This window comes from Nothobranchius furzeri, chromosome 3, assembly GCF_043380555.1.
Source record: "Nothobranchius furzeri strain GRZ-AD chromosome 3, NfurGRZ-RIMD1, whole genome shotgun sequence".
NCBI classification, from domain to species: Eukaryota; Metazoa; Chordata; class Actinopteri; order Cyprinodontiformes; family Nothobranchiidae; genus Nothobranchius; species Nothobranchius furzeri.
Genome location: NC_091743.1, coordinates 26,157,530 through 26,229,618, shown reverse-complemented (window position 1 = coordinate 26,229,618; position 72,089 = coordinate 26,157,530). Strand labels below are relative to the sequence as shown.

At 42.1% G+C, this 72,089-nt stretch overlaps 2 protein-coding genes across 7 annotated transcripts; one reads left to right on the top strand and one right to left on the bottom strand.

The window, feature by feature from the left end:
* Positions 1 to 43,533: 43,533 nt before the first annotated feature.
* Positions 43,534 to 65,153, bottom strand: LOC129155807 (uncharacterized). Of its 6 annotated transcripts, none has more exons than XM_054735541.2 (13): positions 65,066 to 65,153; positions 63,605 to 63,720; positions 59,737 to 59,893; positions 59,363 to 59,555; positions 59,188 to 59,247; positions 58,651 to 58,752; positions 57,988 to 58,089; positions 57,325 to 57,426; positions 56,660 to 56,761; positions 50,445 to 50,484; positions 50,245 to 50,352; positions 47,958 to 48,068; positions 43,534 to 43,948 (listed from the first exon to the last, which is right to left on the bottom strand). In XM_054735541.2, exons 2-13 carry the CDS (start codon positions 63,711 to 63,713, stop codon positions 43,731 to 43,733), a joined length of 1,404 nt encoding a protein of 467 aa, XP_054591516.1. In that variant the 5' UTR covers positions 63,714 to 63,720; positions 65,066 to 65,153; the 3' UTR covers positions 43,534 to 43,730. The 6 variants fall into 6 exon arrangements, with proteins under 6 accessions (XP_054591516.1, XP_054591518.1, XP_070405934.1 ...); XM_054735543.2 differs by having other exon boundaries at positions 50,245 to 50,337; XM_070549833.1 differs by lacking the exon at positions 65,066 to 65,153 and adding an exon at positions 64,189 to 64,321.
* A 905-nt stretch (positions 65,154 to 66,058) lies between these two features.
* Positions 66,059 to 67,449, top strand: LOC129155808 (uncharacterized). The gene is made up of 7 exons (XM_054735551.2): positions 66,059 to 66,433; positions 66,501 to 66,680; positions 66,752 to 66,829; positions 66,907 to 66,996; positions 67,075 to 67,128; positions 67,201 to 67,242; positions 67,316 to 67,449. Exons 1-7 carry the CDS (start codon positions 66,238 to 66,240, stop codon positions 67,447 to 67,449), a joined length of 774 nt encoding a protein of 257 aa, XP_054591526.1. The 5' UTR covers positions 66,059 to 66,237.
* Positions 67,450 to 72,089: the final 4,640 nt, after the last annotated feature.

The window sequence follows — 72,089 nt, the reverse complement described above, 5'->3', positions numbered from 1 at the left end:
AGTAGAATCTATTGAGTTGTAAACGATTCCTGTGTTTCATGATGATAGCACATTCCTAAGGGTGTCAAATCAGGTCATAAAGGTCACCGGATCACTTGTTCCTTAAAGGCGGGGATCCAAACACACATTTGGGGGCTTATAACTTTTCTTCTGAATGTCCTAGAGAGGTCAGGTTTGTTTTAGAGTACTTCAATTAACAGCTCCTACAACCCCAAAATGGAATGGAGTCATTAGTACTTTTGGTTTTTAAATGGCACCCAGAATTATGTCGCACAAAGCACAGTTTCACATCATTCTGGGTCCATTTATGTCAAAACAAGGTCCATTCAGGCTGAAACGTCACAGAAAAGTAGAATCTATTGAGTTTTAAATGAATCCTGTGTTTCATGATGATAGCACATTCCTAAGGGCATCAAATCAGTTCATAAAGGTCACGGGATCACTTGTTCCTTAAAGGCAGGGTTCCAAACACACATTTGTGGGCTTATAACTTGGCTTCTGAATGTATCAGAGAGGTCAGGTTTGTTTTAGGGTACTCCAATCAACAGCCCCTATTACCCCAAAAAGAAATGGAGTCATTAGCACTTGGTTTTTAAATGGCACCCAGATTTATGTTGCACGAAGCACAATTTCACATCATTCTGGGTCCATTTGTGTGAAAACAAGGTCCAATCAGGCTGAAACGTTACAAGAAGGTAGAATCTATTGAGTTGTAAGTGATCTGAACGTTTCATGATGATCGCACATTCCTATTGGGGGTCACACCATGTCCCAAAGGTCACCGGGCTTGGTGTCACTTTAAAGAAGTAGTCCAGTTACACATTTGTGGGCTTATAACGTTTCTTCTGAATGTAATAGAGAGGTCAGGTTTGTTTTAGAGTACTCCAATTAACAGCCCCTACAACCCCAAAAAGGAATGGAGTCATTAGCACTTATGGTTTTTAAATGGCACCCATAATTATGTTGCACAAAGCACAATTTCACATCATTCTGGGTCCATTTATGTGAAAACAAGGTCCAATCAGGCTGAAATGTCACAGAAAAGTAGAATCTATTGAGTTGTAAAAGATTCCTGTGTTTCATGATGATAGCACATTCCTAAGGGCGTCAAATCAGGTCATAAAGGTCACCAGATCACTTGTTCCTTAAATGCAGGGTTCCAAACACACTTTTGGGGGCTTATAACTTGGCTTCTGAATGTCTCAGAGAGGTCAGGTTTGTTTTTTGGTACTCCATTCAACCACCCCTATAACCCCAAAAAGGAATGGAGTCATTGGCACTTATGGCTTTTAAATGGCACCCAGAATTATGTTGCACGAAGCACAATTTCACATCATTCTGGGTCCATTTGTGTGAGAACAAGGTCCAATCAGGCTGAAACGTTACAGGATGGTAGAATCTATTGAGTTGTAAGTGATCTGAACGCTTAATGATGATCGCACATTCCTATAGGGGGTCAAACCATGTCCCAAAGGTCACCGGGCCTGGTGTCACTTTAAAGAAGTAGTCCAGTAACACCTTTGTGGGTTTATAACGTTTCTTCTGAATGTCCTAAGCCCCCTTCAGACAGGCCATGAAAAACGGAAATGTTCCGGAATCTGTCAGTAAGACCTTTCTGTCTGAATACAAACATCCGGATAACGTGTTCCGGAATTTATCCGGACGAAGCCCCTAGTAACAGGTCCGGACATGTTACGGACAGGGTGGCTGCTTCAGATTGGTGAGGTAAAGTTCCGGACAAGGGGGAGGGGGAGGGGACCGGGGGATGCTGTGCGCACCTAGATAGCCTGCTGCTGTAGCATGCGGCGAACCACGGCAGCTCGCCTCCTACGGTACCGTCTAGACGCGCGACGGAGCGCTTCACACCGCTTCAGTGATTCCTTTAACTATTGAGCTTCATCATCCAGGTCTCTTATGCGTCTTCGTGTGCGCAGAATTATGCTTAAGCGCCTCGTGATTTTTATCTTGAGAGGCGCTAAAGAAATGATATTTTCTTCTTCTTCTTCTTCTTAACATGAGTCCGATTCTCTCTCCCCCCACCATCCCCCGCCGCCGTCAGACATCTGGAACTTTTCCCTGCTGTGTGAACTCATCCGAAAGGACAAGTTCCGGTACAAAAGTGGTGTGTCTGAAAACACAGTTCCGGTTAAAAACCGGATTGAATTGTCCGCAAATGTTCCAGAATGTCTGTCTGAAAAGGGCTCTAGAGAGGTCAGGTTTGTTTTAGAGTACTCCAGTTAACAGCCCCTACAACCCCAAAAAGGAATGGAGTCATTAGCACTTATGGTTTGTAAATGGCACCCAGAATTATGTCGCACAATGCACAATTTCACATCATTCTGGGTCCATTTATGTGAAAACAAGGTCCAATCAGGCTGAAACGTCACAAAAAAGTAGAATGTAGTGAGTTGTAAATGATCCCTGTGTTTCATGATGATAGCACATTCCTAAGGGCGTCAAATCAGGTCATGAAGGTCACCGGATCACTTGTTCCTTAAAGGCAGGGTTCCAAACACACATTTGGGGGCTCATGACTTGGCTTCTGAATGTCCTAGAGAGGTCAGGTTTGTTTTAGAGTACTTCAATTAACAGCTCCTACAACCCCAAAAAGAAATGGAGTCATTAGTACTTTTGGTTTTTAAATGGCACCCAGAATTATGTCGCACAAAGCAGAGTTTCACATCATTCTGGGTCCATTTATGTCAAAACAAGGTCCATTCAGGCTGAAACGTCACAGAAAAGTAGAATCTATTGAGTTGTAAATGATTCCTGTGTTTCATGATGATAGCACATTCCTAAGGGCATCAAATCAGTTCATAAAGGTCACGGGATCACTTGTTCCTTAAAGGCAGGGTTCCAAACACACATTTGTGGGCTTATAACTTGGCTTCTGAATGTCTCAGAGAGGTCAGGTTTGTTTTAGGGTACTCCAATCAACAGCCCCTATTACCCCAAAAAGAAATGGAGTCATTAGCACTTGGTTTTTAAATGGCACCCAGATTTATGTTACACGAAGCACAATTTCACATCATTCTGGGTCCATTAGTGTGAAAACAAGGTCCAATCAGGCTGAAACGTTACAAGAAGGTAGAATCTATAGAGTTGTAAGTGATCTGAACGTTTCATGATGATCGCACATTCCTATAGGGGGTCAAACCATGTCCCAAAGGTCACCGGGCTTGGTGTCACTTTAAAGAAGTAGTCCAGTTACACCTTTGTGGGTTTATAACGTTTCTTCTGAATGTCCTAGAGAGGTCAGGTTTGTTTTAGAGTACTCCAATTAACAGCCCCTACAACCCCAAAAAGGAATGGAGTCATTAGCACTTATGGTTTTTAAATGGCACCCATAATTATGTTGCACAAAGCACAATTTCACATCATTCTGGGTCCATTTATGTGAAAACAAGGTCCAATCAGGCTGAAATGTCACAGAAAAGTAGAATCTATTGAGTTGTAAAAGATTCCTGTGTTTCATGATGATAGCACATTCCTAAGGGCGTCAAATCAGGTCATAAAGGTCACCAGAGCACTTGTTCCTTAAATGCAGGGTTCCAAACACACTTTTGGGGGCTTATAACTTGGCTTCTGAATGTCTCAGAGAGGTCAGGTTTGTTTTTTGGTACTCCATTCAACAGCCCCTATAACCCCAAAAAGGAATGGAGTCATTAGCACATATGGCTTTTAAATGGCACCCAGAATTATGTTGCACGAAGCACAATTTCACATCATTCTGGGTCCATTTGTGTGAAAACAAGGTCCTATCAGGCTGAAACGTTACAGGATGGTAGAATCTATTGAGTTGTAAGTGATCTGAACGCTTAATGATGATCGCACATTCCTATAGGGGGTCAAACCATGTCCCAAAGGTCACCGGGCCTGGTGTCACTTTAAAGAAGTAGTCCAGTAACACCTTTGTGGGCTTATAACGTTTCTTCTGAATGTCCTAAGCCCCCTTCAGACAGGCCATGAAAAACGGAAATGTTCCGGAATCTGTCCGTAAGAAATTTCTGTCTGAATACAAACATCCGGATAACGTGTTCCGGAATTTATCCGGACGAAGCCCCTAGTAACAGGTCCGGACATGTTACGGACAGAGTGGCTGCTTCAGATTGGTGAGGTAAAGTTCCGGACAAGGGGGAGGGGGAGGGGACCGGGGGATGCTGTGCGCACCTAGATAGCCTGCTGCTGTAGCATGCGGCGAACCACGGCAGCTCGCCTCCTACGGTACCGTCTAGACGCGCGACGGAGCGCTTCACACCGCTTCAGTGATTCCTTTAACTATTGAGCTTCATCATCCAGGTCTCTTATGCGTCTTCGTGTGCGCAGAATTATGCTTAAGCGCCTCGTGATTTTTATCTTGAGAGGCGCTATAGAAATGATATTTTCTTCTTCTTCTTCTTCTTAACATGAGTCCGATTCTCTCTCCCCCCACCACCCCCCGCCGCCGTCAGACATCTGGAACTTTTCCCTGCTGTGTGAACGCAGCCGAAAGGACAAGTTCCGGTACAAAAGTGATGTGTCTGAAAACACAGTTCCGGTTAAAAACCGGATTGAATTGTCCGCAAATGTTCCAGAATGTCTGTCTGAAAAGGGCTCTAGAGAGGTCAGGTTTGTTTTAGAGTACTCCAGTTAACAGCCCCTATAACCCCAAAAAGGAATGGAGTCATTAGCACTTATGGTTTTTAAATGGCACCCAGAATTATGTTTCACAAAGCACAATTTCACATCATTCTGGGTCCATTTATGTGAAAACAAGGTCCAATCAGGCTGAAACGTCACAGAAAAGTAGAATCTATTGAGTTGTAAAAGATTCCTGTGTTTCATGATGATAGCACATTCCTAAGGGCGTCAAATCAGGTCATAAAGGTCACCGGATCTCTTGTTCCTTAAAGGCAGGGTTCCAAACACACCTTTGGGGTCTTATAACTTGGCTTCTGAATGTCTCAGAGAGGTCAGGTTTGTTTTAGTGTACTCCAATCAACAGCCCCTACAACCACAAAAAGGAATGGATTCATTAGCACTTATGGTTTTAAATGGCACCCAGATTCATGCTGCACGAAGCACAATTTCACATCATTCTGGGTCCATTTGTGTGAAAACAAGGTCCAATCGGGCTGAAACGTTACAGGAAGGTAGTATCTATTGAGTTGTAAGTGATCTGAACGTTTCATGATGATAGCACTTTCCTAAGGGGGTCAAACCATGTCCCAAATGTCACCAGATCTGGTCTCAATTTAAAGAAGTAGTCCAGTTACACATTTGTGGGCTTATAACTTTTTTTCTGAATGTCCTAGAGAGATCAGGTTTGTTTCAGAGTACTCCAATCAACAGCCCCTACAACCACAAAAAGGAATGGAGTCATTAGCACTTATGGTTTTTAAATGGCACCCAGAATTATGTCGCACAAAGCACAATTTCTGATCATTCCGGGTCCATTTCACAGAAAAAAGCTTCAATAAGGCTGAAACGTCACAGAAAAGTAGAATCTACTGAGTTGTAAATGATTCCTGTGTTTCATGATGATAGCACATTCCTAAGGGCGTCAAATCAGGTCATAAAGGTCACCGGATCACTTGTTCCTTAAAGGCAGGGTTGCAAACACACCTTTGGGGGCTTATAACTTGGCTTCTGAATGTCTCAGAGATGTCAGGTTTGTCTTAGTGAACTCCAATCAACAGCCCTTATTACCCCAAAAAGGAATAAAGTCATTAGCACTTATGGTTTTTAAATGGCACCCAGAATTATGTTGCACCAAGCACAATTTCACATCATTCTGGGTCCATTTATGTGAAAACAAGGTCCAATCAGGTTGAAACGTCACAGAAAAGTAGAATCTATTGAGTTGTAAATGATTCCTGTGTTTCATGATGATAGCACATTCCTAAGGGCGTCAAATCAGGTCATAAAGGTCACCGAATCACTTGTTCCTTAAAGGCATGGTTCCAAACACACCTTTGGGGGCTTATAACTTGGCTTAAGAATGTTTCAGAGAGGTCAGGTTTGTTTTAGGGTACTCCAATTAACAGCCCCTATTACCCCAAAAAGGAATGGAGTCATTAGCACTTATTGTGTTTACATGGCACCCAGAATTATGTTGCACGAAGCACAATTTCACATTATTCTGGGTTCATTTGTGTGAAAACAAGGTCCAGTCAGGCTGAAACGTTGAAGGAAGGTAGAATCTATTGAGTTGTACGTGATCTGAACGTTTCATGATTATAGCACTTTCCTAAGGGGGTCAAACCATATCCCAAAGGTCACCGGATCTGGTGTCAATTTAAAGAAGTAGTCCAGTTACACATGTGTGGGCTTATAACTTGGCTTCTGAATGTCCTAGAGAGATTAGGTTTATTTTAGTGTACTCCAATCAACAGCCCCTACAACCACAAAAAGGAATGGAGTCATTAGCACTTACGGTTTGTAAATGGCACCCAGAATTATGTTGCACGAAGCACTATTTCACATCATTCTGGGTCCATTTGTGTGAAAACAAGGTCCAATCAGGCTGAAACGTCACAGGAAGGTAGAATCTATTGAGTTGTAAGTGATCTGAACATTTCATGATGATAGCACTTTCCTAAGGGGGTCAAACCATGTCCCAAAGGTCACCGGATCTGGTGTCAATTTAAAGAAGTAGTCCAGTTACACCTTTGTGGGCTTATAACTTGGCTTCTGAATGTCCTAGAGAGGTTAGGTTTGTTTTAGTGTACTCCAATCTACAACCCCTACAACCACAAAAAGGAATGGAGTCATTAGCACTTATGGTTTGTAAATGGCACCCAGAATTATGTTGCACGAAGCACAATTTCACATCATTCTGGGTTCATTTGTGTGAAAACAAGGTCCAATCAGGCTGAACCGTTACAGGAAGGTAGAATCTATTGAGTTGTAAGTGATCTGAACGTTTAATGATGATAGCACTTTCCTAAGGGGGTCAAACCATGTCCCAAAGGTCACCGGATCTGGTGTCAATTTAAAGAAGTAGTCCAGTTACACATTTGTGGGCTTATAACTTGGCTTCTGAATGTCCTAGAGAGATCAGGTTTATTTTAGTGTACTCCAATCAACAGCCCCTACAACCACAAAAAGGAATGGAGTCATTAGCACTTATGGTTTGTAAATGGCACCCAGAATTATGTTGCACGAAGCACTATTTCACATCATTCTGGGTCCATTTGTGTGAAAACAAGGTCCAATCAGGCTGAAACGTTACAGGAAGGTAGAATCTATTGAGTTGTAAGTGATCTGAACGTTTCATGATAATAGCACTTTCCTAAGGGGGTCAAACCATGTCCCAAAGGTCACCGGATCTGGTGTCAATTTAAAGAAGTTGTCCAGTTACACATTTGAGGGCTTATAACTTGGCTTCTTAATGTCCTAGAGCGATCAGGTTTGTTTTAGTGTACTCCAATCAACAGCCCCTAGAACCACAAAAAGAAATGGAGACATTAGCACTTATGGTTTTTAAATGGCACCCAGAATTATGTTGCACGAAGCACAATTTCACATCATTCTGGGTTCATTTGTGTGAAAACAAGGTCCAATCAGGCTGAAACGTCACAGGAAGGTAGAATCTATTGAGTTGTAAGTGATCTGAACATTTCATGATTATAGCACTTTCCTAAGGGGGTCAAACCATGTCCCAAAGGTCACCGGATCTGGTGTCAATTTAAAGAAGTAGTCCAGTTACACCTTTGTGGGCTTATAACTTGGCTTCTGAATGTCCTAGAGAGGTTAGGTTTGTTTTAGTGTACTCCAATCTACAACCCCTACAACCACAAAAAGGAATGGAGTCATTAGCACTTATGGTTTTTAAATGGCACCCAGAATTATGTTGCACCAAGCACACTTTCACATCATTCTGGGTTCATTTGTGTGAAAACAAGGTCCAATCAGGCTGAAATGTTACAGGAAGTTAGAATCTATTGAGTTGTAAGTGATCTGAACGTTTCATGATGATAGCACTTTCCTAAGGGGGTCAAACCATGTCCCAAAGGTCACCGGATCTGGTGTCAATTTAAAGAAGTAGTCCAGTTACACATTTGTGGGCTTATAACGTGGCTTCTGAATGTCCTAGAGAGATCAGGTTTGTTTTAGTATACTCCAATCAACAGCCCCTACAACCACAAAAAGGAATGGAGTCATTAGCATTTATGGTTTTTAAATGGCACCCAGAATTATGTTGCACGAAGCACAATTTCACATCATTCTGGGTCCATTTGTGTGAAAACAAGGTCCAATCAGGCTGAAACGTTACAGGAAGGTAGAATCTATTGAGTTGTAAGTGATCTGAACGTTTCATGATGATAGCACTTTCCTAAGGGGGTCAAACCATGTCCCAAAGGTCACCGGATCTGGTGTCAATTTAAAGTAGTCCAGTTACACATTTGTGGGCTTATAACTTGGCTTCTGAATGTCCTAGAGAGATCAGGTTTATTTTAGTGTACTCCAATCAACAGCCCCTACAACCACAAAAATGAATGGAGTCATTAGCACTTATGGTTTGTAAATGGCACCCAGAATTATGTTGCACGAAGCACTATTTCACATCATTCTGGGTCCATTTGTGTGAAAACAAGGACCAATCAGGCTGAAACGTTGAAGGAAGGTAGAATCTATTGAGTTGTACGTGATCTGAACGTTTCATGATTATAGCACTTTCCTAAGGGGGTCAAACCATATCCCAAAGGTCACCGGATCTGGTGTCAATTTAAAGAAGTAGTCCAGTTACACATGTGTGGGCTTATAACTTGGCTTCTGAATGTCCTAGAGAGATTAGGTTTATTTTAGTGTACTCCAATCAACAGCCCCTACAACCACAAAAAGGAATGGAGTCATTAGCACTTACGGTTTGTAAATGGCACCCAGAATTATGTTGCACGAAGCACTATTTCACATCATTCTGGGTCCATTTGTGTGAAAACAAGGTCCAATCAGGCTGAAACGTCACAGGAAGGTAGAATCTATTGAGTTGTAAGTGATCTGAACGTTTCATGATGATAGCACTTTCCTAAGGGGGTCAAACCATGTCCCAAAGGTCACCGGATCTGGTGTCAATTTAAAGAAGTAGTCCAGTTACACATTTGTGGGCTTATAACTTGGCTTCTGAATGTCCTAGAGAGATCAGGTTTATTTTAGTGTACTCCAATCAACAGCCCCTACAACCACAAAAATGAATGGAGTCATTAGCACTTATGGTTTGTAAATGGCACCCAGAATTATGTTGCACGAAGCACTATTTCACATCATTCTGGGTCCATTTGTGTGAAAACAAGGACCAATCAGGCTGAAACGTTGAAGGAAGGTAGAATCTATTGAGTTGTACGTGATCTGAACGTTTCATGATTATAGCACTTTCCTAAGGGGGTCAAACCATATCCCAAAGGTCACCGGATCTGGTGTCAATTTAAAGAAGTAGTCCAGTTACACATGTGTGGGCTTATAACTTGGCTTCTGAATGTCCTAGAGAGATTAGGTTTATTTTAGTGTACTCCAATCAACAGCCCCTACAACCACAAAAAGGAATGGAGTCATTAGCACTTACGGATTGTAAATGGCACCCAGAATTATGTTGCACGAAGCACTATTTCACATCATTCTGGGTCCATTTGTGTGAAAACAAGGTCCAATCAGGCTGAAACGTCACAGGAAGGTAGAATCTATTGAGTTGTAAGTGATCTGAACGTTTCATGATGATAGCACTTTCCTAAGGGGGTCAAACCATGTCCCAAAGGTCACCGGATCTGGTGTCAATTTAAAGAAGTAGTCCAGTTACACATGTGTGGGCTTATAACTTGGCTTCTGAATGTCCTAGAGAGATTAGGTTTATTTTAGTGTACTCCAATCAACAGCCCCTACAACCACAAAAAGGAATGGAGTCATTAGCACTTACGGATTGTAAATGGCACCCAGAATTATGTTGCACGAAGCACTATTTCACATCATTCTGGGTCCATTTGTGTGAAAACAAGGTCCAATCAGGCTGAAACGTCACAGGAAGGTAGAATCTATTGAGTTGTAAGTGATCTGAACGTTTCATGATGATAGCACTTTCCTAAGGGGGTCAAACCATGTCCCAAAGGTCACCGGATCTGGTGTCAATTTAAAGAAGTAGTCCAGTTACACATTTGTGGGCTTATAACGTGGCTTCTGAATGTCCTAGAGAGATCAGGTTTGTTTTAGTATACTCCAATCAACAGCCCCTACAACCACAAAAAGGAATGGAGTCATTAGCACTTACGGATTGTAAATGGCACCCAGAATTATGTTGCACGAAGCACTATTTCACATCATTCTGGGTCCATTTGTGTGAAAACAAGGTCCAATCAGGCTGAAACGTCACAGGAAGGTAGAATCTATTGAGTTGTAAGTGATCTGAACGTTTCATGATGATAGCACTTTCCTAAGGGGGTCAAACCATGTCCCAAAGGTCACCGGATCTGGTGTCAATTTAAAGAAGTAGTCCAGTTACACATTTGTGGGCTTATAACGTGGCTTCTGAATGTCCTAGAGAGATCAGGTTTGTTTTAGTATACTCCAATCAACAGCCCCTACAACCACAAAAAGGAATGGAGTCATTAGCATTTATGGTTTTTAAATGGCACCCAGAATTATGTTGCACGAAGCACAATTTCACATCATTCTGGGTCCATTTGTGTGAAAACAAGGTCCAATCAGGCTGAAACGTTACAGGAAGGTAGAATCTATTGAGTTGTAAGTGATCTGAACGTTTCATTCTGATAGCACTTTCCTAAGGGGGTCAAACCATGTCCCAAAGGTCACCGGATCTGGTGTCAATTTAAAGAAGTAGTCCAGTTACACATTTGTGGGCTTATAACTTGGCTTCTGAATGTCCTAGAGAGATCAGGTTTATTTTAGTGTACTCCAATCAACAGCCCCTACAACCACAAAAATGAATGGAGTCATTAGCACTTATGGTTTGTAAATGGCACCCAGAATTATGTTGCACGAAGCACTATTTCACATCATTCTGGGTCCATTTGTGTGAAAACAAGGACCAATCAGGCTGAAACGTTGAAGGAAGGTAGAATCTATTGAGTTGTACGTGATCTGAACGTTTCATGATTATAGCACTTTCCTAAGGGGGTCAAACCATATCCCAAAGGTCACCGGATCTGGTGTCAATTTAAAGAAGTAGTCCAGTTACACATGTGTGGGCTTATAACTTGGCTTCTGAATGTCCTAGAGAGATTAGGTTTATTTTAGTGTACTCCAATCAACAGCCCCTACAACCACAAAAAGGAATGGAGTCATTAGCACTTACGGTTTGTAAATGGCACCCAGAATTATGTTGCACGAAGCACTATTTCACATCATTCTGGGTCCATTTGTGTGAAAACAAGGTCCAATCAGGCTGAAACGTCACGGGAAGGTAGAATCTATTGAGTTGTAAGTGATCTGAACATTTCATGATGATAGCACTTTCCTAAGGGGGTCAAACCATGTCCCAAAGGTCACCGGATCTGGTGTCAATTTAAAGAAGTAGTCCAGTTACACCTTTGTGGGCTTATAACTTGGCTTCTGAATGTCCTAGAGAGGTTAGGTTTGTTTTAGTGTACTCCAATCTACAACCCCTACAACCACAAAAAGGAATGGAGTCATTAGCACTTATGGTTTGTAAATGGCACCCAGAATTATGTTGCACGAAGCACAATTTCACATCATTCTGGGTTCATTTGTGTGAAAACAAGGTCCAATCAGGCTGAACCGTTACAGGAAGGTAGAATCTATTGAGTTGTAAGTGATCTGAACGTTTCATGATAATAGCACTTTCCTAAGGGGGTCAAACCATGTCCCAAAGGTCACCGGATCTGGTGTCAATTTAAAGAAGTTGTCCAGTTACACATTTGAGGGCTTATAACTTGGCTTCTTAATGTCCTAGAGCGATCAGGTTTGTTTTAGTGTACTCCAATCAACAGCCCCTAGAACCACAAAAAGAAATGGAGACATTAGCACTTATGGTTTTTAAATGGCACCCAGAATTATGTTGCACGAAGCACAATTTCACATCATTCTGGGTTCATTTGTGTGAAAACAAGGTCCAATCAGGCTGAAACGTTACAGGAAGGTAGAATCTATTGAGTTGTAAGTGATCTGAACGTTTCATGATGATAGCACTTTCCTAAGGGGGTCAAACCATGTCCCAAAGGTCACCGGATCTGGTGTCACTTTAACGAAGTAGTCCAGTTACACATTTGTGGGCTTATAACTTGGCTTCTGAATGTCCTAGAGAGATCAGGTTTGTTTTAGTGTACTCCAATCAACAGCCCCTACAACCACAAAAAGGAACGGAGTCATTAGCACTTATGGTTTTTAAATGGCACCCAAAATTATGGTGCACGAAGCACAATTTCACATCATTCTGGGTTCATTTGTGTGAAAACAAGGTCCAATCAGGCTGAAACGTTACAGGAAGGTAGAATATATTGAGTTGTAAGTGATCTGAACGTTTCATGATGATAGCACTTTCCTAAGGGGGTCAAACCATGTCCCAAAGGTCACCGGATCTGGTGTCAATTTAAAGTAGTCCAGTTACACATTTGTGGGCTTATAACTTGGCTTCTGAATGTCCTAGAGGGATCAGGTTTGTTTTAGTGTACTCCAATCAACAGCCCCTACAACCACAAAAAGGAATGGAGTCATTAGCACTTATGGTTTGTAAATGGCACCCAGAATTATGTTGCACGAAGCACAAATTCACATCATTCTGGGTCCATTTGTGTGAAAACAAGGTCCAATCAGGCTGAAACGCTACAAGAAGGTAGAATCTATTGAGTTGTATGTGATCTGAACGTTTCAAGATGATCGCACATTCCTATAGGGGGTAAAACCATGTCCCAAAGGTCACCGGGCCTGGTGTCACTTTAAAGAAGTAGTCCAGTTACATCTTTGTGGGCTTATAACTTGGCTTCTGAATGTCCTAGAGAGGTCAGGTTTGTTTTAGTGTACTCCAATCAACAGCCCCTACAACCACAAAAAGGAATGGAGTCATTAGCACTTATGGTTTGTAAATGGCACCCAGAATTATGTTGCACGAAGCACTATTTCACATCATTCTGGGTCCATTTGTGTGAAAACAAGGTCCAATCAGGCTGAAACGTTACAGGAAGGTAGAATCTATTGAGTTGTAAGTGATCTGAACGTTTCATGATAATAGCACTTTCCTAAGGGGGTCAAACCATGTCCCAAAGGTCACCGGATCTGGTGTCAATTTAAAGAAGTTGTCCAGTTACACATTTGTGGGCTTATAACTTGGCTTCTTAATGTCCTAGAGCGATCAGGTTTGTTTTAGTGTACTCCAATCAACAGCCCCTACAACCACAAAAAGAAATGGAGACATTAGCACTTATGGTTTTTAAATGGCACCCAGAATCATGTTGCACGAAGCACAATTTCACATCATTCTGGGTTCATTTGTGTGAAAACAAGGTCCAATCAGGCTGAAACGTTACAGGAAGGTAGAATCTATTGAGTTGTAAGTGATCTGAACGTTTCATGATGATAGCACTTTCCTAAGGGGGTCAAACCATGTCCCAAAAGTCACCGGATCTGGTGTCACTTTAACTAAGTAGTCCAGTTACACATTTGTGGGCTTATAACTTGGCTTCTGAATGTCCTAGAGAGATCAGGTTTGTTTTAGTGTACTCCAATCAACAGCCCCTACAACCACAAAAAAGAATGGAGTCATTAGCACTTATGGTTTTTAAATGGCACCCAGAATTATGGTGCACGAAGCACAATTTCACATCATTCTGTGTTCATTTGTGTGAAAACAAGGTCCAATCAGGCTGAAATGTTACAGGAAGGTAGAATCTATTGAGTTGTAAGTGATCTGAACGTTTCATGATGATAGCACTTTCCTAAGGGGGTCAAACCATGTCCCAAAGGTCACCGGATCTGGTGTCAATTTAAAGAAGTAGTCCAGTTACACATTTGTGGGCTTATAACTTGGCTTCTGAATGTCCTAGAGAGATCAGGTTTGTTTTAGTGTACTCCAATCAACAGCCCCTACAACCACAAAAAGGAATGGAGTCATTAGCACTTATGGTTTGTAAATGGCACCCAGAATTATGTTGCACGAAGCACAATTTCACATCATTCTGGGTCCATTTGTGTGAAAACAAGGTCCAATCAGGCTGAAACGCTACAAGAAGGTAGAATCTATTGAGTTGTATGTGATCTGAACGTTTCAAGATGATCGCACATTCCTATAGGGGGTAAAACCATGTCCCAAAGGTCACCGGGCCTGGTGTCACTTTAAAGAAGTAGTCCAGTTACATCTTTGTGGGCTTATAACTTGGCTTCTGAATATCCTAGAGAGGTGAGGCTTTTTTTAGTGTACTCCAGTTAACAGCCCCCATTACCCCAAAGAGGAATGGAGTCATTAGCACTTATGGTTTTTAAATGGCACCCAGAATTATGTTGCACCAAGCACACTTTCACATCATTCTGGGTTCATTTGTGTGAAAACAAGGTCCAATCAGGCTGAAATGTTACAGGAAGATAGAATCTATTGAGTTGTAAGTGATCTGAACGTTTCATGATGATAGCACTTTCCTAAGGGGGTCAAACCATGTCCCAAAGGTCACCGGATCTGGTGTCAATTTAAAGAAGTAGACTAGTTACACATTTGTGGGCTTATAACATGGCTTCTGAATGTCCTAGAGAGATCAGGTTTGTTTTAGTATACTCCAATCAACAGCCCCTACAACCACAAAAAGGAATGGAGTCATTAGCATTTATGGTTTTTAAATGGCACCCAGAATTATGTTGCACGAAGCACAATTTCACATCATTCTGGGTCCATTTGTGTGAAAACAAGGTCCAATCAGGCTGAAACGTTGCAGGAAGGTAGAATCTATTGAGTTGTAAGTGATCTGAACGTTTCATGATGATAGCACTTTCCTAAGGGGGTCAAACCATGTCCCAAAGGTCACCGGATCTGGTGTCAATTTAAAGAAGTAGTCCAGTTACACATTTGTGGGCTTATAACTTGGCTTCTGAATGTCCTAGAGAGATCAGGTTTATTTTAGTGTACTCCAATCAACAGCCCCTACAACCACAAAAAGGAATGGAGTCATTAGCACTTATGGTTTGTAAATGGCACCCAGAATTATGTTGCACGAAGCACTATTTCACATCATTCTGGGTCCATTTGTGTGAAAACAAGGACCAATCAGGCTGAAACGTTGCAGGAAGGTAGAATCTATTGAGTTGTACGTGATCTGAACGTTTCATGATTATAGCACTTTCCTAAGGGGGTCAAACCACATCCCAAAGGTCACCGGATCTGGTGTCAATTTAAAGAAGTAGTCCAGTTACACATGTGTGGGCTTATAACTTGGCTTCTGAATGTCCTAGAGAGATTAGGTTTATTTTAGTGTACTCCAATCAACAGCCCCTACAACCACAAAAAGGAATGGAGTCATTAGCACTTACGGTTTGTAAATGGCACCCAGAATTATGTTGCACGAAGCACTATTTCACATCATTCTGGGTCCATTTGTGTGAAAACAAGGTCCAATCAGGCTGAAACGTCACAGGAAGGTAGAATCTATTGAGTTGTAAGTGATCTGAACATTTCATGATGATAGCACTTTCCTAAGGGGGTCAAACCATGTCCCAAAGGTCACCGGATCTGGTGTCAATTTAAAGAAGTAGTCCAGTTACACCTTTGTGGGCTTATACCTTGGCTTCTGAATGTCCTAGAGAGGTTAGGTTTGTTTTAGTGTACTCCAATCTACAGCCCCTACAACCACAAAAAGGAATGGAGTCATTAGCACTTATGGTTTGTAAATGGCACCCAGAATTATGTTGCACGAAGCACAATTTCACATCATTCTGGGTTCATTTGTGTGAAAACAAGGTCCAATCAGGCTGAAACGTTACAGGAAGGTATAATCTATTGAGTTGTAAGTGATCTGAACGTTTAATGATGATAGCACTTTCCTAAGGGGGTCAAACCATGTCCCAAAGGTCACCGGATCTGGTGTCAATTTAAAGAAGTAGTCCAGTTACACATTTGTGGGCTTATAACTTGGCTTCTGAATGTCCTAAAGAGATCAGGTTTATTTTAGTGTACTCCAATCAACAGCCCCTACAACCACAAAAAGGAATGGAGTCATTAGCACTTATGGTTTGTAAATGGCACCCAGAATTATGTAGCACGAAGCACAATTTCACATCATTCTGGGTCCATTTGTGTGAAAACAAGGTCCAATCAGGCTGAAACGCTACAAGAAGGTAGAATCTATTGAGTTGTATGTGATCTGAACGTTTCAAGATGATCGCACATTCCTATAGGGGGTAAAACCATGTCCCAAAGGTCACCGGGCCTGGTGTCACTTTAAAGAAGCTGTCCAGTTACATCTTTGTGGGCTTATAACTTGGCTTCTGAATGTCCTAGAGAGGTCAGGTTTTTTTTGTGTACTCCAATCAACAGCCCCTACAACCACAAAAAGGAATGGAGTCATTAGCACTTATGGTTTGTACATGGCACCCAGAATTATGTTGCACGAAGCACTATTTCACATCATTCTGGGTCCATTTGTGTGAAAACAAGGTCAAATCAGGCTGAAACGTTACAGGAAGGTAGAATCTATTGAGTTGTAAGTGATCTGAACGTTTCATGATGATAGCACTTTCCTAAGGGGGTCACACCATGTCCCAAAGGTCACCGGATCTGGTGTCAGTTTAAAGAAGTAGTCCAGTTACACATTTGTGGGCTTATCACTTGGCTTCTGAATGTCCTAGAGAGATCAGGTTTGTTTTAGTGTACTCCAATCAACAGCCCCTACAACCACAAAAAAGAATGGAGTCATTAGCACTTATGGTTTTTAAATGGCACCCAGAATTATGTTGCACAAAGCACAATTTCACATCATTCTGGGTTCATTTGTGTGAAAACAAGGTCCAATCAGGCTGAAACGTCACAGGAAGGTAGAATATATTGAGTTGTAAGTGATCTGAACATTTCATGATGATAGCACTTTCCTAAGGGGGTCAAACCATGTCCCAAAGGTCACCGGATCTGGTGTCAATTTAAAGAAGTAGTCCAGTTACACCTTTGTGGGCTTATAACTTGGCTTCTGAATGTCCTAGAGAGGTTAGGTTTGTTTTAGTGTACTCCAATCTACAGCCCCTACAACCACAAAAAGGAATGGAGTCATTAGCACTTATGGTTTGTAAATGGCACCCAGAATTATGTTGCACGAAGCACAATTTCACATCATTCTGGGTTCATTTGTGTGAAAACAAGGTCCAATCAGGCTGAAACGTTACAGGAAGGTAGAATCTATTGAGTTGTAAGTGATCTGAACGTTTAATGATGATAGCACTTTCCTAAGGGGGTCAAACCATGTCCCAAAGGTCACCGGATCTGGTGTCAATTTAAAGAAGTAGTCCAGTTACACATTTGTGGGCTTATAACTTGGCTTCTGAATGTCCTAGAGAGATCAGGTTTATTTTAGTGTACTCCAATCAACAGCCCCTACAACCACAAAAAGGAATGGAGTCATTAGCACTTATGGTTTGTAAATGACACCCAGAATTATGTTGCACGAAGCACTATTTCACATCATTCTGGGTTCATTTGTGTGAAAACAAGGTCCAATCAGGCTGAAACGTTACAGGAAGGTAGAATCTATTGAGTTGTAAGTGATCTGAACGTTTCATGATGATAGCACTTTCCTAAGGGGGTCAAACCATGTCCCAAAGGTCACCGGATCTGGTGTCAATTTAAAGAAGTAGTCCAGTTACACATTTGTGGGCTTATAACTTGGCTTCTGAATGTCCTAGAGAGATCAGGTTTGTTTTAGTGTACTCCAATCAACAGCCCCTACAACCACAAAAAGGAATGGAGTCATTAGCACTTATGGTTTGTAAATGGCACCCAGAATTATGTTGCACGAAGCACAATTTCACATCATTCTGGGTCCATTTGTGTGAAAACAAGGTCCAATCAGGCTGAAACGCTACAAGAAGGTAGAATCTATTGAGTTGTATGTGATCTGAACGTTTCAAGATGATCGCACATTCCTATAGGGGGTAAAACCATGTCCCAAAGGTCACCAGGCCTGGTGTCACTTTAAAGAAGTAGTCCAGTTACATCTTTGTGGGCTTATAACTTGGCTTCTGAATATCCTAGAGAAGTGAGGCTTTTTTTAGTGTACTCCAGTTAACAGCCCCCATTACCCCAAAGAGGAATGGAGTCATTAGCACTTATGGTTTTTAAATGGCACCCAGAATTATGTTGCACCAAGCACACTTTCACATCATTCTGGGTTCATTTGTGTGAAAACAAGGTCCAATCAGGCTGAAATGTTACAGGAAGATAGAATCTATTGAGTTGTAAGTGATCTGAACGTTTCATGATGATAGCACTTTCCTAAGGGGGTCAAACCATGTCCCAAAGGTCACCAGATCTGGTGTCAATTTAAAGAAGTAGACTAGTTACACATTTGTGGGCTTATAACGTGGCTTCTGAATGTCCTAGAGAGATCAGGTTTGTTTTAGTATACTCCAATCAACAGCCCCTACAACCACAAAAAGGAATGGAGTCATTAGCATTTATGGTTTTTAAATGGCACCCAGAATTATGTTGCACGAAGCACAATTTCACATCATTCTGGGTCCATTTGTGTGAAAACAAGGTCCAATCAGGCTGAAACGTTGCAGGAAGGTAGAATCTATTGAGTTGTAAGTGATCTGAACGTTTCATGATGATAGCACTTTCCTAAGGGGGTCAAACCATGTCCCAAAGGTCACCGGATCTGGTGTCAATTTAAAGAAGTAGTCCAGTTACACATTTGTGGGCTTATAACTTGGCTTCTGAATGTCCTAGAGAGATCAGGTTTATTTTAGTGTACTCCAATCAACAGCCCCTACAACCACAAAAAGGAATGGAGTCATTAGCACTTATGGTTTGTAAATGGCACCCAGAATTATGTTGCACGAAGCACAATTTCACATCATTCTGGGTCCATTTGTGTGAAAACAAGGTCCAATCAGGCTGAAACGCTACAAGAAGGTAGAATCTATTGAGTTGTATGTGATCTGAACGTTTCAAGATGATCGCACATTCCTATAGGGGGTAAAACCATGTCCCAAAGGTCACCGGGCCTGGTGTCACTTTAAAGAAGTAGTCCAGTTACATCTTTGTGGGCTTATAACTTGGCTTCTGAATATCCTAGAGAGGTGAGGCTTTTTTTAGTGTACTCCAGTTAACAGCCCCCATTACCCCAAAGAGGAATGGAGTCATTAGCACTTATGGTTTTTAAATGGCACCCAGAATTATGTTGCACCAAGCACACTTTCACATCATTCTGGGTTCATTTGTGTGAAAACAAGGTCCAATCAGGCTGAAATGTTACAGGAAGATAGAATCTATTGAGTTGTAAGTGATCTGAACGTTTCATGATGATAGCACTTTCCTAAGGGGGTCAAACCATGTCCCAAAGGTCACCGGATCTGGTGTCAATTTAAAGAAGTAGACTAGTTACACATTTGTGGGCTTATAACGTGGCTTCTGAATGTCCTAGAGAGATCAGGTTTGTTTTAGTATACTCCAATCAACAGCCCCTACAACCACAAAAAGGAATGGAGTCATTAGCATTTATGGTTTTTAAATGGCACCCAGAATTATGTTGCACGAAGCACAATTTCACATCATTCTGGGTCCATTTGTGTGAAAACAAGGTCCAATCAGGCTGAAACGTTGCAGGAAGGTAGAATCTATTGAGTTGTAAGTGATCTGAACGTTTCATGATGATAGCACTTTCCTAAGGGGGTCAAACCACATCCCAAAGGTCACCGGATCTGGTGTCAATTTAAAGAAGTAGTCCAGTTACACATGTGTGGGCTTATAACTTGGCTTCTGAATGTCCTAGAGAGATTAGGTTTATTTTAGTGTACTCCAATCAACAGCCCCTACAAGCACAAAAAGGAATGGAGTCATTAGCACTTACGGTTTGTAAATGGCACCCAGAATTATGTTGCACGAAGCACTATTTCACATCATTCTGGGTCCATTTGTGTGAAAACAAGGTCCAATCAGGCTGAAACGTCACAGGAAGGTAGAATCTATTGAGTTGTAAGTGATCTGAACATTTCATGATGATAGCACTTTCCTAAGGGGGTCAAACCATGTCCCAAAGGTCACCGGATCTGGTGTCAATTTAAAGAAGTAGTCCAGTTACACCTTTGTGGGCTTATACCTTGGCTTCTGAATGTCCTAGAGAGGTTAGGTTTGTTTTAGTGTACTCCAATCTACAGCCCCTACAACCACAAAAAGGAATGGAGTCATTAGCACTTATGGTTTGTAAATGGCACCCAGAATTATGTTGCACGAAGCACAATTTCACATCATTCTGGGTTCATTTGTGTGAAAACAAGGTCCAATCAGGCTGAAACGTTACAGGAAGGTATAATCTATTGAGTTGTAAGTGATCTGAACGTTTAATGATGATAGCACTTTCCTAAGGGGGTCAAACCATGTCCCAAAGGTCACCGGATCTGGTGTCAATTTAAAGAAGTAGTCCAGTTACACATTTGTGGGCTTATAACTTGGCTTCTGAATGTCCTAAAGAGATCAGGTTTATTTTAGTGTACTCCAATCAACAGCCCCTACAACCACAAAAAGGAATGGAGTCATTAGCACTTATGGTTTGTAAATGGCACCCAGAATTATGTAGCACGAAGCACAATTTCACATCATTCTGGGTCCATTTGTGTGAAAACAAGGTCCAATCAGGCTGAAACGCTACAAGAAGGTAGAATCTATTGAGTTGTATGTGATCTGAACGTTTCAAGATGATCGCACATTCCTATAGGGGGTAAAACCATGTCCCAAAGGTCACCGGGCCTGGTGTCACTTTAAAGAAGCTGTCCAGTTACATCTTTGTGGGCTTATAACTTGGCTTCTGAATGTCCTAGAGAGGTCAGGTTTTTTTTTGTGTACTCCAATCAACAGCCCCTACAACCACAAAAAGGAATGGAGTCATTAGCACTTATGGTTTGTAAATGGCACCCAGAATTATGTTGCACGAAGCACAATTTCACATCATTCTGGGTTCATTTGTGTGAAAACAAGGTCCAATCAGGCTGAAACGTTACAGGAAGGTAGAATCTATTGAGTTGTAAGTGATCTGAACGTTTCATGATGATAGCACTTTCCTAAGGGGGTCAAACCATGTCCCAAAGGTCACCGGATCTGGTGTCAATTTAAAGAAGTAGTCCAGTTACACATTTGTGGGCTTATAACTTGGCTTCTGAATGTCCTAGAGAGATCAGGTTTATTTTAGTGTACTCCAATCAACAGCCCCTACAACCACAAAAAGGAATGGAGTCATTAGCACTTATGGTTTGTAAATGACACCCAGAATTATGTTGCACGAAGCACTATTTCACATCATTCTGGGTCCATTTGTGTGAAAACAAGGTCCAATCAGGCTGAAACGTTACAGGAAGGTAGAATCTATTGAGTTGTAAGTGATCTGAACGTTTCATGATAATAGCACTTTCCTAAGGGGGTCAAACCATGTCCCAAAGGTCACCGGATCTGGTGTCAATTTAAAGAAGTTGTCCAGTTACACATTTGTGGGCTTATAACTTGGCTTCTTAATGTCCTAGAGCGATCAGGTTTGTTTTAGTGTACTCCAATCAACAGCCCCTACAACCACAAAAAGAAATGGAGACATTAGCACTTATGGTTTTTAAATGGCACCCAGAATTATGTTGCACGAAGCACAATTTCACATCATTCTGGGTTCATTTGTGTGAAAACAAGGTCCAATCAGGCTGAAACGTTACAGGAAGGTAGAATCTATTGAGTTGTAAGTGATCTGAACGTTTCATGATGATAGCACTTTCCTAAGGGGGTCAAACCATGTGCCAAAAGTCACCGGATCTGGTGTCACTTTAACGAAGTAGTCCAGTTACACATTTGTGGGCTTATAACTTGGCTTCTGAATGTCCTAGAGAGATCAGGTTTGTTTTAGTGTACTCCAATCAACAGCCCCTACAACCACAAAAAGGAATGGAGTAATTAGCACTTATGGTTTTTAAATGGCACCCAGAATTATGGTGCACGAAGCACAATTTCACATCATTCTGGGTTCATTTGTGTGAAAACAAGGTCCAATCAGGCTGAAACGTTACAGGAAGGTAGAATCTATTGAGTTGTAAGTGATCTGAACGTTTCATGATGATAGCACTTTCCTAAGGGGGTCAAACCATGTCCCAAAGGTCACCGGATCTGGTGTCAATTTAAAGAAGTAGTCCAGTTACACATTTGTGGGCTTATAACTTGGCTTCTGAATGTCCTAGAGAGATCAGGTTTGTTTTAGTGTACTCCAATCAACAGCCCCTACAACCACAAAAAGGAATGGAGTCATTAGCACTTATGGTTTGTAAATGGCACCCAGAATTATGTTGCACGAAGCACAATTTCACATCATTCTGGGTCCATTTGTGTGAAAACAAGGTCCAATCAGGCTGAAACGCTACAAGAAGGTAGAATCTATTGAGTTGTATGTGATCTGAACGTTTCAAGATGATCGCACATTCCTATAGGGGGTAAAACCATGTCCCAAAGGTCACCAGGCCTGGTGTCAATTTAAAGAAGTAGTCCAGTTACATCTTTGTGGGCTTATAACTTGGCTTCTGAATATCCTAGAGAGGTGAGGCTTTTTTTAGTGTACTCCAGTTAACAGCCCCCATTACCCCAAAGAGGAATGGAGTCATTAGCACTTATGGTTTTTAAATGGCACCCAGAATTATGTTGCACCAAGCACACTTTCACATCATTCTGGGTTCATTTGTGTGAAAACAAGGTCCAATCAGGCTGAAATGTTACAGGAAGTTAGAATCTATTGAGTTGTAAGTGATCTGAACGTTTCATGATGATAGCACTTACCTAAGGGGGTCAAACCATGTCCCAAAGGTCACCGGATCTGGTGTCAATTTAAAGAAGTAGTCCAGTTACATATTTGTGGGCTTATATCTTGGCTTCTGAATGTCCTAGAGAGATCAGGTTTATTTTAGTGTACTCCAATCAACAGCCCCTACAACCACAAAAAGGAATGGAGTCATTAGCACTTATGGTTTGTAAATGGCACCCAGAATTATGTTGCACGAAGCACAATTTCACATCATTCTGGGTCCATTTGTGTGAAAACAAGGACCAATCAGGCTGAAACGTTGCAGGAAGGTAGAATCTATTGAGTTGTACGTGATCTGAACGTTTCATGATTATAGCACTTTCCTAAGGGGGTCAAACCATATCCCAAAGGTCACCGGATCTGGTGTCAATTTAAAGAAGTAGTCCAGTTACACATGTGTGGGCTTATAACTTGGCTTCTGAATGTCCTAGAGAGATTAGGTTTATTTTAGTGTACTCCAATCAACAGCCCCTACAACCACAAAAAGGAATGGAGTCATTAGCACTTACGGTTTGTAAATGGCACCCAGAATTATGTTGCACGAAGCACTATTTCACATCATTCTGGGTCCATTTGTGTGAAAACAAGGTCCAATCAGGCTGAAACGTCACAGGAAGGTAGAATCTATTGAGTTGTAAGTGATCTGAACATTTCATGATGATAGCACTTTCCTAAGGGCGTCAAACCATGTCCCAAAGGTCACCGGATCTGGTGTCAATTTAAAGAAGTAGTCCAGTTACACCTTTGTGGGCTTATACATTGGCTTCTGAATGTCCTAGAGAGGTTAGGTTTGTTTTAGTGTACTCCAATCTACAGCCCCTACAACCACAAAAAGGAATGGAGTCATTAGCACTTATGGTTTGTAAATGGCACCCAGAATTATGTTGCACGAAGCACAATTTCACATCATTCTGGGTTCATTTGTGTGAAAACAAGGTCCAATCAGGCTGAAATGTTACAGGAAGGTAGAATCTATTGAGTTGTAAGTGATCTGAACGTTTAATAATGATAGCACTTTCCTAAGGGGGTCAAACCATGTCCCAAAGGTCACCGGATCTGGTGTCAATTTAAAGAAGTAGTCCAGTTACACATTTGTGGGCTTATAACTTGGCTTCTGAATGTCCTAGAGAGATCAGGTTTATTTTAGTGTACTCCAATCAACAGCCCCTACAACCACAAAAAGGAATGGAGTCATTAGCACTTATGGTTTGTAAATGGCACCCAGAATTATGTTGCACGAAGCAATATTTCACATCATTCTGGGTCCATTTGTGTGAAAACAAGGTCCAATCAGGCTGAAACGTTACAGGAAGGTAGAATCTATTGAGTTGTAAATGATCTGAACGTTTCATGATAATAGCACTTTCCTAAGGGGGTCAAACCATGTCCCAAAGGTCACCGGATCTGGTGTGAATTTAAAGAAGTTGTCCAGTTACACATTTGTGGGCTTATAACTTGGCTTCTTAATGTCCTAGAGCGATCAGGTTTGTTTTAGTGTACTCCAATCAACAGCCCCTAGAACCACAAAAAGAAATGGAGACATTAGCACTTATGGTTTTTAAATGGCACCCAGAATTATGTTGCACGAAGCACAATTTCACATCATTCTGGGTTCATTTGTGTGAAAACAAGGTCCAATCAGGCTGAAACGTTACAGGAAGGTAGAATCTATTGAGTTGTAAGTGATCTGAACGTTTCATGATGATAGCACTTTCCTAAGGGGGTCAAACCATGTCCCAAAGGTCACCGGATCTGGTGTCACTTTAACGAAGTAGTCCAGTTACACATTTGTGGGCTTATAACTTGGCTTCTGAATGTCCTAGAGAGATCAGGTTTGTTTTAGTGTACTCCTATCAACAGCCCCTACAACCACAAAAAGGAATGGAGTCATTAGCACTTATGGTTTTTAAATGGCACCCAGAATTATGGTGCACGAAGCACAATTTCACATCATTCTGGGTCCATTTGTGTGAAAACAAGGTCCAATCAGGCTGAAACGCTACAAGAAGGTAGAATCTATTGAGTTGTATGTGATCTGAACGTTTCAAGATGATCGCACATTCCTATAGGGGGTAAAACCATGTCCCAAAGGTCACCAGGCCTGGTGTCACTTTAAAGAAGTAGTCCAGTTACATCTTTGTGGGCTTATAACTTGGCTTCTGAATATCCTAGAGAGGTGAGGCTTTTTTTAGTGTACTCCAGTTAACAGCCCCCATTACCCCAAAGAGGAATGGAGTCATTAGCACTTATGGTTTTTAAATGGCACCCAGAATTATGTTGCACCAAGCACACTTTCACATCATTCTGGGTTCATTTGTGTGAAAACAAGGTCCAATCAGGCTAAAATGTTACAGGAAGTTAGAATCTATTGAGTTGTAAGTGATCTGAACGTTTCATGATGATAGCACTTTCCTAAGGGGGTCAAACCATGTCCCAAAGGTCACCGGATCTGGTGTCAATTTAAAGAAGTAGTCCAGTTACACCTTTGTGGGCTTATACCTTGGCTTCTGAATGTCCTAGAGAGGTTAGGTTTGTTTTAGTGTACTCCAATCTACAGCCCCTACAACCACAAAAAGGAATGGAGTCATTAGCACTTATGGTTTGTAAATGGCACCCAGAATTATGTTGCACGAAGCACTATTTCACATCATTCTGGGTCCATTTGTGTGAAAACAAGGTCCAATCAGGCTGAAACGTCACAGGAAGGTAGAATCTATTGAGTTGTAAGTGATCTGAACATTTCATGATGATAGCACTTTCCTAAGGGCGTCAAACCATGTCCCAAAGGTCACCGGATCTGGTGTCAATTTAAAGAAGTAGTCCAGTTACACCTTTGTGGGCTTATACATTGGCTTCTGAATGTCCTAGAGAGGTTAGGTTTGTTTTAGTGTACTCCAATCTACAGCCCCTACAACCACAAAAAGGAATGGAGTCATTAGCACTTATGGTTTGTAAATGGCACCCAGAATTATGTTGCACGAAGCACAATTTCACATCATTCTGGGTTCATTTGTGTGAAAACAAGGTCCAATCAGGCTGAAACGTTACAGGAAGGTAGAATCTATTGAGTTGTAAGTGATCTGAACGTTTAATAATGATAGCACTTTCCTAAGGGGGTCAAACCATGTCCCAAAGGTCACCGGATCTGGTGTCAATTTAAAGAAGTAGTCCAGTTACACATTTGTGGGCTTATAACTTGGCTTCTGAATGTCCTAGAGAGATCAGGTTTATTTTAGTGTACTCCAATCAACAGCCCCTACAACCACAAAAAGGAATGGAGTCATTAGCACTTATGGTTTGTAAATGGCACCCAGAATTATGTTGCACGAAGCAATATTTCACATCATTCTGGGTCCATTTGTGTGAAAACAAGGTCCAATCAGGCTGAAACGTTACAGGAAGGTAGAATCTATTGAGTTGTAAGTGATCTGAACGTTTCATGATAATAGCACTTTCCTAAGGGGGTCAAACCATGTCCCAAAGGTCACCGGATCTGGTGTGAATTTAAAGAAGTTGTCCAGTTACACATTTGTGGGCTTATAACTTGGCTTCTTAATGTCCTAGAGCGATCAGGTTTGTTTTAGTGTACTCCAATCAACAGCCCCTAGAACCACAAAAAGAAATGGAGACATTAGCACTTATGGTTTTTAAATGGCACCCAGAATTATGTTGCACGAAGCACAATTTCACATCATTCTGGGTTCATTTGTGTGAAAACAAGGTCCAATCAGGCTGAAACGTTACAGGAAGGTAGAATCTATTGAGTTGTAAGTGATCTGAACGTTTCATGATGATAGCACTTTCCTAAGGGGGTCAAACCATGTCCCAAAGGTCACCGGATCTGGTGTCACTTTAACGAAGTAGTCCAGTTACACATTTGTGGGCTTATAACTTGGCTTCTGAATGTCCTAGAGAGATCAGGTTTGTTTTAGTGTACTCCTATCAACAGCCCCTACAACCACAAAAAGGAATGGAGTCATTAGCACTTATGGTTTTTAAATGGCACCCAGAATTATGGTGCACGAAGCACAATTTCACATCATTCTGGGTCCATTTGTGTGAAAACAAGGTCCAATCAGGCTGAAACGCTACAAGAAGGTAGAATCTATTGAGTTGTATGTGATCTGAACGTTTCAAGATGATCGCACATTCCTATAGGGGGTAAAACCATGTCCCAAAGGTCACCAGGCCTGGTGTCACTTTAAAGAAGTAGTCCAGTTACATCTTTGTGGGCTTATAACTTGGCTTCTGAATATCCTAGAGAGGTGAGGCTTTTTTTAGTGTACTCCAGTTAACAGCCCCAATTACCCCAAAGAGGAATGGAGTCATTAGCACTTATGGTTTTTAAATGGCACCCAGAATTATGTTGCACCAAGCACACTTTCACATCATTCTGGGTTCATTTGTGTGAAAACAAGGTCCAATCAGGCTAAAATGTTACAGGAAGTTAGAATCTATTGAGTTGTAAGTGATCTGAACGTTTCATGATGATAGCACTTTCCTAAGGGGGTCAAACCATGTCCCAAAGGTCACCGGATCTGGTGTCAATTTAAAGAAGTAGTCCAGTTACACATTTGTGGGCTTATGAGGTGGCTTCTGAATGTCCTAGAGAGATCAGGTTTGTTTTAGTATACTCCAATCAACAGCCCCTACAACCACAAAAAGGAATGGAGTCATTAGCATTTATGGTTTTTAAATGGCACCCAGAATTATGTTGCACGAAGCACAATTTCACATCATTCTGGGTCCATTTGTGTGAAAACAAGGTCCAATCAGGCTGAAACGTTACAGGAAGGTAGAATCTATTGAGTTGTAAGTGATCTGAACGTTTCATGATGATAGTACTTTCCTAAGGGGGTCAAACCATGTCCCAAAGGTCACCGGATCTGGTGTCAATTTAAAGAAGTAGTCCAGTTACACCTTTGTGGGCTTATACCTTGGCTTCTGAATGTCCTAGAGAGGTTAGGTTTGATTTAGTGTACTCCAATCTACAGCCCCTACAACCACAAAAAGGAATGGAGTCATTAGCACTTATGGTTTGTAAATGGCACCCAGAATTATGTTGCACGAAGCACAATTTCACATCATTCTGGGTTCATTTGTGTGAAAACAAGGTCCAATCAGGCTGAAACGTTACAGGAAGGTAGAATCTATTGAGTTGTAAGTGATCTGGACGTTTAATGATGATAGCACTTTCCTAAGGGGGTCAAACCATGTCCCAAAGGTCACCGGATCTGGTGTCAATTTAAAGAAGTAGTCCAGTTACACATTTGTGGGCTTATAACTTGGCTTCTGAATGTCCTAGAGAGATCAGGTTTATTTTAGTGTACTCCAATCAACAGCCCCTACAACCACAAAAAGGAATGGAGTCATTAGCACTTATGGTTTGTAAATGGCACCCAGAATTATGTTGCACGAAGCACTATTTCACATCATTCTGGGTCCATTTGTGTGAAAACAAGGTCCAATCAGGCTGAAACGTTACAGGAAGGTAGAATCTATTGAGTTGTAAGTGATCTGAACGTTTCATGATAATAGCACTTTCCTAAGGGGGTCAAACCATGTCCCAAAGGTCACTGGATCTGGTGTCAATTTAAAGAAGTTGTCCAGTTACACATTTGTGGGCTTATAACTTGGCTTCTTAATGTCCTAGAGCGATCAGGTTTGTTTTAGTGTACTCCAATCAACAGCCCCTAGAACCACAAAAAGAAATGGAGACATTAGCACTTATGGTTTGTAAATGGCACCCAGAATTATGTTGCACGAAGCACAATTTCACATCATTCTGGGTCCATTTGTGTGAAAACAAGGTCCAATCAGGCTGAAACGCTACAAGAAGGTAGAATCTATTTAGTTGTATGTGATCTGAACGTTTCAAGATGATCGCACATTCCTATAGGGGGTAAAACCATGTCCCAAAGGTCACCGGGCCTGGTGTCACTTTAAAGTAGTCCAGTTACATCTTTGTGGGCTTATAACTTTGCTTCTGAATGTCCTAGAGAGGTCAGGTTTGTTTTAGTGTACTCCAATCAACAGCCCCTACAACCACAAAAAGGAATGGAGTCATTAGCACTTATGGTTTGTACATGGCACCCAGAATTATGTTGCACAAAGCACTATTTCACATCATTCTGGGTCCATTTGTGTGAAAACAAGGTCCAATCAGGCTGAAACGTCACAGGAAGGTAGAATCTATTGAGTTGTAAGTGATCTGAACATTTCATGATGATAGCACTTCCCTAAGGGGGTCAAACCATGTCCCAAAGGTCACCGGATCTGGTGTCAATTTAAAGAAGTAGTCCAGTTACACCTTTGTGGGCTTATAACTTGGCTTCTGAATGTCCTAGAGAGGTTAGGTTTGTTTTAGTGTACTCCAATCTACAGCCCCTACAACCACAAAAAGGAATGGAGACATTAGCACTTATGGTTTTTAAATGGCACCCAGAATTATGTTGCACGAAGAACAATTTCACATCATTCTGGGTTCATTTGTGTGAAAACAAGCTCCAATCAGGCTGAAACGTTACAGGAAGGTAGAATCTATTGAGTTGTAAGTGATCTGAACGTTTAATGATGATAGCACTTTCCTAAGGGGGTCAAACCATGTCCCAAAGGTCACCGGATCTGGTGTCAATTTAAAGAAGTAGTCCAGTTACACATTTGTGGGCTTATAACTTGGCTTCTGAATGTCCTAGAGAGATCAGGTTTATTTTAGTGTACTCCAATCAACAGCCCCTACAACCACAAAAAGGAATGGAGTCATTAGCACTTATGGTTTGTAAATGGCACCCAGAATTATGTTGCACGAAGCACAATTTCACATCATTCTGGGTCCATTTGTGTGAAAACAAGGTCCAATCAGGCTGAAACGTTACAGGAAGGTAGAATCTATTGAGTTGTAAGTGATCTGAACGTTTCATGATAATAGCACTTTCCTAAGGGGGTCAAACCATGTCCCAAAGGTCACCGGATCTGGTGTCAATTTAAAGAAGTTGTCCAGTTACACATTTGTGGGCTTATAACTTGGCTTCTTAATGTCCTAGAGCGATCAGGTTTGTTTTAGTGTACTCCAATCAACAGCCCCTAGAACCACAAAAAGAAATGGAGACATTAGCACTTATGGTTTTTAAATGGCACCCAGAATTATGTTGCACGAAGAACAATTTCACATCATTCTGGGTTCATTTGTGTGAAAACAAGCTCCAATCAGGCTGAAACGTTACAGGAAGGTAGAATCTATTGAGTTGTAAGTGATCTGAACGTTTAATGATGATAGCACTTTCCTAAGGGGGTCAAACCATGTCCCAAAGGTCACCGGATCTGGTGTCAATTTAAAGAAGTAGTCCAGTTACACATTTGTGGGCTTATAACTTGGCTTCTGAATGTCCTAGAGAGATCAGGTTTATTTTAGTGTACTCCAATCAACAGCCCCTACAACCACAAAAAGGAATGGAGTCATTAGCACTTATGGTTTGTAAATGGCACCCAGAATTATGTTGCACGAAGCACAATTTCACATCATTCTGGGTCCATTTGTGTGAAAACAAGGTCCAATCAGGCTGAAACGTTACAGGAAGGTAGAATCTATTGAGTTGTAAGTGATCTGAACGTTTCATGATAATAGCACTTTCCTAAGGGGGTCAAACCATGTCCCAAAGGTCACCGGATCTGGTGTCAATTTAAAGAAGTTGTCCAGTTACACATTTGTGGGCTTATAACTTGGCTTCTTAATGTCCTAGAGCGATCAGGTTTGTTTTAGTGTACTCCAATCAACAGCCCCTAGAACCACAAAAAGAAATGGAGACATTAGCACTTATGGTTTTTAAATGGCACCCAGAATTATGTTGCACGAAGAACAATTTCACATCATTCTGGGTTCATTTGTGTGAAAACAAGGTCCAATCAGGCTGAAACGTTATAGGAAGGTAGAATCTATTGAGTTGTAAGTGATCTGAACGTTTCATGATGATAGCACTTTCCTAAGGGGGTCAAACCATGTCCCAAAGGTCACCGGATCTGGTGTCACTTTAACGAAGTAGTCCAGTTACACATTTGTGGGCTTATAACTTGGCTTCTGAATGTCCTAGATAGATCAGGTTTGTTTTAGTGTACTCCAATCAACAGCCCCTACAACCACAAAAAGGAATGGAGTCATTAGCACTTATGGTTTTTAAATGGCACCCAGAATTATGGTGCACGAAGCACAATTTCACATCATTCTGGGTTCATTTGTGTGAAAACAAGGTCCAATCAGGCTGAAACGTTACAGGAAGGTAGAATCTATTGAGTTGTAAGTGATCTGAACGTTTCATGATGATAGCACTTTCCTAAGGGGGTCAAACCATGTCCCAAAGGTCACCGGTTCTGGTGTCAATTTAAAGAAGTAGTCCAGTTACACATTTGTGGGCTTATAACTTAGCTTCTGAATGTCCTAGAGAGATCAGGTTTGTTTTAGTGTACTCCAATCAACAGCCCCTACAACCACAAAAAGGAATGGAGTCATTAGCACTTATGGTTTGTAAATGGCACCCAGAATTATGTTGCACGAAGCACAATTTCACATCATTCTGGGTCCATTTGTGTGAAAACAAGGTCCAATCAGGCTGAAACGCTACAAGAAGGTAGAATCTATTGAGTTGTATGTGATCTGAACGTTTCAAGATGATTGCACATTACTATAGGGGGTAAAACCATGTCCCAAAGGTCACCGGGCCTGGTGTCACTTTAAAGAAGTAGTCCAGTTACATCTTTGTGGGCTTATAACTTGGCTTCTGAATGTCCCAGAGAGGTCAGGTTTGTTTTAGTGTACTCCAATCAACAGCCCCTACAACCACAAAAAGAAATGGAGACATTAGCACTTATGGTTTTTAAATGGCACCCAGAATTATGTTGCACGAAGAACAATTTCACATCATTCTGGGTTCATTTGTGTGAAAACAAGGTCCAATCAGGCTGAAACGTTACAGGAAGGTAGAATCTATTGAGTTGTAAGTGATCTGAACGTTTCATGATGATAGCACTTTCCTAAGGGGGTCAAACCATGTCCCAAAGGTCACCGGATCTGGTGTCACTTTAACGAAGTAGTCCAGTTACACATTTGTGGGCTTATAACTTGGCTTCTGAATGTCCTAGATAGATCAGGTTTGTTTTAGTGTACTCCAATCAACAGCCCCTACAACCACAAAAAGGAATGGAGTCATTAGCACTTATGGTTTTTAAATGGCACCCAGAATTATGGTGCACGAAGCACAATTTCACATCATTCTGGGTTCATTTGTGTGAAAACAAGGTCCAATCAGGCTGAAACGTTACAGGAAGGTAGAATCTATTGAGTTGTAAGTGATCTGAACGTTTCATGATGATAGCACTTTCCTAAGGGGGTCAAACCATGTCCCAAAGGTCACCGGTTCTGGTGTCAATTTAAAGAAGTAGTCCAGTTACACATTTGTGGGCTTATAACTTGGCTTCTGAATGTCCTAGAGAGATCAGGTTTGTTTTAGTGTACTCCAATCAACAGCCCCTACAACCACAAAAAGGAATGGAGTCATTAGCACTTATGGTTTGTAAATGGCACCCAGAATTATGTTGCACGAAGCACAATTTCACATCATTCTGGGTCCATTTGTGTGAAAACAAGGTCCAATCAGGCTGAAACGCTACAAGAAGGTAGAATCTATTGAGTTGTATGTGATCTGAACGTTTCAAGATGATTGCACATTACTATAGGGGGTAAAACCATGTCCCAAAGGTCACCGGGCCTGGTGTCACTTTAAAGAAGTAGTCCAGTTACATCTTTGTGGGCTTATAACTTGGCTTCTGAATGTCCCAGAGAGGTCAGGTTTGTTTTAGTGTACTCCAATCAACAGCCCCTACAACCACAAAAAGGAATGGAGTCATTAGCACTTATGGTTTGTACATGGCACCCAGAATTATGTTGCACGAAGCACAATTTCACATCATTCTGGGTTCATTAGTGTGAAAACAAGGTCCAATCAGGCTGAAACGTTACAAGAAGGTAGAATCTATTGAGTTGTAAGTGATCTGAACGTTTCATGATGATAGCACTTTCCTAAGGGGGTCAAACCATGTCCCAAAGGTCACCGGATCTGGTGTCAATTTAAAGAAGTAGTCCAGTTACACATTTGTGGGCTCATAACTTGGCTTCTGAATGTCCTAGAGAGATCAGGTTTATTTTAGTGTACTCCAATCAACAGCCCCTACAACCACAAAAAGGAATGGAGCCATTAGCACTTATGGTTTGTAAATGGCACCCAGAATTATGTTGCACGAAGCACAATTTCACATCATTCTGGGTCCATTTGTGTGAAAACAAGGACCAATCAGGCTGAAACGTTACAGGAAGGTAGAATCTATTGAGTTGTAAGTGATCTGAACGTTTCATTATGATAGCACTTTCCTAAGGGGGTCAAACCATATCCCAAAGGTCACCGGATCTGGTGTCAATTTAAAGAAGTAGTCCAGTTACACATGTGTGGGCTTATAACTTGGCTTCTGAATGTCCTAGAGAGATTAGGTTTATTTTAGTGTACTCCAATCAACAGCCCCTACAACCACAAAAAGGAATGGAGTCATTAGCACTTATGGTTTGTAAATGGCACCCAGAATTATGTTGCACGAAGCACTATTTCACATCATTCTGGGTCCATTTGTGTGAAAACAAAGTCCAATCAGGCTGAAACGTCACAGGAAGGTAGAATCTATTGAGTTGTAAGTGATCTGAACATTTCATGATGATAGCCCTTTCCTAAGGGGGTCAAACCATGTCCCAAAGGTCACGGGATCTGGTGTCAATTTAAAGAAGTAGTCCAGTTACACCTTTGTGGGCTTATAACTTGGCTTCTGAATGTCCTAGAGAGGTTAGGTTTGTTTTAGTGTACTCCAATCTACAGCCCCTACAACCACAAAAAGGAATGGAGTCATTAGCACTTATGGTTTGTAAATGGCACCCAGAATTATGGTGCACGAAGCACAATTTCACATCATTCTGGGTTCATTTGTGTGAAAACAAGGTCCAATCAGGCTGAAACGTTACAGGAAGGTAGAATCTATTGAGTTGTAAGTGATCTGAACGTTTCATGATGATAGCACTTTCCTAAGGGGGTCAAAACATGTCCCAAAGGTCACCGGATCTGGTGTCAATTTAAAGAAGTAGTCCAGTTACACATTTGTGGGCTTATAACTTTGCTTCTGAATGTCCTAGAGAGATCAGGTTTGTTTTAGTGTACTCAAATCAACAGCCCCTACAACCACAAAAAGGAATGGAGTCATTAGCACTTATGGTTTGTAAATGGCACCCAGAATTATGTTGCACGAAGCACAATTTCACATCATTCTGGGTCCATTTGTGTGAAAACAAGGTCCAATCAGGCTGAAACGCTACAAGAAGGTAGAATCTATTGAGTTGTATGTGATCTGAACGTTTCAAGATGATCGCACATTCCTATAGGGGGTAAAACCATGTCCCAAAGGTCACCGGGCCTGGTGTCACTTTAAAGAAGTAGTCCAGTTACATCTTTGTGGGCTTATAACTTGGCTTCTGAATGTCCTAGAGAGGTCAGGTTTGTTTTAGTGTACTCCAATCAACAGCCCCTACAACCACAAAAAGGAATGGAGTCATTAGCACTTATGGTTTGTACATGGCACCCAGAATTATGTTGCACGAAGCACAATTTCACATCATTCTGGGTTCATTAGTGTGAAAACAAGGTCCAATCAGGCTGAAACGTTACAAGAAGGTAGAATCTATTGAGTTGTAAGTGATCTGAACGTTTCATGATGATAGCACTTTCCTAAGGGGGTCAAACCATGTCCCAAAGGTCACCGGATCTGGTGTCAATTTAAAGTAGTAGTCCAGTTACACATTTGTGGGCTTTTAACTTGGCTTCTGAATGTCCTAGAGAGATCAGGTTTATTTTAGTGTAATTCAATCAACAGCCCCTACAACCACAAAAAGGAATGGAGTCATTAGCACTTATGGTTTGTAAATGGCACCCAGAATTATGTTGCACGAAGCACTATTTCACATCATTCTGGGTCCATTTGTGTGAAAACAAGGACCAATCAGGCTGAAATGTTACAGGAAGGTAGAATCTATTGAGTTGTAAGTGATCTGAACGTTTCATTATGATAGCCCTTTCCTAAGGGGGTCAAACCATGTCCCAAAGGTCACGGGATCTGGTGTCAATTTAAAGAAGTAGTCCAGTAACACCTTTGTGGGCTTATAACTTGGCTTCTGAATGTCCTAGAGAGGTTAGGTTTGTTTTAGTGTACTCCAATCTACAGCCCCTACAACCACAAAAAGGAATGGAGTCATTAGCATTTATGGTTTTTAAATGGCACCCAGAATTATGTTGCACGAAGCACAATTTCACATCATTCTGGGTCCATTTGTGTGAAAACAAGGTCCAATCAGGCTGAAACGTTACAGGAAGGTAGAATCTATTGAGTTGTAAGTGATCTGAACGTTTCATTCTGATAGCACTTTCCTAAGGGGGTCAAACCATGTCCCAAAGGTCACCGGATCTGGTGTCAATTTAAAGAAGTAGTCCAGTTACACATTTGTGGGCTTATAACTTGGCTTCTGAATGTCCTAGAGAGATCAGGTTTATTTTAGTGTACTCCAATCAACAGCCCCTACAACCACAAAAATGAATGGAGTCATTAGCACTTATGGTTTGTAAATGGCACCCAGAATTATGTTGCACGAAGCACTATTTCACATCATTCTGGGTCCATTTGTGTGAAAACAAGGACCAATCAGGCTGAAACGTTGAAGGAAGGTAGAATCTATTGAGTTGTACGTGATCTGAACGTTTCATGATTATAGCACTTTCCTAAGGGGGTCAAACCATATCCCAAAGGTCACCGGATCTGGTGTCAATTTAAAGAAGTAGTCCAGTTACACATGTGTGGGCTTATAACTTGGCTTCTGAATGTCCTAGAGAGATTAGGTTTATTTTAGTGTACTCCAATCAACAGCCCCTACAACCACAAAAAGGAATGGAGACATTAGCACTTATGGTTTTTAAATGGCACCCAGAATTATGTTGCACGAAGCACAATTTCACATCATTCTGGGTTCATTTGTGTGAAAACAAGGTCCAATCAGGCTGAAACGTTACAGGAAGGTAGAATATATTGAGTTGTAAGTGATCTGAACGTTTCATGATGATAGCACTTTCCTAAGGGGGTCAAACCATGTCCCAAAGGTCACCGGATCTGGTGTCAATTTAAAGTAGTCCAGTTACACATTTGTGGGCTTATAACTTGGCTTCTGAATGTCCTAGAGGGATCAGGTTTGTTTTAGTGTACTCCAATCAACAGCCCCTACAACCACAAAAAGGAATGGAGTCATTAGCACTTATGGTTTGTAAATGGCACCCAGAATTATGTTGCACGAAGCACAAATTCACATCATTCTGGGTCCATTTGTGTGAAAACAAGGTCCAATCAGGCTGAAACGCTACAAGAAGGTAGAATCTATTGAGTTGTATGTGATCTGAACGTTTCAAGATGATTGCACATTACTATAGGGGGTAAAACCATGTCCCAAAGGTCACCGGGCCTGGTGTCACTTTAAAGAAGTAGTCCAGTTACATCTTTGTGGGCTTATAACTTGGCTTCTGAATGTCCCAGAGAGGTCAGGTTTGTTTTAGTGTACTCCAATCAACAGCCCCTACAACCACAAAAAGGAATGGAGTCATTAGCACTTATGGTTTGTACATGGCACCCAGAATTATGTTGCACGAAGCACAATTTCACATCATTCTGGGTTCATTAGTGTGAAAACAAGGTCCAATCAGGCTGAAACGTTACAAGAAGGTAGAATCTATTGAGTTGTAAGTGATCTGAACGTTTCATGATGATAGCACTTTCCTAAGGGGGTCAAACCATGTCCCAAAGGTCACCGGATCTGGTGTCAATTTAAAGAAGTAGTCCAGTTACACATTTGTGGGCTCATAACTTGGCTTCTGAATGTCCTAGAGAGATCAGGTTTATTTTAGTGTACTCCAATCAACAGCCCCTACAACCACAAAAAGGAATGGAGCCATTAGCACTTATGGTTTGTAAATGGCACCCAGAATTATGTTGCACGAAGCACAATTTCACATCATTCTGGGTCCATTTGTGTGAAAACAAGGACCAATCAGGCTGAAACGTTACAGGAAGGTAGAATCTATTGAGTTGTAAGTGATCTGAACGTTTCATTATGATAGCACTTTCCTAAGGGGGTCAAACCATATCCCAAAGGTCACCGGATCTGGTGTCAATTTAAAGAAGTAGTCCAGTTACACATGTGTGGGCTTATAACTTGGCTTCTGAATGTCCTAGAGAGATTAGGTTTATTTTAGTGTACTCCAATCAACAGCCCCTACAACCACAAAAAGGAATGGAGTCATTAGCACTTATGGTTTGTAAATGGCACCCAGAATTATGTTGCACGAAGCACTATTTCACATCATTCTGGGTCCATTTGTGTGAAAACAAAGTCCAATCAGGCTGAAACGTCACAGGAAGGTAGAATCTATTGAGTTGTAAGTGATCTGAACATTTCATGATGATAGCCCTTTCCTAAGGGGGTCAAACCATGTCCCAAAGGTCACGGGATCTGGTGTCAATTTAAAGAAGTAGTCCAGTTACACCTTTGTGGGCTTATAACTTGGCTTCTGAATGTCCTAGAGAGGTTAGGTTTGTTTTAGTGTACTCCAATCTACAGCCCCTACAACCACAAAAAGGAATGGAGTCATTAGCACTTATGGTTTGTAAATGGCACCCAGAATTATGGTGCACGAAGCACAATTTCACATCATTCTGGGTTCATTTGTGTGAAAACAAGGTCCAATCAGGCTGAAACGTTACAGGAAGGTAGAATCTATTGAGTTGTAAGTGATCTGAACGTTTCATGATGATAGCACTTTCCTAAGGGGGTCAAAACATGTCCCAAAGGTCACCGGATCTGGTGTCAATTTAAAGAAGTAGTCCAGTTACACATTTGTGGGCTTATAACTTTGCTTCTGAATGTCCTAGAGAGATCAGGTTTGTTTTAGTGTACTCAAATCAACAGCCCCTACAACCACAAAAAGGAATGGAGTCATTAGCACTTATGGTTTGTAAATGGCACCCAGAATTATGTTGCACGAAGCACAATTTCACATCATTCTGGGTCCATTTGTGTGAAAACAAGGTCCAATCAGGCTGAAACGCTACAAGAAGGTAGAATCTATTGAGTTGTATGTGATCTGAACGTTTCAAGATGATCGCACATTCCTATAGGGGGTAAAACCATGTCCCAAAGGTCACCAGGCCTGGTGTCACTTTAAAGAAGTAGTCCAGTTACATCTTTGTGGGCTTATAACTTGGCTTCTGAATGTCCTAGAGAGGTCAGGTTTGTTTTAGTGTACTCCAATCAACAGCCCCTACAACCACAAAAAGGAATGGAGTCATTAGCACTTATGGTTTGTACATGGCACCCAGAATTATGTTGCACGAAGCACAATTTCACATCATTCTGGGTTCATTAGTGTGAAAACAAGGTCCAATCAGGCTGAAACGTTACAAGAAGGTAGAATCTATTGAGTTGTAAGTGATCTGAACGTTTCATGATGATAGCACTTTCCTAAGGGGGTCAAACCATGTCCCAAAGGTCACCGGATCTGGTGTCAATTTAAAGTAGTAGTCCAGTTACACATTTGTGGGCTTTTAACTTGGCTTCTGAATGTCCTAGAGAGATCAGGTTTATTTTAGTGTAATTCAATCAACAGCCCCTACAACCACAAAAAGGAATGGAGTCATTAGCACTTATGGTTTGTAAATGGCACCCAGAATTATGTTGCACGAAGCACTATTTCACATCATTCTGGGTCCATTTGTGTGAAAACAAGGACCAATCAGGCTGAAATGTTACAGGAAGGTAGAATCTATTGAGTTGTAAGTGATCTGAACGTTTCATTATGATAGCCCTTTCCTAAGGGGGTCAAACCATGTCCCAAAGGTCACGGGATCTGGTGTCAATTTAAAGAAGTAGTCCAGTAACACCTTTGTGGGCTTATAACTTGGCTTCTGAATGTCCTAGAGAGGTTACGTTTGTTTTAGTGTACTCCAATCTACAGCCCCTACAACCACAAAAAGGAATGGAGTCATTAGCACTTATGGTTTGTAAATGGCACCCAGAATTATGTTGCACGAAGCACAATTTCAAATCATTCTGGGTTCATTTGTGTGAAAACAAGGTCCAATCAGGCTGAAACGTTACAGGAAGGTAGAATCTATTGAGTTGTAAGTGATCTGAACGTTTAATGATGATAGCACTTTCCTAAGGGGGTCAAACCATGTCCCAAAGGTCACCGGATCTATTGTCAATTTAAAGAAGTAGTCCAGTTACACATTTGTGGGCTTATAACTTGGCTTCTGAATGTCCTAGAGAGATCAGGTTTATTTTAGTGTACTCCAATCAACAGCCCCTAAAACCACAAAAAGGAATGGAGTCATTAGCACTTATGGTTTGTAAATGGCACCCAGAATTATGTTGCACGAAGCACTATTTCACATCATTCTGGGTCCATTTGTGTGAAAACAAGGTCCAATCAGGCTGAAACGTTACAGGAAGGTAGAATCTATTGAGTTGTAAGTGATCTGAACGTTTCATGATGATAGCACTTTCCTAAGGGGGTCAAACCATGTCCCAAAGGTCACCGGATCTGGTGTCAATTTAAAGAAGTTGTCCAGTTACACATTTGTGGGCTTATAACTTGGCTTCTTAATGTCCTAGAGCGATCAGGTTTGTTTTAGTGTACTCCAATCAACAGCCCCTACAACCACAAAAAGGAATGGAGTCATTAGCACTTATGGCTTTTAAATGGCAGCCAGAATTATGTTGCACGAAGCACAATTTCACAACATTCTGGGTTCATTTGTGTGAAAACAAGGTCCAATCAGGCTGAAACGTTACATGAAGGTAGAATCTATTGAGTTGTAAGTGATCTGAAGGTTTCATGATGATAGCACTTTCCTAAGGGGGTGAAACCATGTCTCAAAGGTCACCGGATCTGGTGTCAATTTAAAGAAGTAGTCCAGTTACACATTTGTGGGCTTATAACTTGGCTTCTGAATGTCCTAGAGCGATCAGGTTTGTTTTAGTGTACTCCAATCAACAGCCCCTAGAACCACAAAATGGAATGGAGACATTAGCACTTATGGTTTTTAAATGGCACCCATAATTATGTTGCACGAAGCACAATTTCACATCATTCTGGGTTCATTTGTGTGAAAACAAGGTCCAATCAGGCTGAAACGTTACAGGAAGGTAGAATCTATTGAGTTGTAAGTGATCTGAACGTTTCATGATGATAGCACTTTCCTAAGGGGGTCAAACCATGTCCCAAAGGTCACCGGATCTGGTGTCACTTTAACGAAGTAGTCCAGTTACACATTTGTGGGCTTATAACTTGGCTTCTGAATGTCCTAGAGAGATCAGGTTTGTTTTAGTGTACTCCAATCAACAGCCCCTACAACCACAAAAAGGAATGGAGTCATTAGCACTTATGGTTTGTAAATGGCACCCAGAATTATGTTGCACGAAAGAGAGAGAATTATAAGACACCTTTCGTCAAACATTTTGACAGGTCTATTGTTCTTTGACCTTTCATTCCTATTGTTCATTTGACCCTTGACCTTGCCCCCCCTTCCTATCATTAATCAAATGGACAGGTGTATTGTTCAATCTTTGCCCCCCCCCTTCCGTATCATTAATCAAATGGACATGTGTATTGTTGATCGTCCAGATGGTTTAGACCCCCCACGCCGCATCATCAATGGCGTATTGTTGAACGTGTCCAGATGGTCTAGACCCCCCACGCCGCATCATCAATGGCGTATTGTTGAGCGTCCATGATATCCCACGTCATAGGCTAATGTGTGTAATGGTGTGTGGTTTCTTTTTTGTGATAGCCCATCGGTTCCCACAGCCCCTCCCTTCTGAGTGTAATCCTATTGTGTTTAACTCTTTAAAAGCTCAGATCTGTCCGAATGGTGAAAAGCCGAGCTCTAAGAAAAAAATGGCTCACTGACAGTGGATGAGTGCGGCCTAACTGTTGTGAATGACAGCCCCACACACTGTCAAGTACCTATGAAATGGTTGTACGTTTCCTCAAAGTTAAAGAATCTGTTTTTGTAGTAGCAGACAAGATGGTATGGTCTGCTAGCTCTTGAGTGAGTGGCAGAAGCTGAAGTCAATGCATGAACTTTTGCAGCCTTTTGCTGAACACACACAAACTCTTCAGAGTGACACATTTGTCTATGTCATTAATACTCTCTTTGAGATGTTCACGTTGGATTTCGTATGTTCAGTCTTAAATTTTGTGTTTAAATGTGTTATTTACATGCAGCTCACTGACACTTTTTGACCAGAACTAAAACTATTGTGTAAAACTCTCTGTCCAGCAGCACATCAAATTAATGGCTGTAAGCACACACACACACACACACACACACACACACACACACACACACACACACACACACACACACACACACACACACACACACACACACACACACACACACACACACACACACACACACACACACACACACACACACACTTCTCTAAGAAGTAAAGGGATTACATTCAAACATTTCTATCACTTCACAAAAGCAATGGTTTACCATCCTAAACCATTTATGGTCCTGTTGTAAACCACCATGCATTCTCAAGCCTATAAGAACAAAAGTTGATCCTTACCTCAGCGTGAATGAAATGGCTGTACGTTTCCTCAAAGTTAAAGAATCTGTTTTTGTAGTAGCAGACAAGATGGTATGGTCTGCTAGCTCTTGAGTGAGTGGCAGAAGCTGAAGTCAATGCATGAACTTTTGCAGCCTTTTGCTGAACACACACAAACTCTTCAGAGTGACACATTTGTCTATGTCATTAATACTCTCTTTGAGATGTTCACGTTGGATTTCGTATGTTCAGTCTTAAACTTTGTGTTTAAATGTGTTATTTACATGCAGCTCACTGACACTTTTTGACCAGAACTAAAACTATTGTGTAAAACTCTCTGTCCAGCAGCACATCAAATTAATGGTTGTAAGCACACACACACACACACACACACACACACACACACACACACACACACACACACAACACACACACACACACACACACACACACACACACACACACACACACACACACACATACACACACACACACACACACACACACACACACACACACACACACACACACACACACACACACACACACACACACACACGCACACACACACTTCTCTAAGAAGTAAAGGGATTACATTCAAACATTTGTCTTTGACTAAACCATTCAAACATTTCTATCACTTCACAAAAGCAATGGTTTACCATCCTAAACCATTTAAGGTACTGTTGTAAACCAGCCTGCATACTCAAGCCTATAAGAACAAAAGTTGATCCTTACCTCAGCGTGATGCTTTTTAAGATCTGTTGAGCTTTCTTAAAGTTCATTCTAAACAATTTTGCACGGCCAGCGACTTCTGACAAAGCAAATGACTTCCTTTTTGTTCTGCAGGTGGCGGTAAGTTTTAAAACAAAGATCTGGCTGAACCAAATCGTCACAGAAACAACACACAAAAAGCAAATTACTTTTTTTTTTGCAGGTGGGCTGAATTGAAAGAGTGGCGGGAAAGTTTTAAAACAAAGTTCTGATTCATTCTAACCAAGTCGGCATGGTAACAATTCACAAAAGCAAATGACTTGCTATTGTTTCAAAGAGCTATTTAGGTGAAAGCTTAACCATCGCCTCCTGCCTTTAGAGTCACATTTTGTTTTCACTGTCACACACACACACACACACACACACACACACACACACACACACACACACACACACACACACACACACACACACACACACACACACACACACACACACACACACACACACGCATTCTGGTTTTTGCCCCTTATGAGGCCCACCGGTTTTTCTATGCTTTATGGGATCCACCCTTTCCAGTGGTCCTACATCGCTTTTAAAAACAAGGTTAGATGTAAAAAAAAATCTAAATCATTAATATCACTTCAATTTAACACATTTCTAAAGTTTTGACCAAAAAGGTATTTGGCCACTTGTGGGGACCGTTTCTAGCATTGCATACTTGTGAGGTCCATTCACATACACACGTACATATCAAGTTTTTATATGTTAATGGGGCCCACGGTCACTATCTGCAGCTGCTGATACCAGTCTTTATTATTACTCCCAGTTTCCTCATGTTGGACTAAAATATTTTTTTGTAATAAGTGATTATGTATATGTGTGAACATTTCTATCTGCGATGACAGATTACAAGACATTCAGCTTCAAAGACAGTTTAATAACAAAATTGAAATGACCAATTTAATTACATTTTATGCCATATGCTTGTGATTTTTTTAATTATTAAATCATTAATCTAATCTCCACTGAATGTTTTAACAATATCAGTTTGAAGTTCTATGCAAACCCAACATTTTTTGTTACATTGGCATTGAAATTATGCGTTTCATTGGACTGCATTCAAAATGCCTTGTTATTACAGGTGTAAAAAATATACAAAAAAAAACTGTGAAATGTTTTTATTTGTACACAACGGAACAGCCATAAAACCTGAGCAAACCCTTACAAAAACAACAAAAAGTAACAACAAACACAACAAAGGACAAAACATTTTGACATCCAATGTTTTGCTTTTACCTCCGTTCAATTAGGTGCTTTCATACTACTTTTCTTCTCAGGGCTGTAATGCGATTTTTAACATAATATTTACCAGCTTTCCAGTCTCTGTTTCTGAGAGCTTCAGGTGCAGCAGTAATACAGCGCTGACACTCTTCTTTACCAGGAACTTGACTCCTCACGATAAATCTCCTCAAATGTTTGTCCACTGCAGCACACTCTTCTGGGGTCCAGCTTCTCTTGACAGCTGTTTGTTTTTCTGTGTGGACAAAAACAAAACAATGTAGGTTTTCTATTATAAAGAAGTTTTAATCTTGATTAACACTGTAAGACCCACTGTTTTAGAATTACAACAATTTTGGTTATTGTCCAAAATTATTCCACAAATTCAGTCTCAAAAATCCCCAAGGCCCTCTGATGGTGGTCAGCACAAAACTTACTGCATGTAAACAAATCAGGTAACAGAATTCCATTTGTACCATTTCCATGTACTTGAAGAGAGGTCCAGAGTCTGGGGGCTACAGCAGCAGATGATCTGTCACCTTTGGTCTTTTGCCTTGAGCTGGACTAACAGTAGGCTTTGGTCACTGGACCTCAGGGACCTGCTGGGGTGTAGGGTCTGAGAAGAGCACCAAAGTATGGTGGTGCTTGTCCATGTAAGGCCCTATAAACCAGAACCATGATCTTGAAATGAACCCTGAAGTTGACTGGCAGCCACTGAAACTGGAGGAGAAGCGGGGTGATGTGGGTGTGTTTGGAGGTCCTGGTTAGAAGCTGAGCTGACAGGCATTCTGAACCACCTGTAGACGGTTCAGGGAGGTTCTGCTCAGACACGTGAAAAGAGTTGCAGTAGTCCAAGCGTGAGAAGATGAAGGTGTGGAGAACTGTCTCAAGTTCAGAGCAGGACAAAATGGGACTCAGCTTTGCAATGTTCCTGAGATGAAAGAAGGAAGAGCGAACAAGAGAACGGACTTGAGAATCCAGGGTGAGAGCCGGGTCAAAGGTCACACTAAGACTCCTGACGGAGGGTTTGGTGTGAGAAGCAAGCTGACCAAGATCTCTGACTTTGGGAACCAGCTTGTCTGGGGCACAGATGAGGATCTCAGTCTTATCTTCATTCAGCTGAAGAAAGCTCCCAGCCATCCAGGTTTTGATAGAGTCTAAGCAGGTGTGTAACAGCTGCAGCTTAGACATCTCATGGGGCTTAAAGGAGATGTACAGCTGGGATGTCATCTGCATAAAGATGGTAGGAGATTCCTCTGAAAGAGCTCAGGATGTGCTGAAGAGGAATCAGATAGAGGAAGATGAGTAGAGGCCCCAGTGCAGAACCTTGTGGGACACCATGGGTGAGGGAGGTGGTGGAGGACCTTGGAGATGGCCACAGCGTTTTTAAAGTAAGCAGGGACCTGACCATAAACCAGAGAAGCATTAATTGTGGAGAGCACGCTGGGATCGATGGACTGAGAAGCACTTTTAAACAAAGATGAGGGTAAGATGTAGAGGGGGCATGCAGAGGTCTTCATAGAGTTGGCTAGTTTGGTTAACTCAGGCAAAGAAACAGGAGCAAAGCTATGTAGGATGATGGGCCTGGTTGGAGTCAGGAGAGGCAGAGATAAGGCTGAGGGAGAGATGCTAGATTTGACCTTATTGACTTTGTCCACAAAGAAAGACAGAAAGTTCTCACAGTCTACAACAGAGTGAATGGAGGCTGTAGGAGAGGCAGGGGAGAAGATGCTTCTGATGGTGTTAAACAGCACCTTGGGATTCTCTTTGCTCTGGGACACCAGGTTGGAGAAATAGTCAACCTTTGCATCTCTGACTGCAGAGTTAAAGGAAGTCAGAAGATTCTTTAGATGCAGCAGATGGACATGGAGACGGGTTTTCTTCCACAAGCGCTTGTAACAACAACAAGCTACTGACCATCAACCTCTGTGACGGGTCAAACTGACCCGACATGTGCCTCTGCTTTTACCTGGAGCCGAGATGGCTGCTGAGACACACTCTCCTTCTGCAAGGACGGCAGAGGCTGGGTTCTGATAACCAGTCGTCAAGGACGCAGTGTGGGGAAGGAGGACAGCTGAACTGTTCATCTTATGATTTTAATAAAGAATGAGATCTGTTGATGAATTAATTAATATGATCAACTGCTGAATCAATTTGTGATCAAACTTGTAAATGATGTTTAATGGAGATGATGTGATAACGAATAATACACCACATATTGTTAAACACACAGCAGGCAAGAGCAGAGCTTCTCAAGGGCAAAGACGTCACGATCTGGGAATGCCCCGGGAAGGGGGGTCGTTCTACAAAACTACTGACAAGCGAGCTGAGAGTCAGTTCGTTGAGACTTCACAGGGCCCGTGAATTCCTCTTCGACAACATCAGAACTTTGGCACGCTGCCAGGTTCTGGACACTTGCAAGCAAGCTGAAAACACCAACTGAGTTCCACCATCAAACGTGGAACGGTTTGCTTAAACTTGAGCCAATCAGAGACTGATTTTGACCAGTGGACTTTAACCTCAAAGCCTCACGGATTGGGAGACCAGCTGGGAGCAACCGTGTTCCTCCATCGACCGGGGTCCGTCCAAGACACCCCCCAGGTGATTTAGGGCACTCATGATCACTTCTTGTTCCAAAGCGACACAGTAGACTAACCCAAAACATCATTTCTGTTTCAGACAGATGAACTAAGCCCTCAGCTAAGCTCTGCTCTCATGCACATTTTAGCTCATTAAACATCAGGGAATTGTTAACTGTGTGAGATTTTAAATTGTGATTTATAAATTAAATTCTTTTAAAATTGTTGAAGGTTGATCTTTATTCAAGCGAGTCTAAATACCTGAGAATAAAAAGTTCTTTAGGTCTTCTGAGAAAAATAAGCGTTGTCCGAATTAATATTCAATCAATATTAATCATTTCCAAAGGTTGTTAAAATAACATTCCTTATTTCACGTAAAGGGAGCATTCTCCACTTTAACACGCTCAATTTTTCTGCATTGGTGCTTTAGGCTGCAAAGGCTGTCATTAAATGATAATGATAAATGACCCGCGCTTGTATAGCACCTCTCAGAGTAAGGACTCCAATGCGCTTTACACTACAGTGTATCATTCATCCATTCACACACACATTCACACACTGATGGTGATGAGCTATGATGTAGCCACAGCTGCCCTGGGGCGCACTGACAGAGGCGAGGCTGCCGAGCACAGGCGCCACCGGTCCCTCTGACCTCCACCAGCAGGCAAGGTGGGTTAAGTGTCTTGCCCAAGGACACAACAGCAGCATTCTCTGTCCGGAGCCGGGATCGAACCTGCAACCTTCCGATTACTGGACAACCCGCTCAACCTGTTGAGCTACTGCTGCCCCCAGGAAGTAGGGTTCACTGCAGGAACTGATCTGGTTCTGACAGGACAGATGTTGTCCAGAATGGAAATGCAGTGCTTGTTAAACTGAGAAGTTAAGGAATCTGGGTCGTTATCAGAAGAACAGGGTGGATCAATAGCAGCAGAAAATTTGCTAGCTGTGCTCTCATTAAGAAAACGAGAACTAACCAGAAGGTGAGCAGGAGGTGGGGAAACTGACAAGTTAAAGATAACGCAATGGGGATCTGAAATATGAACATCCTCAGGACAAACACTACCAGCATGTAGACCCAAAGTAAAAACAAGGTCTAGAGTGTGTCCCTTGGTGTGTGTGGGGCCAGCAACATGCTGGGTAAAGCTGAAGGAGTCAGGAGGCTGGACAAGGTAATGAGAAAGTGGTCTGAGGCATCATCGTAGATGTAGGTCTGGGCAATAAATCGAAAATGTATCACTATCGAAATTTCTGCCTCTTATCGAGATAATTTTTCCCATGTCAATAAATTTGATTAAAAAAAAAAGGTGTGTAAGTTGGCAATGTTCATGTCCCTTTAAGAAGCTGTACCACCTTGAGTCACATAAAAATGTGATTCAACGTAATACATGTGACAGCCCCATCTAGTGAACAACTTTTGTTTCTGCACATACCTGTTGTTATCGTCCATTTATCGTTATTGAGGTTCAAATCCTCAATATATCGTGATATTGATTTTAGGCCATATTGCCCAGCCCTACGTGGATGTTAACATCACCAACAATAACCAGTCTGGACAGCTTCAAGGTGGAGGATAGAAAGACACTAAACTCCTTAAGAAAAGAACTGTTTGGACCAGGAGGACGATAAACCATGGCACAGTAAAACGGGTCCTTATGCCCCAGAGTGCAAGAGAGTGCAAGCCCTTACCTCTCTTTTTTGCAGAGACAGTCTGGTTTTGGACTTGTGGCGTGGAGGTACATTCTTGCAGGGATGACATGCTGACCTCATGTTCTGACCCCTCTTCTGGCATACTGACATCTGGATCAAGAAATAACTTTATTAAAGTATACAATACACAAAATATGTAATAGCCGTCAGTATAGTGGTTGTTATTTTATAAAATAAGTATATGGAATTTGTGTCTCTTAAAGGGAGAGACGGAATTTCATTCTGTCTCCTATTCTAAATCATTTTCAAGTGACTAGTGAAGTAAAAATATTAATTGTCATGTTAGCCCAGGGATGGCCAACTTCACTCTTTAGGGACCCACATCCTACAGGTCTGAGATGTTTCCCTGCTTCAACACGCCTGATTCAAGTTAAATAGATTAAACAGCTTGTTGCCAAGCTCTGCACAATGAATCAGGTGTGTTGCAGCAGGGAAACATCTAAGACTTGCAGGATTGTGGTCCTCAAGCAATACATTTCCTCATATAGTGTACAGACGAAAGACTGTCCTACGCAGCCCACTAGTGCTGAAGTAGCTGTACGCCTCAAAGATTGGATGTTGGACAACATAAAATGAACTGATTTCTTAGGTGTGTTCTTACTGTGTCGTGGTTCTAATTCCATGCTTTCGTTCTTTTTTAAACACAGAAACAGTTTTGTTTACCTGTTTTGTAGCTACAGTTTCACCGACGGCAGCCGTCGGCGAAACTGTAGCTACAAAACAGGTAAACAAAACTGTTTCTGTGTTTAAAAAAGAACGAAAGCATGGAATATGAACTGATTTCACCAGACAGCGACCGTTGTTACTGACATTACAAGTAGCGTTATAGTTAAGGTTAGTGTGCACTTACCTACTGTTTATAGGTTGCTCCAATCTCAGGGCACAGACTTCATGGAGAGATTGCATGGCTATTAAGACATTTTTTCTCCTCAATTCTGCACGAGTACACAGTTACAGCGAGTGGAGAACAAGTACATAGTTGAAGAGGAAAAATGTCAAGATGAAGCTGAGCGAGTTTAGTTCATGTCATCTAACCCGATGGCATACAGTATGCGTTTAAGCCAGTAATGAGGAGGAGGGGCGCAGCGGCTACGGACAAAGATGACAGTGAGGAGAGGGTTGGCAACCCTTTGTAGTGCAAATGCGGTCACTGCTCAGCCGTGGAGCAACAACCGTGGAGTCCGTTTGCTGCCATGAAGGAGACTTGGATAATGATAGGTATTTTTAAAATGCTCCTCTTTTTAAGTAATAAAATAATAAACTTGTGGATTAAAGGGTTTTTTCTTATCCTCAGTTGTTTTCAGTTAAAGGGCCTTTTTGTCCTCTTCACTTGGTCTTACAGGATGGTTACATTGGAGGTTGCAAGAGTGAGTGGTAACTCGTAGCTTTGGAAACTGAATTCCTGGCTGTCAGTCATAAATTAAGTAGCCAGCAGGTTTTGGCTTTCAACAAAAACTCTGTGACTTGAGAAATCCCCGCCTTAGACATGCGGTGGTTGGCCAAACCTCCTGACAGAGATTTACGGGTCTTTGTTTGGAAGACTGTGGGTGGAATAAAACCATTTGGAGTGCAGAGGACTGACCGAGAGCTGAGGTGTCGAGAGGCCTGGAACAGGCTTCTGGCGTGTTGGCTCTCCGCTGCTTGTTCTGACAGTGTAAAACCATCTTTTCCTTCTATTATTAATGTTTGTCACGTGTGTCTTAATGTACTGTACGTGCATATAAATATATGTGAGTCCTTTCTTGTAATAAAATCCTTCTTTGAATCTATTTTTGTCCGTCTCTCTCACCCATGTATGAGGTAAACGTGATTTAAATTGTTCTAAATAAAACTAATCTTTTAATCTCCCCCTTGTGCAATCACAATTATTCAGCAGATAAATGTGCTCAGGGAATTGTCCTGCGTCACTTTATCGTGGACCTACCAGATGTTCTATAATGAGAGAGGTGTTTTGTAGCTATGCTATCCCTGCGTGAAGTCCACGCAGAGAGATTGAAGCAACCTATAAGCAGCAGGTGGATGCACGCTAACCTAAAAGTTAAAGCTGCTTGTAATGTAAGGCAGTACTAACCCAATGTTCAGTTTTAAAACTGGGGTTGTGTTTGACTGTGTTGATTGTGCAGCCTCTGCATCAGACAGGTCTCCTGACAGAGTTGCAGGAGGAGGAGGTGGTTGGGACAAAGGAGGGAGATGGGGTTGTTGATGCTAATTTTTGTCATGCACTGTGTGAAAATGCACCAAAGGTAAGAACTGCATTGAAGCTCACCTGTTGCAGACACTCTTTGGTTTTGACTTTCTGATATGGAGGTACATTCTTGCCTGGATGACATGCTGACCTCATCGTCTGACCCCTTGTCACCTAGCACACAGACATCTGGACGTAAATAATTACTTGTAAGAATAAAATACACAAAACAGGTAAAACAGATAATTTAGCATCAATTTAAGAACATTGCATACACATACCTTCAATGTCCTCTGCTAAAGGTCCCTCCATGTGAATGGTCTAAAAAGATAGTTGAACAAATATTGGAAAGCTGAACTTGTGGGCAATCTGCAAAAGTATACAACTATAGAATTATTCTCTTATCCGGTCATCATTACTCTTAGGGCAGGAATTTAACTTTTTCATCCACCAGATTCAAAATTTTACTGGCCACTCAATGTTCTTAATGCCGCCTTTACAAGAAAGGATAACCACAGGTTGACTTGCAATAGTGGATATTTCATCAAGGGAAGGAAAAAGCATTTGGGCACAAAATCCTCGATAACTTTAAGTAAATGACGTGTTTTCACCAGCTCCAGACTAGTGAATTTCAACGCAGCAGCAGCGGTGATGTTCGCACATCCTTTCCTAATAATACCGCCTATCATGTTAACGTCATTAGCTTTAGGCACAAAAGCTGGATTGGGCCGCAGACACACTTTAGTGTAGCCAGGGGCCCACCGTAAACACGAGGGACTGACTGACCATGCCTGAATGTCACTCACTCTCTTTGCTGTAGTTAAAGCTAAGAGCAGCGCAGTTTTTAAAGAGAGAAATTTCAATCCAGCCCCATCTATAGGTTCAAAAGGATGATGACAGAGGGCCTCCAGAACTAGAGAGAAGTCACACAGTGGTACCAGTGGCCTAAAGACTGGTAGCTTACGGCGAGCACCCATCATGAAGCGACTCACTAATGGGTGTTGCCCCACCGGTTTGTCACCAAACCCCACATGGCATGCATAAATTGCAGCCAGATACACCTTAATAGTGGAGAAAGCTTTACCTTTGTCCATCAGACTCTACAAAAAACAGAGTACATCCACCACCGAACACTGAAATGGGATGACACGTTTCTCTTCACACCACACCTCAAAAACCCTCCATTTACAGCTGTAAAGAGAGCAAGTTGAGGGGGCCCTAGCGTTTTGAATGGTGTCAATGACACTTGGGGGCAGGCCTGCCACGCTCAGGTTCCACCTCTCACGGGCCAGGCCCACAGAGACAAGCGGTCTGGGTGAGGGTGATAAATCTCTCCCCTGGCTTGGGACAGGAGATTACTGCGGACAGGCAGGGGCCAGGGTTCGTCCCAAAGCATCTGGATTATTTAAGCCACCCATGGCTTGGATGGCCACAACTGAGCCACCAAGATCAAAGACAGGCCCTGTTCCCTCACTCTTATTAGAATGGAGGAAATCAGACTGAGAGGAGTAAACGCGTACAGCAGCACTCTTGGCCACTGGTGAGCCAATGCGTCAACTCACAGAGGCGCGTCCGCGTCTGTCAGGGAGAAGAAGAGTGGGCAGTGGGCGCTTTCCCACGAGGTGAAGAGATCTACGGTAACCTGACCGAATCTCAGCCATATTTGGTGCACCACCTTGGGGTGGAGTTTCCATTCTCCGTACAGAGGATTTCCTCTGGACAGAAGGTCTGCCCCTCTGTTCAAGCTGCCCGCCACATGTGTTGCGCGGACTGAGAGGAGTCTGGAGCTGCACCACACAATTATTTCCTTGGCCAGTGAGTGCAGCTGTAGGGTGAGTGTCCCGCCCTGACGGTTGATATAAGCTACCACTGTGGTGTTGTCTGTCTTCACTAAGACATGACGGTCCCTTAAGTAGGGCAGGAAGTGCTTTAAGGCCAGAAACACTGCTAGGAGTTCCAGCACATTTATGTGAACCCGTTTCAAACTGCGTGACCAAACGCTGTTCACTGCTCTCCCCATCAAGGTGGCCCCCCAACCTGTAAGAGACGCGTCCGTCGTCATGGTAACTCTGGACACCACCTCCCCCAGCGGAACCCCAGTTGTGAGAACTGTTCAGTCTCTCCAAGGCTGGAGAGCTGACATGCACGCCGGAGTTATCTTCACTCTGCGGTGGAGATGACGGCGGGAGCATAGTCTTAACAACCTCACCCACCACTGAACATCTCTCATCATAAGAAGCCCCAGTCGCACCACAGAAATCATTGACGCCATGAGGCCGAGAAGGCGCTGGCAAAGTCTGTACGACGCACGGTATCCTAACTGAAAACGTGCGACACACTGTGTGAAGGACGCAATCCTCTTCTGACAGCGAAACGCGATAAGAGAGAGAGTTTATCTGAAGACCCAGATATTCTGTGCATTGTCTGGGGAATAAACTGCTCTTTGTCCAGTTTATTTTCAATCCCAGGTCGGTCAGATGGCTCAACACCACCAGCGCGTCGCTGGCTGCTTGCTCCCGGGAGGGAGCGCAAATCAGATTATCGTCTATGTGAGAGAAAATTCTGATCTCGCGAGTCCTCAGTGAGGACAGCGCTGCCTCCACACACTTGGTGAAAACCCTCGATGCTAATGACAGCCCGAACGGGATGGTTTGAAACTCGTAGGCTGTGCCCCGATAGGCAAACCTGAGAAACTTCATGTGTAGAGGATAAATAGAGATGTGAAAATAGGCATCTGCGAGGTCAATCGTGACAAACCAATCTCCTGGGCAGATGGAACGGCAGAGTGTTTTGTGAGTCAACATTCTGAAAGTGTACTTGCGTAAGTGTTTGTTTAACACATGCAGGTCGAGTATGGGACGGAGAGATTTCCCATCCTTCTGTGGAACAAGGAAGTAGAGCGAATAAAAACCCTGGTGGGCCTCGTCGCTCGGCACCATCCTGATCGCTTTTTTTGTTCAACAGTGAAGCAATTTCGTTTTCCAGGATATGCGCCGAATCCTCTCTTGCCACTGACGTTATTATCCCATTGAAACGGGGAGGTTTTGAGGCAAACTGAAGCCTGGAACCCCAACAAACTGTCATCAGAACCCACGAGGGAACTGCGCATGCGCGCCACCTCTTGGCCCGCACCGAAAGCAAGCCGCTGTTGGGTGACGTCATCTCCGTCACCTGAGCAGCCTCGACTCGTCCCGTGGGAAGAGTGAGAGGGCCCTCTGCTGGGCGCAGAGGGACCTGATGGGGTTTGTTTATTATTTTTTGTGGGGAGCTGTCTGCCCTTGACTGAACGCCTGGCTGCAGAAAAGCCGTCTTTATTTTTAAATGACCCCCCTGAACATTTCTGCACACATCTGGGAACAAAGTGCTTGGTGACACTAACTGCATGCTCATGAAAAGTGTTTGGTGACACTGCGTTTTCTGCTCCACACACTCGCCACTCCTGCTGGACCGGGAACCACAGGAGTGTCTGAACCCTGAACACAGAGGTCTGTTTGTACCTCTGAAAACCTCCTCTTTTTCTGGAGAGGAGAAGCAAGAGCAGCTAGGATGACTTCTTCCTCTTGCCCTCGCTGGGGTGAGACGGGCGGTTCCTCGCGGCTGCTGCTGCAAAAGAGTGCTTCCCCCATGGGCGAGGGTTCTCCGCCTTGTTTGGCTGACCACCTGCCGATCGCTGTGGTCTAGCCCCACCCTGTTGACCCTTTGCCGCTGGGGCAGCTGCTGCAAACCCAGGCTTGGGTGCCTGAGGTGGCTGAGGGTTATGTTTACGAGGCAAGCAGAGATTGAGGGCCTCACCTTCCTGCTTCCTGCGGGTGCTTGTCTCAGTCATCTTCTCCAGGGCGGGCCAAAGAGACCTTTGACAGGGTCAAATGCTGCATCCATGACATCAGCTTTCTGGCTGTCACCTAGGCCTGACAAGTTTAGCCACAAGGCTCTCTCACCCGAAACCCATCACACGTCCACAGCCCTGGACTGCTCCTCTAGAAGAGTGCAGGATGAGATCATTCACCACACAGATTTCATCCCATAAAGCCGGGTTAGGCGCCCAAGAGTCCAGCTGACGACCCATTTCCTCCAGGAATTCTCCTTGATAAGCTGACATTAGAGTAACTGCATTGAGGGAACACACAGATTGGCCAGCATATGTGTGCATCCTCTGAAAAATGGATGCCGTGAGACGATCCGTTTTAGATGGGAGAGAGATGCTGGATGACGCTGACACGGATCTGCGGTTGGGGTGAAGGTGGTATGCCACTGAAGGCTCCACAGTTGGGGGTTCGGCCAGCCCCAATTCCCCCATCCCATGCACCTCCAGTTTGGAGTATCCCTTGGTGGGGAGTTTGCTTTTAAATGAGCTAGACCAGTAACACTTGGGTGGAGCGGAGGACAGTGGAAGCCTCATACAGGTCTCGTCCCACACCTTCTGTCCCTTGGGCTGCCGGCCACTGAATGTTGAGCTTTGCAGCTGCTCGCCTGCAAACCTCGTACACGTCGGTGTCCCCCTGTGATGCCACCCCAGTGCCGCTAGGTGGCCTAGAGTGTTGAGCCGGGAAGGTGGAATCCTCTTCCTCCTCGTCCATGTCCAAATAGAGGAGGTAATCACCCGCATCGAGCAGCCCACTGTCAACCAGTCCCTCGAACAGAAGTGGTAGCGGGGGCTCCTCCTCCATCATATCTGCCCAACTTGTGGAGGCTCGCGGCTGATGGTCGTCACCTGCATCACAGGTGTGGCCAAGCCGAGGCCTGGGTTCCGGCTGTTAGCCACTGCCACTCTAAGCCTCCTTTTTCTCTGGCATGGAGGAGCAGTGAGGGCATGTCTGCGGGTTAGCCAGCGATGCCTGGGCGTGAGCAGCACCCATGCACACTATGACAATAGGATGAGGGTCCCTGCCTGAAATAGAAGCCCCACATGACGCCGGGCACAGGCGGGATGCAGCCTCTTTAGCCTTTGGTTCCGACCCTTCCGTCTGGGTAGGGGTGGAAGCCATAGCTGAAAAACCGACTGGTCGTGACAGATTAGCCTGAAAAAGCGTTAGCAAGCTAGTTAGCAGGTGTAAGTCTGCAACTATAGCTATATTTTATATGTAGGACAACTAGTCGTGACACGTTAGCTGCAACAAAATAGCTCATTAGCGAGTAAATGCTAAATAAGAACAGGACAAGCTCGCAACAACGCGTTAGCTTGAGCCACACTCGCTAATACTACTCCGTCAATGACAACCGAGTAGCCGCGGGAGCAGTTCGCCGTGACGCGGTAATGGTTCCTAGCAAAGTGTGCCAAGTGACTTAGAAACACTTACTCAGCTCTAATCCAGACTGCATTGGGACTGCGTTCGGCGACGGATCCTGATGGTACGCCTGGGAACAGTTAAGCAGCTGACCAAAGATAGCCTGAAAATCGCTGAGGGAGCAAAGTGTAGTTTCTCACGGGAAGAAAGCAAGAAAGCGAGAATGAGTAGGAGGGGTTGGTTGGCCGTGTATATACTGGGTGGGCGGAGCCTGGGCACGGCGCTACCAGTCTGTCAGGGACAGACGTGATGTCAATGGAGCTTCCGTAGTTGGTCACGCCAGGGCGATTCCCCGTAGTGAAACACCGAACAAAGATAGAAAAAGAACCCCGAAATAACAAACAAGATTGAAAAAAATTATAAAGGATAAAAGGGATAATAAATTAAAAGAATTAAAAGATTAAAAAAAAAATAACGAGTAAAAACAAGGTCATGACTAAAAATATTTTAAAAAAACATACTAAAAGGTAAGCACATGTCAACAGGGAAGACACCACAGACTAAAACACTAACAGCCTGATCATTGATCAAAGTTAATGATAAAAATAGGCCTTCGGCACTGACTTGAAATGACACAGTGACGGGGCCTGTCGAACACTGAGGTGAAGAGCATTCCAAAGTTTGAGGGCAGCAAACACGTAGGCCCGCTCCCCACTGGATTTATATTTCATCTTTGGGTGCAAAAGAGCAGGTGATCTGCCGATCTTAGGCTTCTGGATGGTACATATGGCTTGAGCAGTTCTGACAGGGAAGCGGGAGCTGGACCATTTAGGGCATTGTAAACAATAGTTAAGACCTTAAACTGGATGCGGTATTCACAGTGGATGAATCAAAAAATTAGTTTAAAACATGTAACAGCTCAGACGGTATACAATTATGAATGTTAAAATCACAGCTGAGGTCATGTCTGGTGTTACCATAGTGCACTAAAAACATCTACAAGAAGAACTGGACGGAAGGGCCCCACTTGGGTCAGACTAGACATACGAAAGTGTAAAGGAGAGACTCCAGATAGAAATGTGTTTGGAAGATGGAAGGACCCCATAAGAACATGACTGGAAACATGACGGTGTGTGTGGCATTACCTGGCCTTCCCCACCCAATAGGTTCACCTGACTACCATACAGCCACATGAGCATTGGTCCATTTTAGTAGTAGAACAACACCACATACATGTCAGCACAGAAGGAGGTGTTTGAATGTACTCTTACCTGTGTGTAGGTCTCATCTGGGATTGGTCCATCATTAAGCATCTGAGGAACAGGACTGGCCTCATTCTCTTCTGCTGCAGCAGGAGTCTGAAGGCCTTTCATCTGAAATATAGATAACAGATAAAAGACTCAGAACTATATGAAGAGACTTCCAAAGGCAAAAAAGATCATCTAACTGTGAAACAGCAGCACAGAACAACAACTGAGAACATGGCATGGCCTTCTGGACTACTGGTAATGAGCAGCTCTCATGACGATTCCAGGAGTTCACAGTGGATGAATCAAAAAATTAGTTTAAAACATGTAACAGCTCAGACGGTATACAATTATGAATGTTAAAATCACAGCAGAGGTCATGTCTGGTGTTACCATAGTGCACTAAAAACATCTACAAGAAGAACTGGACGGAAGGGCCCCACTTGGGTCAGACTAGACACATACGAGTGTGTAAAGGAGAGACTCCAGATAGAAATGTGTTTGGAAGATGGAAGGACCCCATAAGAACATGACTGGAAACATGACGGTGTGTGTGACATTACCTGGCCTTCCCCACCCAATAGGTTCACCTGACTACCATACAGCCACATGAGCATTGGTCCAGTTTAGTAGTAGAACAACACCACATACATGTCAGCACAGAAGAAGGTGTTTGAATGTACTCTTACCTGTGTGTAGGTCTCATCTGGGATTGGTCCATCATTAAGCATCTGAGGAACAGGGCTGGCCTCATTCTCTTCTGCTGCAGCAGGAGTCTGAAGGCCTTTCATCTGAAATATAGATAACAGACAAAAGACTCAGAACTATATGAAGAGACTTTCGAAGGCAAAAAAGATCATCTAACTGTGAAACAGCAGCACAGAACAACAACTGAGAACATGGCGTGGCCTTCTGGACTACTGGTAATGAGCAGCTCTCATGACAATTCCAGGAGTTCACAGTGGATGAATCAAAAAATTAGTTTAAAACATGTAACAGCTCAGACGGTATACAATTATGAATGTTAAAATCACAGCAGAGGTCATGTCTGGTGTTACCATAGTGCACTAAAAACATCTACAAGAAGAACTGGACGGAAGGGCCCCACTTGGGTCAGACTAGACATACGAGTGTGTAAAGGAGAGACTCCAGATAGAAATGTGTTTGGAAGATGGAAGGACCCCATAAGAACATGACTGGAAACATGATGGTGTGTGTGGCATTACCTGGCCTTCCCCACCCAATAGGTTCACCTGACTACCATACAGCCACATGAGCATTGGTCCAGTTTAGTAGTAGAACAACACCACATACATGTCAGCACAGAAGGAGGTGTTTGAATGTACTCTTACCTGTGTGTAGGTCTCATCTGGGATTGGTCCATCATTAAGCATCTGAGGAACAGGACTGGCCTCATTCTCTTCTGCTGCAGCAGGAGTCTGAAGGCCTTTCATCTGAAATATAGATAACAGATAAAAGACTCAGAACTATATGAAGAGACTTCCAAAGGCAAAAAAGATCATCTAACTGTGAAACAGCAGCACAGAACAACAACTGAGAACATGGCATGGCCTTCTGGACTACTGGTAATGAGCAGCTCTCATGACGATTCCAGGAGTTCACAGTGGATGAATCAAAAAATTAGTTTAAAACATGTAACAGCTCAGACGGTATACAATTATGAATGTTAAAATCACAGCAGAGGTCATGTCTGGTGTTACCATAGTGCACTAAAAACATCTACAAGAAGAACTGGACGGAAGGGCCCCACTTGGGTCAGACTAGACATACGAGTGTGTAAAGGAGAGACTCCAGATAGAAATGTGTTTGGAAGATGGAAGGACCCCATAAGAACATGACTGGAAACATGACGGTGTGTGTGACATTACCTGGCCTTCCCCACCCAATAGGTTCACCTGACTACCATACAGCCACATGAGCATTGGTCCAGTTTAGTAGTAGAACAACACCACATACATGTCAGCACAGAAGAAGGTGTTTGAATGTACTCTTACCTGTGTGTAGGTCTCATCTGGGATTGGTCCATCATTAAGCATCTGAGGAACAGGGCTGGCCTCATTCTCTTCTGCTGCAGCAGGAGTCTGAAGGCCTTTCATCTGAAATATAGATAACAGAGAAAAGACTCAGAACTATATGAAGAGACTTTCGAAGGCAAAAAAGATCATCTAACTGTGAAACAGCAGCACAGAACGACAACTGAGAACATGGCGTGGCCTTCTGGACTACTGGTAATGAGCAGCTCTCATGACAATTCCAGGAGTTCACAGTGGATGAATCAAAAAATTAGTTTAAAACATGTAAAAGCTCAGACGGTATACAATTATGAATGTTAAAATCACAGCAGAGGTCATGTCTGGTGTTACCATAGTGCACTAAAAACATCTACAAGAAGAACTGGACGGAAGGGCCCCACTTGGGTCAGACTAGACATACGAGTGTGTAAAGGAGAGACTCCAGATAGAAATGTGTTTGGAAAATGGAAGGACCCCATAAGAACATGACTGGAAACATGACGGTGTGTGTGGCATTACCTGGCCTTCCCCACCCAATAGGTTCTCTTTTGCTGCTGCAGGAGCCTTGTTTTTTCCCACCTGGATTGTAGATGAATAAAACATATCACAGATCAAAGATGAAATGCATTTCCATAGACAACCAAGAGTAATATTGGAAGCATGGTTAATATTGGAGAAATAGCAACCAACTCACCTTACTGCGCCAAGGCCATTTTGAATCACCATAGTTGTAATAAATTTCAGCTCCTATTTCTATTTTCTTCAGAGAAAAAAGGCACAAATGTGGTTTGTTGTCAACTATGATTTTTTTCATAACGCAATTAGGATTTTTGTGGTTGTCATTGACCAATCTTCCGAGAGAGCCATCTTCTTCAGATGCATCCAGGCTGAAAAGTATTAAAAAAAATTGTAATAGTTTTACATTTTTTAACAGTTTTATTGAAATAATTGTTTTCAAAAGATTTTAATATTTGTGCTTTAATTAGTTTATCAAGTATTAAACCCTTGTTCCAGGGATAACTCGGAATTTCTCTAATCAATAAAAATCATCCATTTTTCCATGTTTACCATAAGCAATGGTTCTGCCACTTAAAGCCAAAGAGAAATTTGCTTTCAGTCTCTGAGTATCGTCTTGACTCGCATTCTTCCTTTGTGAGGAGTTTACCCCTGTACTCCAAGACGAAGTCCCCTGGTTCATTGGGGGGTGTGGCAAACACTCCTCTTCCTATAAAATATATAATAATTAAACATTTCATTCTGGGACTCAAAAGAGATACTACAGTATTTTAAAGTGAGGCTGAGGTTCTTGCGTCTAGTCGGTATATAACCTGCAGACAATGCTCAACATTCTCCTTGCAGGTAAACAGATTTTTGATCAGGCTTTCTGTGGCCAAAACATGTTTTTGATGCCAACCCATCCATATGAATGTATCACTGAGGTCCTGTCTATGCTCTGTTACTTTCCCTTAATCTGAGAGTGCTGTGTACCATTTGGTCCACGTAACACACCAGTGAAGTGTAACAACACCGATGCACCCTAACCCATGCAACTCAGACTTGACATAAACCGACAAACAGATGTAGATGGATCCCAGACTGGAAAATTACAGTGGGGCCACAGCAAGGCATGGAACTATATATTAAATAGCAATACAAAAAAGTATTCCTATTTGCAATATATGAGACAGAAAAGCAATATAACAAATGTATATACAACAAATAGATTGACTAGTTCAATAATGTATGGTGCAAATGAGCTTTAAGTTGCAGTAAACTAAAAATGCATTTAAATCTATTTTCACAAGTGCAATGACATTATGATTTACAAGTTTGTAATAATTGAGATTTGACACCCAGAGATTGTGAGGAAAAAATGTATGCAGAGGAAGAAATAGAGAAGAAAGTGCTATTTCAAGGTTCCTGCATCTTTTTTAAAAATCTAAATAAATGCTTTTTAAATACCTTAGGAGCTCAGTAAATGACACATAAGTCCTAACAGGCCAAGAGAAACAAGAAAAGAACTGAAATTCATTCATGTGAATTCTGACATCTACTTTTAATGTTTAATAATGCAATCCCTACTAACTTCACCCTTTCCTTGTCATTTTTGGATCAATACAGATGAAATTTGCCTTAAAGAGCAAACTGCAGCTTAGAGACAAACCAGAGGGAGAAATCATCAGCCAAAGCAGAGAGATTTATCTGTGGTGTCAGGAGGTTCTGTGGAGGAGCAGGTGTCTCTGTGAGTGAACGATGCTAGCTAGCTTGCTACAACTCGTGCGCTAACAAAATGCTACTGTCATGTAGAGCAGTGGTTCCCAAACTTATTTAGCCGCGCACCCCCTTCTATGTCCCGACCATGTTGACACACCCCCCAGCCCCACATCAGGGCATGGCTATATATATATATATATATATATATATATGTATATATATATATATATATATATATATATATATATATATATATATATATATATACACATATCAGACGTCACGCTAAACCAGGGGTCGGCAACCTGTTCCCATCAAAGAGCCATTATTACCCGTTTCCCACAGTAAAGAAAACACTGCAGCAGCTGCGGCGTTGTGGGCGGGGCCTACCCTCAGACAGCAGAGCGCTGCTAACAACAGGTGACAGCAGCCGGTACCGGTCGCTCGTGTACGTCAAAGTTATCTTTCATAAGAAGGTAATCAATAAAACAATTTATATAAAGTGGATCCAGAAGTTGTAGCCCGTCTCTGCTACAATATTTTGATATTTTTCACCCTGTTGGTGGTTTTACTGAGCAGGTGCCACTTTTGTCATACGTTTCTTTTTAAAACATGTTTAGACTGTTCAGAATACAAATCCAGGCTCTGTCACGTTTGATTGTTGTAATTAAACTTTGTAGGTGGGGAAGTTCAGAAAAGGATCCGATCATTTTGTTTCTCCCTCATTTACAGTGACCGAGACAACGGCGCAGTGCGCCTGGCTCTGGTGTTAATCAAGTTAAATTTGTAACAATTTTCACAAGAAAACAGAACAGTTAAAAGCAGAGAGACTTGTCACTTAGAAAATGTTCCCTGATGATGAAACTTTGGCTGAATTGTGCTTGTTCCTGTCTCCAATGTGGCGTCTGAGGAGAGTCCCAGAATCTCACATCGTCTTCAGCTCAGAAAGCGCCTATGTTTACGCACATGCGTGACGCGTCAACCCGGTCTCACAGTAGACCGGGTTGGACCTGTTCAGGTTTACGCAGACAATCTTTACATTTAGAATTAGCTTACAGATGTAAAATTAATTCAGTAAAATACAAAGCATTTTATTTAAATATCCATTCATTATTTTACAAGCACAGAGAGCCGCATGGAAGAGCCGCATGCGGCTCCAGAGCCGCGGATTGCCGACCCCTGAGCTAGGGCATGTGCGGAGGACACACACACACACACACACACACAAGCAAAATATACTTGTTTTCAATTACGTTCATTGGGCCCACTTACTTTTTCTTAGGCCCACCCACAAATGAGTTTCTGGCTACGCTAATGGTGACTTTTGACAGACTTCTCTGAGCTCCGCAGCCATTACACTTTTCACCTCGCGCACCCCCTAGCGGCACCACACTTTGGGAATCCCTGGTGTAGACAATTAAAATATTATTGGTCAGTTAATATAATATTGATTCTTGGCAATGAGCATTTGTCAGCTGTTTAATACTTGCTAATATCCATTCACGTAATGTAGCTTAGCGCTTTAGAGAGAGGGAGAGACGCATGTCATCTTATCCAGAGCACAACCCAGAAACCAGCTTCCCTAGCCCGCTAGCATCTTTTAAAAGCTTTGCATCCTCTTCTTGAGGTTAGGAGCACAAGTTCCTATCCAGTTCTGACCTAGAAACCAGCATCCCCGCCTCGCTAGGAATTTTTGAAAGCTCTATCCTCTTCTAGAGCTCCAATGCTGATCTGGGTAGGAGCCATCAAATATTTTTCAAAACTCCACCAAGTGGCTCTGGAGGATAAGAGGCATGTTGAACTCCCGTCACATCACTGGGATTGTAATCCTCTGGTCTGGTGTGGAGCAGAAACGACCGTGTTTTCAGCTGCACAAAATGCACCAGAAAAGGAAGAAGGTGCTGTTCATCTACAGACTACTGGAGTCTGTAGATCCTCCACACAATAGTTTACCATTTTTTTCGAAAAATCAATGGTTCCACTTATATTACATTATCTATGTGAACTCTCCAAGATTATTTAGAGCTGAGAGGCGCAGAGCTCTGATCGTTGATGCACTCCAGACAGATGCATCCTGAGCACAGCCACAGCTACATTCTCAAAGTGTCGCCATCTCAAAAACAAATTTAACACATAATCGTTCATGTCGGCTCATATCCCTTCATGTTTTCTGTCTTTTATTTGTGCCTGATGCATTTTGCTGCTGTGGAGCAGAGCGCATCACCTGTTTCATTCTGCTGTGACTTCACCTCACTGATGCGGTCTGTGCGTAGCACACACTCCTCTATATTTGCGGTCGGTAGATCTTTTAGAACTGCAGTTCAAAGGTAACTCATAAGGTGAATATATATGAAGCCAGATAGCAGTTTTTCTTTAGGATTGAGATGAGATGAAGGAAGATGATAAACAGACAGGACAGAAAAATAGTCAAATAAAAATAAGTTCCTTTTTGTACCTGCTGGTAGCAACAAACAGACACCATTTAAGGTAATCAGAAGTCAGCAACAGAAAATTAAATCATTCTTTCAATGTTTAGAGCAGCATGAACTCTGAGAGGCTGCAGGTGCATCAGTGAGTTTGCAGTAAAGATGAAAAAACTACCGTTGTTAAAAGAAATGTGTTTAACTTTGAAAATGTGGGCGCAATTTTAATTACTTGTCAACTTGTCAACTGCTTTGCTTTTGAAAAACACAAGTTGTGTCAAGAAATTTTCGCAAATTACCTTTGTAACCGTCAATGTATCTCGACATAAACCCAACCTTGTCAGTACAGGACAGGATGTGTGTCTTTGCATCATCTATAGGCTTTTTCCTCCTCTTTCTTGTGGACATAATGGCTCTGTGAAAATAATCGTAATTAGTACTTAGTCAAGGCAAATCTCACAGAAAGGTTTTTGAAAAATAGCAAGAGAAAAATAAAATCTAGAACATTCATACAAACACACATACAGCAGCTGTGCATTGAGCTTTGCTATTGCATGATGCACATTGTTTAACATCAAACACAGGATAATGAAATATACAAATTCTGAAATGTGTACACTGAGAGCTGACCGAGCCTGTTGAAGCCAAGAAGTTAGTTTGTTATATAATAACCAAGCTGTGCTGCAAAGCCACTCAGTCACTAATCTAAACTAGGGCTGTCAAACTTCTGGTACAACAACATCACTGACACATGCAGCATTTTCAACCTGGACCTTATTTTTTTTTAGCCTGGCCAGCCAGACTCACTCTGTTCAATTCTGCACAGAGCGAGTCTGGCTGGCCAGGCTAACTTTTTTAACAAATATTACGTTAATTTACTCACCCAGACAAGTGTGGACCTACTTGGCGTAGTTCAGGAGGAGTTTTAATCAGGTTGCTATCACTGTATATCCATATAATGGGAGCCTATCAGGGCAGGATATTATAAGATTATCTGCCCCAAAACTCCTTCATTTAACAATGTTTTGTTGAGAATAGTTAAAAAAAATTCCTCTGTGAGTTCAGCACGTCTCAAAGGTGCTAACATATTAGCTTCTGGAATTTTACAGGCTTTTAATGCAACCGATTCCAACTGAGATTTCAATAACGTTGCAGCCCTCCGCCATTACGGCTGTAGTCCGCGTAGGTTGCTGAAAGAGTCTGTAGAAGCTGAATTTAGTCCAATTGGTCATTCGATTATTGCAATTTGGAAACACGCAAACCCGAACTACACTGATGTCAACAGCAGCAAGTTCTGTCAAACCGACCGTTGCAGAGCACAGAGTTAAAGTGCTGGCCGGACTACAACCAAGATGGCGACTGGCCGTGACGCTGTTTTAATCGCACAATATTGTTGTATTTTTGCCTTGAAATCACCCCAAACCGAACAAATAAACACTTACGAGATTTTCTGAACTCCGATGGGAGTAGTGTTAACGTTTAATAAGAACACTTGGTTAAATGAAGGAGTTTGAGGGCAGATAATGCAGCAACAACTCCTGCAGTTTTGCTCCCATTGGCATTATATGGATATAAACTGATGGCGACTCGATAAAAAAACTCCTTCTGAGCGGCTCCAAATAACTCCAAACTTGTCTGGGTGAGTAAACAACGAACTATTTATAATATTATGTTGCTAAAGTTAGCCACATGGCAGCCAGCTTAAATACATCCCAACAGAACGCCAAAATATAAACTCTTCTGAACCATGCCTAGCTTACCTGCTGCATGCAGAGGTCGGTAAATGTAAAAATATTCAAAATAATCCAATCACTCCGTCGTCTTTTTGTCTTCAATCCGTGTTATTTTCTTCTTGTTGTGTACTTCCGGTAGTTTTCCTCAGTGCAGCAATGTCATTGGCCAAAGGTTTCAGACTCCCGCGGTGTGTATAAGATTTTGCGGGAAGTGTATATCCTGACTTCCGGTTACGGTCGGCTGCAGGATACACACCTTTACACACTTGCCCACTTTTTGCTACCTTAGGGGACAATTTTTTGACATGAAAAAAAAAGCAATGGTAGCATCAGGGGAGGCTGCTGAGCTCATTTTAATTGAAATCGGAGTGGGGTCCACCATTTTGGGCCCCACTTGGATTTTGGACCTCCTTAGGTGGGTGTGCTCCCACCCATGGGAACCCACACCGAGAGAAATGTTAGGACACACACACACACACACACACACACACACACACACACACACACACATTGCTTCCTGCCTCAGAGAAAAGATTTGATCCATTTTGTAGGACCTATAACAGCTGAAATAAATAAAAAGCTGTTTATGAGGTTTGTTTTTTGGGAGGGGTGGATTAGTAAAGTCTCAGAGCAGACGTACCTCTGGTCAAACCTTTAATGACATACCTCCCAGAATAGTTAAACTAAGGCACATGCATGCCGTAAACGGATTTACACACGAGTGAAAGAGCTGCTACATTTTAACCAAAACATGAGCGAAGAATAAGAATAAGAAGAAGAAGCGATGGATACGTGTTTTGAATATAGCCTTCCTCTGCTAAAAACAACGTTCGAATTGAGACATGATGAGATTTCAGGAAGAAATGTCCGGTATTATTTTTTGGATCGTAAAGGTTTTTTTATTTCTGCTCCAGGGAGTTTTGACGAAGCAATGGATACGAGCACACACACACACACACACACACACACACACACACACACACACACACACACACACACACACACACACACACACACAACTCTAAACAACCATTCATACATTTGTCTACCTATACAACAAAGCAAATGACTCTGTATTGTTTATAAACATTTTTTTTTCGACCAATCGCAACCGTTTTCTATTCATGATTTTTTTAAACAGCTGTATAAAATGTAAAAGCGCATTTTCGGAGTCGTGATTTGAGGTGTAACAAGCTAAGATGACGGGTAAGTTTTTAACTCAAGACGCAAATCTTTTTTTTTCTCTTTCTGGTTTAACATCTTTATTTTCAGACGCTATTGTCATATCGGACGGCGAGTGGGAAGAAATTCCTATTGAGGAATTAACTTGTAAAACTCCGGTACCGGTCCCCCTGGATGATTTGTCTAAAATTAATCGCGCGGTCGAGAATCTGAGTGAGTGGATTTTATAAATATATACGTAACGTTCTTTTCTTCAACTGAGAAATATCTCATTTTACAGAAAAGGAGGGGGTTCAACCTTACCCCGGAAGTGATAACTTTTACCCAACCACGCCTCCATCCACCAGCCGAACCGTCTTACATTCGTATCAGCCCAGCCATACCGTCAGATCACACGGGAATGCGAGCGTGAAAGCTGTTCGTTACAGGACCGTCACGCCGCAGACGATCCTCGAAGCTGGTAAGTGATTACAAAATAGCGATTAATAAGTCAGAGATGTGTCGTTCATATTTATCGTTTTTATTCTTCAGAGCAACGTCCGACGGCCTACGCACCCCCAATATCTCAGCCCCCACCACCTCCAGCCCCTTCTCATGCGCGGACGGATGGTAACGATAAAAAAACAACTGATTAATAAGTCAAAGATGACTCGTACACATTTACCGTTGTTTTTTTATCCTTTCAGAACAACATTCGACTGCCGCTTCAATATCTCCGCCCACACCTCCTCCATCTCCTCCTCCTCCTCCTCCTCCTCCCCCTTCTCCTGCACAGGGTAAGAGATTTATAAAAAGGTGGTTATTTACTTCAAAGATGATTCGTTCATATTTTTTCATTATTTTTATTCTTTCAGAACAATCCGACAGCGACTCTGAAACCGCTGAACGTGGTCCTGAGCAGCCAGCCGGTAAGCTGTTTCACAAAAAGCTCCGCATAGTATATTAAATTTGAAGTAAAAAAGATGTTTTTATCCTTTCAGATGAAGAGGAAGAGAACGCACCACCTCCTGCACCTGTACAGAGTAAGTTAAATTTTATATATAATTTATTAAAAGCTCGTTCATTTTATTTATTTTTATTTATTTTTTTCATCAGAAAAACGACTGAAGAAAAAGAAAAACATCCGTCTTTCACCACTTCAGAGATTAAACAGGATGAAAATGGCCTACTTATTGCTGCAGGTCAACTCAGGCCTGGTCGAAGTGGTCCAACAAGTGCTGGCTCTGTAAAAGGAGGACGCAGATTTTTTCTTCATTTTTAGTAGGTTATTAATGTCTTTTGTATCATGAGTGAAAATTGGTTTGACGACCTTTCAGATTTGATTGAAGTAGATGGTGAATTAAATGTAGATTTGTTAGATCGAATTTTAGCCAGCCAAAATCCCTCAGATGAGGCCGATAATTTGGTGTTAAATGACTGGTTTGATTTAAGCGGACTGAGTGAAGTAGATGAATTAGCTTCAGATAGTGAGATCTTAGCATCCCAAGCCGTTTCAAACGAGGTCGATCAAATTCTAGCAAATTCAGATTCGCCTTCATCAGAAGCAATAAACGAAATATTGAGACAAATAGAACACCAGCAGCACGTAAACGAGGTTGATCAAATTCTAGCAAATTCAGATTCGCCTTCATCAGAAGCAATAAACGAAATTTTGAGACAAATAGAACACCAGCAGCGCGTAAACGAGATCGATCAAATTCTAGCAAATTCAGATGAGCCTTCATCAGAAGCAATAAACGAAATATTGAGACAAATAGAACACCGGCAGATCGGAGGGAGCGTAAACGCAGCTTTTAACCAGCGTGAAATTAGAGAGAGAGTGTCTTTTCAAGCAATCAACGACCCAGCCGAGTTTTATATTAATCTGATGGAAATATTAAACAGGTTTGCTGAAAGAGGAAGCCAGATTGCGCGTCCCAACGATAGAGTCCAGTTTGAAATTAATACTTTACACACGACGCACCACGTTAATTTTAATTATGACGGATCAAATATGTTAAATCAGCTTCAGTATTTACTGGATCTGTTAGTCCAATCAAATGAAGCATTAGAGGCCGACAACGAATTTAATTTCAGACTGCAAGTGATAAATAACCCGTCCGGCGGCGGAAAACGAAAAATCGAAACCATTCTGGATCACGAATTAGTCAATAAAAAACGAAACCATCTCATTTGCCCTCCAGAGGCCAATCAGCCGTTGTGTTTTGCGCTAAGCATAGCCGGCCTGTTAAATCCCTCAGCGAGAGATACAGAATTATTGAATGTGGCTAAAAATATTCATCAACAGGCAGGGCTTCAGGAGCAATCAACCGTTTCATTTAGCGACGTGATTCAATTTGAAAATATTGTTCAAAGAAAAATAATCATTTTTTACAGATCCGACAGAATCATTTCTAAATTTGAAACAGATTTTAGCGATCGAACAAATCCGTTGTTCATTTTGCTACTCAATCAACATTATTACGGCATAAAAAATATTAAAGGTTTCTTAGGAGCCAAATATTTTTGTTCATGGTGCTTTTCCGCTTATAATAACATAAACGGACATCATTGTAAATGGTTCTGTCGCGTGTGTAATACCGATTTATGCAAACGAACAGAAACGTCTCTCATCACATGTTCTGATTGTAATCGAATATGCCAAAATGTAATATGTTTTCAAACTCACAAAACACCTGTTTTCAGGCCTCAAGCAAACAGGTTAGTTTCTCCTTGCGAAATGTTTAAAAAATGCACCATTTGTAAACAAACTTATTACATCGCCATGGGTGGAAATGGTTCACAGCACGTTTGCTCAGCGACCAAATGCATCGTTTGCAAACAGTCGGTGGTCACGGACGATCATCGCTGTTTTATTCAGCTTGAAAAAAAAGATGACGGTTTAACGGAAAAGGTTATTTATTACGACACTGAAACGTTTACGGATCAGAACGGTGTGCATACACCTTTTTTAATCTGTGCAAAATCCGATTCAGGCGACGTTTGGGAGAAATTTGGTTTAGATTGCATTAAAGATTTTATTATGCAGATGCGTCGTCCTAAATTCAGCAATTATACATTTGTTGCACACAATGCGCGTGGATTTGATGCTTATATAATTCTGAGCGCTATGTGTCAATTAAAAATTGTTCCCAAAAATATACTCATGCAAGGCTGTAAAATCCTGAGTTTTCACGATCCAGATTTCGGGTTGAGATTCATTGATTCCTTAAGTTTTCTCATGATGAAATTAGCCAACCTTCCAGCTGCTTTGGGCTTTACAGATAAAACTAAAGGTTATTTTCCTCACAGATTTTCATCGCTTGAACATCTGAATTATAAAGGACCTTACCCAGATGTCAGCCATTATGGGTTTGAACAAATGTCTCCGGAGCATAAAAAAATATTTTTAGAATGGTACACCGATGTGTCTAAACAGCAGTTGTTTGATTTCAGAAAGGAGGCCGTGTTTTATTGTAGAAACGATGTGGAAATTCTGCGTAAAGCATGCGGTATTTTCAGAGAGGAGTTTTTTAATGAAACAGGTATCGACCCGCTGAAATCTGTCACGATCGCTTCAGCTTGCATGCGCGTGTTTAGATCAAAATTCCTAAAACCAGACACATTGGCCATTCCTTGTCCGCTCGGTTATCGACCGCAACAAAAACCATTTTCAAGTTCAAGCATCGTGTGGTTGGAATGGGTTTCACACAGTCAAAATGTAGACATTCAACACGCTTTAACGCCTTTGGGGGAGTATAAAGTGGGAGATTTTTATCTCGACGGATATGCTGTGATTTCAGGCGTCGAACAAGGGTTTGAGTATATGGGTTGTTTTTTCCACGGCTGTCCAAAATGTTTCTTACAGTCATCCATATGTCCTCTGAGAAAAATCACTTTTGGTGAAATTTATGACAAAACCGTCGAAAAGCTTCAGTCGTTGGAAACTGTGCATCGATTAAAAATGAATGTCATTTGGGAACATGATTGGCAGGAGATGGTAAAAACTGATCCGGACGTGAAACAGTTTGTCTCAAGATTTGACCCCCCGCCCGCTCCTCTTTTACCTCGTGAAGCCCTGTATGGTGGCAGAACTTGTCCGGTTCGGCTGAGGCATTCTGCTCAGAGCGGTGAAAAAATCCACTATGTGGATTTTACGAGCCTGTACCCTTATGTAAATGCCACACAGGCTTACCCCATAGGCCATCCCAAAATTCATGTTAAAAATTTCAGAGATCCGAGTCACTATTTTGGCTTGATTAAAGCTGTCGTTTTGCCACCCAGAAAACTGTTTTTCCCTGTTCTGCCTTTTAAAACATCCAAAGGTAAACTCGTTTTTACACTGTGTCGCACATGCGCTGAAATGAATAATCAATCTGATTCTTGTTCACACAGCGCGTCTCAACGTGCTTTGACGGGCGTTTGGGTGAGTGTAGAGCTCAATTACGCTTTGGATTCAGGTTACAGTCTGGTGAAAATGATTGAAGTCTGGGATTTTGAGAAAAGCAGTAAAGATGTGTTCGCGGGTTACATTAACACGTTTTTGAAGCAGAAACAACAAGCGTCTGGTTTTCCTGAAGGATTGATTGATGATGAGTCGAAAAGAAAATACATTCAGGACTACCAACTTCGTCAGGGAATACTATTAGATGCGTCCAAGATTCAGCACAATCCTGCTAAGCGTGCCATTTCAAAATTATGTCTCAATTCACTCTGGGGAAAGTTTGGCCAAAGAGATGATCTTGTACAAACCACATTTGTTCAAAAACCTGATGAATTTTTTGACATTCTGTTTTCAGGGAGATACAATGTTAAATTCTTCAGTTTTCTCACTTCAGGAGCTGTTCTGGTGCAACACAGTTTGGCAGAAAAATGCCTAACGACTCCTGGCAGAAGCAACAACATTTTTATAGCTGCATTCACCACAACTTATGCCAGATTGAAATTATTAAATGCGTTGAACAAACTGGGAAATCGCGTCATTTATTACGATACAGATTCTATAATTTATTCTGTCAAAGAGAATGAGTGTGTTTTACCAACAGGACCGCTGCTGGGGGATCTAACTGACGAACTTGGAGGTGATTCCATCACGGAATTTTCATCAGCCGGTCCAAAAACGTATGCTTACAAAACCCGGGACCGCCAGCAGGTGGTGATAAAGGCTAAGGGTATCACACAGTCATTCATTTCATCTGATCACATCAATTTTGACAGCTTAGCGCTGCTGGTTGAGGGGTACGTGGCTGGAGAAAGGGGAAGATTTTTGCAAACTCAACAGGATGTCATCAAGAGGGATAAAAAAGGTCTCACTATCGCGAATGTTTCATTTGTGAAAAGGTTTCGTGTGATTTTTGATAAGCGGAGGTTATTTGCTGACGGCTGTACAGAACCATTTGGGTATTAAAAATGGAAACTGATTTTGACGCTAGACTAAAGTCTCCATTCAGTGTACAAATTGCTGGTCCGTCAGGCTGTGGAAAAACCTTTTTTGTAAAAAGTATTTTGGAAAATTGTATGCAATGTTTAACTGAAATGCCAAAAAACATTGTGTGGTTTTTTACATCTTATCAACCTATGTATGATGATCTTTGTAATAAAAGTATTCGATTCGTTCAAGGTCTCCCGCTTTCATTCGAGGATGATGATTTATTTCCATCGGGTCAAAACCACTTGGTGATCTTGGATGACATGATGTCTCAAACGTCCAGCCATCCTGGAGTGCTAAAATTATTTACCCAGCTGAGACATCACAGAAATATGAGCGTCATTTTAATCACTCAAAATGTTTTTCATCAAGGAAAACATAGTCGTTCCATCAGCTTAAACACCAATTATTTGATTTTGTTTAAAAACCCTCGAGACAAATTGCAAATTAATGTTTTAGCAA

What these genes read in the sequence shown, in the direction of transcription:
- LOC129155807 (XM_054735541.2), bottom strand. Translation starts at nt 63,713, where the DNA reads ATGTCCACAAGAAAGAGGAGGAAAAAGCCTATAGATGATGCAAAGACA. An exon ending in ATACATTGACGGTTACAAAG is followed by an intron (nt 59,894 to 63,604) that starts GTAATTTGCGAA and finishes TATATTTTATAG; the next exon opens with GAAGAGGAGTGTTTGCCACA. An exon ending in CAGATGAGACCTACACACAG is followed by an intron (nt 56,762 to 57,324) that starts GTAAGAGTACAT and finishes TCTATATTTCAG; the next exon opens with ATGAAAGGCCTTCAGACTCC.
- LOC129155808 (XM_054735551.2), top strand. Translation starts at nt 66,238, where the DNA reads ATGACGGGTAAGTTTTTAACTCAAGACGCAAATCTTTTTTTTTCTCTT. An exon ending in TTCTCATGCGCGGACGGATG is followed by an intron (nt 66,830 to 66,906) that starts GTAACGATAAAA and finishes TTATCCTTTCAG; the next exon opens with AACAACATTCGACTGCCGCT. An exon ending in TGGTCCTGAGCAGCCAGCCG is followed by an intron (nt 67,129 to 67,200) that starts GTAAGCTGTTTC and finishes TTATCCTTTCAG; the next exon opens with ATGAAGAGGAAGAGAACGCA.